This window comes from Lathyrus oleraceus, chromosome 4 (genome assembly GCF_024323335.1).
Source record: "Lathyrus oleraceus cultivar Zhongwan6 chromosome 4, CAAS_Psat_ZW6_1.0, whole genome shotgun sequence".
Lineage (NCBI taxonomy): Eukaryota > Viridiplantae > Streptophyta > Magnoliopsida > Fabales > Fabaceae > Lathyrus > Lathyrus oleraceus.
In genome coordinates this window covers 441537508-441609596 of record NC_066582.1, presented here as the reverse complement: position 1 = coordinate 441609596, position 72089 = coordinate 441537508, and the positions used below count along the sequence as shown (strand labels likewise).

The 72089-nt window shown below is 38.5% G+C and overlaps 1 protein-coding gene across 2 annotated transcripts; it reads right to left on the bottom strand.

The window, feature by feature from the left end:
- Positions 1–36808: 36808 nt before the first annotated feature.
- Positions 36809–47859, bottom strand: LOC127075968 (ATP-dependent helicase BRM). Of its 2 annotated transcripts, XM_051017511.1 has the most exons (14): positions 47229–47854; positions 44699–45955; positions 43226–44554; positions 42940–43052; positions 42653–42740; positions 42468–42554; positions 42166–42258; positions 42002–42085; positions 41499–41699; positions 40706–40948; positions 39082–40623; positions 38472–38996; positions 37869–38120; positions 36809–37793 (listed from the first exon to the last, which is right to left on the bottom strand). In XM_051017511.1, the coding sequence occupies exons 1-14, from the start codon at positions 47403–47405 to the stop codon at positions 37173–37175; spliced, it is 6612 nt and encodes a 2203-aa protein (XP_050873468.1). In that variant the 5' UTR covers positions 47406–47854; the 3' UTR covers positions 36809–37172. The 2 variants fall into 2 exon arrangements, with proteins under 2 accessions (XP_050873468.1, XP_050873469.1); XM_051017512.1 differs by lacking the exons at positions 36809–37793; positions 37869–38120 and having other exon boundaries at positions 38756–38992; positions 47229–47859.
- Positions 47860–72089: the final 24230 nt, after the last annotated feature.

The window sequence follows — 72089 nt, the reverse complement described above, 5'->3', positions numbered from 1 at the left end:
CCCCCTCGATTTTCTTTTTGGTTCTCATTTAAATAATACTAGTCTAGATAATGAAAAATACATTACTTCATCTACTTATACAATTCCCATATCAGCTCTACACCCATCACCCCTCGATCGAGTTTGCTAGATATTTTAGGTGACATAATGGGACTGCAAAACAAGGTGTAACACAAAGAACTTTCTACCCAAGACGAACAAGATGAAGATATAAAGAGCAACACATATATGGAAATGTGGGCAACATGAAAATTGCTTAAGATGAGTAAACTACTTTAAGGTTTGTTAATTATTGTTGTTTGTTAATGATTATCTTATCTTGGAACTTTAGGGATGCTCAAGGAAGAAATTTCGATATATCACTCAAAAAAACTTGTAGTTAGTATAAAATGGACATGGTTACTCTTCAAGAAACAAGATGTAGTGGTATTAAGGTTAATAATACTATTAAGAATCTTGGGTTTTGCAAGAATATGATAATAGAGGCTTGTGGATTTGTTGGAGGTATTTGGTGGATGTGGAACATAGATTAATTAAATATCACTCGGGGTTTAGGAAAATCAACATTTTCTCCGTGTTAATGTTAGTAATGGTAATAATCATAATTCGATGTTAACAATGGTTTATGCTACCCCTAGGGAGGTGGAGAGATGGGATACGTGGCAAGAGATTCAATGGACTTCTGTTAACATCTCTTCTCCTTGGTTGATGCTAGGGGATTTTAATGAGATTAAGTGTTCGGATGAGCAAAAATAAGAATCACGAGTTAACCTTTCTATATGTATAGAATTTGGTAATTGTATTAATGATTGCCACATGATGGAGGTGACCATCGTGGGTTCTAGGTTCACTTGGAAAAGACCTCGGTGGGAAGGGAGATATCATATTTTCATAAAGCTTGATCGAACACTCTACAATGTTGAGTTAAAACTCGAGTTCTCTGAAGGGTTTGCTAGAGTTTTTCCTCGTATACTATCGGACCATCACCCTATAATTGTGATGCTGCAAGGGGAGCCTTCTAATCCTCCCAATAGGCCTTTTATATTTTAGGCGGCTTGGCTTATGCACGAGAACTTTGGGTCTTGGATGCGTGGAAATGGGATATATTATGTGAATTAGTGTCTGGGTTAGATGGTATAACTACTCTAATTAAAGAATGGAACAAGAACATCTTTGGATCTATTTTTAAGCGTAAGAAAGAGCTCATAACTAAATTGAATGGCATACAAAATAATATGCACAATGGTATAATAAGTACCTTGAGAATTTAGAGGGAGATCTTTAAAACCAAATAGCTTTAACTATTTACCAGACTGAGTGTCTCTAGTTTTAGAAGTCGAGAGGTAAGTGGATCACTGACGAAGATAGGGACACTAAGTATTACCATTCGAAGACCATTGTGCATAGAAGGAGAAATAAAATCATAGCTCTTAGAAATGATAATAGAGAGTGGGAGTGTGATGCAGGGAAGATGAAATAGATGGAAATGAGGCATTTTTTCAGAGCTTTTTAAGGGAGACCGTGAGATAAGGGATCCCATAATAACATTTTTTTGTTACCCAACTTATTTTGAGAATCATCAGATATGCTTACTTAATGTTCCATCCAATCTAGAAATCAAGAAGTTTCTTTTTGATATGAGTCCTCATAAAGCCCCATGTGAAGATGATTTCCCGACTCTTTTCTACCATCATTGTTGGGATATTGTAGCGCCTTACTTACACCATTTTGTGAGTAGGATTACGAGTCAGCCCTTTTTGATTGGCTCAGCTAACAACACTTTTGTGCTCATTCCAAGGACTGACCAACCGGAGTTTCTCATGCAGTTCCATCTTATTGCCCTTTGCAATGTGATATATAAGTTTGTGTTTAAAATTATGGTGAATCGTGTGAAGCATGTTTTAAATAATATCATTTTGCCGTATTATTTTAGCTTCATCCTAGGGGGAACATCCATCATGATATTATTATTGCACAAGAGATGGTCCATGCGATAAAGATAATGAAAATCCAAAAGGTGTATATGGAAATCAAGATTGACCTAGAGAGAAGCTTAGACATATTAAATTATAACTTTTTCACTAAATGTTATTAGGATTGTAATTTTCCCAAATAATTAATTAGTTAAATTTATCATTGTATTTCCTCTTCTTCTTTCAAAATTTTATGGAATGGGGATAAACTGGATATTTTCCCCCTCTAGAGGTATTCGTCAAGACGATCCATTCTCTACTTCTAAGGTAGGATGTGAAGGCTTGTTCAGGAACTCGTTAGGAAATTGGGTGTTGCCCCTATTCAATCAGCTGGGAACCTGAACGGATGAGAGCAACGGCTGTCAGACTTTCAAGGTACACAGGGATTGAATACCGAAGAACCGTAGAAATTTGCACTCTGCTGGATATGATACAAGAAAAGCTAAGTCACTTACCGATGACGGTTGCACGACAATTTCAGGAAAGCGAAACCATTTACCGATGGCTAAATACTGGAAACTTGATATTTACCGATATCAACTTCAGCGAGACCATTTATCGATGGCTGCTGGGAAACACCCTGATATTAAAAGGAAGCAAGACCATTTACCGATGGTGGCTTCAAAGCAACTTGATATTTACCGATATCAACTTCAGCAAGACCATTTACCGATGGCTGCCTCAACTGGGGACTTGATATTTACCGATATCAAATCAAACGGGGCCATTTACCGATGGCGTCTCCACCCGGGGAGGAAAAAGATTTTCGCAAATGGAATCAGACAAGACGTTTACCGACGACTCCTGGGGATTTTTTATTTTATCAACAAGAAATACGCACGATCAGACATTACCGATGACCGGGATGAGACTCGATGTTTACCGACATCGAAAGATGATGTTTACCGACATCCAAAAACGACCAGACATTTACCGATGACTGGGATGAGACTCGATGTTTATTGACACCAACGGAAAGGTGAGCACTTTACTGGGGAAGGAAAAACAAATCCTTGCAACAGGAAACCAGACAGGACGTTTACCGACGACTCTACTGGGGATCTCTAGCTGGGGAATTATCAGACATTTACCGATGACTGGGAAAAAACTCGACGTTTACCGACATCGAAAGATGATGTTTACCGACATCAAACAAAGGCGACCAGACATTTACCGATGACTGGGGTAGGACTAGATGTTTTACTGACACCGAAGCAATGGTGTTTACCGACACCAAAGAAAGAACACACGCGGGTGCTGACATGACACTTACCGGTATCACAAGAATGACATCTCAAATACGTCAAAGCAAGGCTGACCACTTGCTGGAGATCTCACTGGGGAGAAACAAGCTTTCCGTTCGCGGACGGGTGAGGAAATAAACCTCTCTGGGGAATATCAATCCTGAATGCTGTCAGGAGCAACTGTAGCAGACGTGCTGTACCGATGTTGAATAAATGATCCGCCTCTGCCGGGGATACGGCCTGATTGGGTTAACACATGAATGCATATGTTTGAATTTTTCTATGGCGTAATGCTCCATATTGAATGGAAATGCTACGCAGTTTGAGGATGCAATGATCACTACATGCAAAATGCAAAGGATGAACAACTCCGGCTTGGGAGCCAAAACTAATCAAATACTCCAACTCTGCGGGGGAGACTCTGCTGAGGAGTACTCTGCGGGGAGAGCACCGACTTCTCACTCATGCTGGAGAATAGCACTGCTGCTGGGGAAAGTTAAACTCCGCTGGGGACAAACCAAAGCGACTGCGCTGAGGAGTAAACAAAGCAACTCGCTGGGGAGTAATAAGGCGACTTGCTAGGGACAACCTGGTGACTTTACTGGGGAGAGCCAACCAATCCACAAGTAGGAAAAACTCTGCTTTGGGAAATAAGTGCTACTCCGCTGGGGACGACCCATCCAGTCCACAGATAGGATAACTGCTGGAGATAAATTTCATTGAACCCGCTCCACTCGGGGATTCGCTGAGGAAAATTATCAACACCAATTTCTGCTCGAGTGCTAGGGAAAGCAACACTGTTGGGGATAACACACCACTCTGCTGAGGAAGAGCACAACTCTGGTGGGGAATAAACTACCGACACCTCCGCTGGGTATAGGCAATCCTCAGACCTGCTGGGGAATAGAATAGCCTATCCACAGACGTCTCCGCAGGGGAACATAGCTCTGATAGCTTCCATATTTGCTTAGGGAAATATCTGCTGGGGAAACGTCCTCACAGATGCCAATCTGCAAAACAGCACAACAAAATGCCCCCAGGGGATACATGGACAAGATACGCTCAAGTGTCCTCAACATTCAAAATGATTTTCAAATGTTTTGTCTTTCTGCACGTAATTGTTTAGCCTTCATGTTCTTATATGCAATGCTTATCAAAAATTCGGACGTTTTTGCAAACAAAACAGTAAAAATAAAAACAAGAGAGCTAATTATCTGAATAACGACTTTTATTGATTGAAAATGTGCCTGAAAAGGCAAATACATTGGGAAGCAATTCCTAGAAAGAGGTAATTGCGCACAAAAGGAAAATAAACTATCCTAATGGCAATGTGAACACGGCATCCACTATTTCCCAACTCTGTTATAACTCACAGATCATCAGTTTTTCTCCCAACTCCTTGCTTTCTGAGAAGAATGACTGGACCGATCACATCTTTCGAGATGGCAGACGACGAAGCGTGATATGAAGTACAGATAACTCAGATTGTAGTCTTCGCTCTAATCCCTCTTTTGCCTGGATCGCCCTTTCGGGTTTTCAATCCACCGGGATACCCATTTTTGCCTAAGCCGCCCTTGCGGGTTTTCGACTTACCGGGTGTACAAATTCTTTTCATTTTTATCCCTAATTTTTGCCCGAACCTTTTCTTTCTGTTTTTTGGTTCGCCGGGATGCCCTTTTTTTCCTGGACTCTTTTATCCTTTTTGTCCAGCGGGTCAATTTATGCGAAGTATTTTTTGACTACATCTGAGTTAACAGGGGACGGAAAATCTTCACCGTCCATAGTTGTAAGCATCAAGGCTCCACCGGAGAAAACCTTCTTCACAACATATGGACCTTCGTAATTAGGAGTCCACTTGCCCCTGTTATCTGTACCGGGAGGGAGGATCCTCTTCAACACTAGATCACCAGTTTGATAGCTTCGAGGACGCACTTTCTGATCAAAGGCTCTCTTCATCCTTCTCTGATACAACTGCCCATGGCACACAAACTGCTAGCCGTCTTTCTTCGATAAGGCTTAACTCATTAAACCTTGTTCGAATCCACTCGGCTTCGTCCAGCTTGACATCTAATAAAACTCTCAGAGAAGGGATCTCCACTTCAACTGGTAGGACTGCTTCCATACCATACACAAGGGAGTACGGGGTTGCCCCGTTCGACGTACGTACGGAGGTACGGTACCCATGCAAAGCGAAAGGCAGCATCTCATGCCAATCCTTGTACGTAACGACCATTTTCTGCACAATCTTCTTGATATTCTTGTTAGCCGCCTCTACAACACCATTCATCTTTGGTCTGTAAGGAGAAGAATTGTGATGTTCAATCTTGAAATCTTTACACAGCTCTTTCATCATCTTATTATTGAGATTCGAACCATTATCAGTGATGATCCTCTCAGGAACTCCATAACGACAGATGATTTCTTTCTTGATGAACCGGGCAACCACTTGTTTGGTAACATTAGCATAGGAAGTTGCTTCCACCCACTTGGTGAAGTAGTCAATCGCAACCAGGATGAAACGATGTCCATTCGAAGCAGTAGGCTCAATCTTCCCAATCATATCAATGCCCCACATGGCAAACGGCCAAGGCGAGTTCATGACATTCAGAGGGCTTGGTGGTACATGAACCTTATCAGCATAGATTTGACACTTATGGCATTTCCGAGCATACTTGAAACAATCGGATTCCATAGTCATCCAGTAATAACCGGCTCTCAACAATTTCTTCGACATTGCATGACCACCAGCATGGGTACCAAATGAACCTTCATGCACTTCCTGCATCAACATGTCTGCTTCGTGTCTATCCACGCATCTGAGCAAGACCATGTCAAAATTCCTCTTATACAGCACATCATCCTGATTCAAATAAAAGCTTCCAGCTAGCCTTCTCAGGGTTTTCTTGTCATTCTTTGACGCACCTTCAGGATACTCCTGAGTCTTGAGGAAGTTCTTGATGTCATAATACCATGGTTTCTCATCAATCACAATAGACTCGGCTGCAAACACATACGCAGGCCTCTCGAGTCGATTCACCGCAACGTGTGGCACATGATTCCACCAATGAACTTTGATCATGGACGACAAAGTAGCCAAGGCATCAGCCATCTGATTCTCATCCCGGGGGACATGATACAGCTTCACCTTCTTGAAGAACGTCAGTATTCTTCTGGTGTAATCTCTATACGGAATCAAATGCGGCTGGTTCGTATTCCAATCTCCATTAACCTGATTGATCACTAGAGCGGAATCTCCATAAATGTCAAGCGTTTTGATTCTCAGATCAATGGCTTCTTATATCCCCATGATACAAGCCTCGTACTCAGCTTCATTGTTGGTGACGTCAAAAGTCAATCTAGCAGAGAAAGGTATATGTGCACCTTTGGGATTAATCAATACTGCCCCAACACCGTTGTCGTTCATATTCACAGCCCCATCAAACATCAGTGTCCATTTGTCATCAGGATCCGGTCCTTCCTCGACAAGAGGCTCTTCGCAATCTTTCATCTTAAGATACATGATGTCTTCATCAGGGAATTCAAACATCATAGATTGATAATCGTCGATCGGTTGCTCGGCAAGATAGTCTGACAAAACACTGCCTTTGATAGCCTTCTGAGACGTGTACTGGATATCATATTCTGTTAAGATCATCTGCCATCGAGCAACACGCCCGGTGAGAGCCGGCTTCTCAAAGATGTACTTTGCTGGATCCATCTTAGAAATCAATAAAGTAGTATGGTTCAACATATACTGCCTCAGTCGGCGAGCAGCCCAGGCCAAAGCACAGCAAGTTTTCTCGAGCAGTGAATATCTTGTTTCACAGTCGGTAAACTTTTTTCTAAGGTAGTATATGGCATGCTCTTTTCGACCAGACTCGTCATGCTGCCCCAATACACACCCCATCGAATTCTCGGTCATTGATAGGTACATTATCAATGGTCTCCCTGGAACTGGAGGGATCAGGATTGGAGGTTTCTGCAAATACTCCTTTATCTTGTCAAAAGCTTTCTGACAGTCATCATTCCACCTGATTGCTTGATTCTTTCTTAGCAATTTGAAAATTGGTTCACACGTGGCAGTTAGGTGAGATATGAACCTTGCAATGTAGTTCAACCTCCCTAAAAACCCACGGACTTGCTTTTCCGTTTTCGGTTCAGGCATCTCTTGAATAGCTTTGACTTTTGCTGGATCAACCTCAATCCCTTTCTCACTGACGATGAAGCCTAAAAGCTTCCCAGATCTCACGCCAAACGTACACTTGTTTGGATTCAGCCTCAGTTTGAACTTTACCAATTTGTCAAACAACTTCTGCAAATTAACCAGGTGCTCCTCTTCTGTCTGCGACTTCGCAATCATATCATCCACGTACACTTCAATCTCTTTGTGCATCATGTCATGAAAGAGAGTCGTCATAGCCCTCTGATAGGTAGCACCGGCATTCTTCAGCCCAAATGGCATCACCTTATAGCAGAACGTGCCCCAAGGTGTAATGAATGTCGTCTTTTCCATGTCCTCTAGCGCCATCTTAATCTGATTATAACCAGAGAAACCATCCATGAAAGAGAATACCGAGGATTGAGCCGTATTATCAACCAATACATCAATGTGAGGTAATGGGAAATCATCTTTCGGACTCGCTCTGTTCAAATCCCGGTAATCGACACACATTCTGACTTTGCCATCCTTCTTCGGCACAGGAACGATGTTGGCCACCCACGGGGGATAACTTGTAACAGCCAAAAAACCCGCACCCCACTGCTTCTGAACCTCTTCCTTGATCTTGACAGCCATATCAGGACTCGTTCTCCGAAGCTTCTGCTTGACTGACGGACACTCTTCTCTGAGGGGTAGTCGATGCACCACAATGTCTGTATCCAAACCAGGCATATCTTGATATGACCAGGCGAATATCTCCACATATTCTCTCAGCATCTCAATCAGCCTCCTCTTAACAGAGTCCTCTAAAGCAGCCCCAATCTTGATCTCTCTTCTGGCGTCCTCAGTACCCAGATTAACAACCTCCAACTCCTCCTGATGAGGTTGGATGACCCTTTCCTCCTGCTTCAGCAATCTGACCAATTCTGCGGGGAGTTCACAGTCTTCCTCACTCTCCTCTTCAGCTTGGTAGATGGGAATATCAAAATCATACTGAGCCATAACAAGATTGTTCATAGTGGATTCCGTGAGATCACTTCTGCATGTTAATGCCTTATTTTAGAAAAAGAGTTCAAGAAAGTCACAAAAAACAAAAACATTGCCATTTTTATTGTTTTGAAAAAATGAAAACAAAAATAGAAAGACAGGGATCACAAAATCTGATTGCAAAACGTCCTTTATTAATGATAATCATTAAAAACATGATGAGGCCCTACAATGAACCATTACGCCTTGGGCAGAACGTAGGGTTTTCATGCAAAATGAAAAAACAAAAGAAAATTACTCTGTCTGAAGAGTAACTTGGACCACTTCTTCAGCCGTCCAATTGTTGATAGACTCCCCTGGTGCACACGGGCGAACCCAGTTGTCTAAATCACAGTCGCTGTCACAGTCTTCACTACCAGTTGCAAAGACGTCACCATGATTCATCAGCCCAGCGCTGGTAAAGGTACTTGGACCCGCTTGACCATTCTGCTCTGCTTGGAGAGGCTCATAACCAATGCCGAATTTGTCTTCTTTGACAGGCAAGTCCACCATCTTGCCCCAGCCTTCAGCTTTGCCGGAATCAACAACCTCTTTGGCCTACTTGTACGAAGCAATCGAAGCACCCGGCCTCCTCTGATCAGCACACGCCAACCCTTCGAGGGCCACAGTCTCAAACGCCTGGCATAAGGTTTCGTGGATCTCGCCATCCACCTCGACATACTTGAACGAGGATAGGTGACTCACCATAATCTCTTCTTCGCCACACACGGTCACAATCTGACCGTTCCAGACATACTTGAGCTTTTGGTGGAGAGTCGACGAGACTGCCCCTGCTGCGTGAATCCACGGACGCCCCAACAAACAACTGTAGGCGGGCTGAATGTCCATAACATAGAAGATGATATCGAAAACCTCCGGACCTATCTTCACCGGCAAAGTAACTTCCCCAAACACAGAACGTTTGGATCCGTCGAAAGCACGAACGATCAGGTCACTAGGAGTAAGCACAACTCCTTCAACATCAATCTTCTTCAGAATCTGCTTAGGCAGCACATTCAGCAACGACCCGGTGTCTACCAATACGTGAGACAACACTGCCCCCTTGCACTCCATAGTGATATGCAAGGCTTTGTTATGATTACGTCCTTCAGGCGTTAGGTCTAGGTCAGTGAATCCTACACCATGCCTGGTGCTCACATTGGCCATCACACCCTCCAGTTGGTTGACGGAAATCTCTTGACGTACGTAAGCCATGTTCAGCATCTTCAATAAGGCATTACGATGTGCCTCAGAGCACAGCAGCAAAGAGAGTATTGAAATCTTGGACGGAGTCTGATTAAGTTGATCTACGATCTTATAATCACTCTTCTTTATGATCTTCATAAACTCCTCCGCGTCCTTTTCAAATGAACCCTCAGGCACCTCCTTCTGAGCCGGTTCTTCGTCAACGACAACCTGTTTGCCCTTTGACTTGGCAGAAGCCTCCGCATTAGCATCTCTCAACGGCTGAGGAGCAAACAGTCGTCCACTTCGAGTAAAACCTCCTGGTCCACCAACGTTGTCCACAACGGGACTCACGACCACAGGAGTTTTAACCGGTGCACTGATTGTCACAGGCGCTTGATTTGCTGGCCTCGTCTGATTATCAGCCCTTCGATTGCTGCGGTAGGCATTATTATAACTCCATAGCACAGCCCTACTATTCTCAACTGGTCTTCTTCCAGACGCCACGATAGTAGTTGGAGCACTGATGGTTACCGGAGCGGAAATGGTAACTGGGGTACCACTTGTTGCAGGTGCACTAACAACCCTCTGGCCTCGTCCTTCAGACGGTTTAAAGTAGATGGTGACAGTTGACACTGTCCCACGATCTTTTACAGCCCTACTGAATTGCAGACAACCTTCATCCATCATACCCTGGATACCGGCCCTTAACTGGTCACAACCATTATCAACTTCAGCACAACCAATACAGCCCTCATCACAGCCCGGGTAGACACCCCCATTCAGCAGACGGCCCTTTACAACCAGCAGAGAAGTCTGAACATCATTAACACTAACAACCAAATCTTCAGCTTCTTCCCCTTCCACATTGTTCACTCTATGCCCACCATGTTGAGGCATAGGGTTGTTCACGACGTTGGGCACTGGAGCGAAGTTGATCGTCTTGGCATCGATCAAATCTTGGACTTTGTGCTGGAAAGCCCGGCATTTCTCAGTATGGTGCCCTGGTGCCCCGGAGTGAAAGTCACAACGGACGTTGGCGTCGTACCCAGGAGGCAATATTGTTGGTGGAGCCATTGTACGCAACTTAACAAACCCCAACCTGAGTAGTTCGGGCAGCAGTTCGGCGTATGACATTGGTAGCGGATCAAAACATCGATCAGGCATCCTTTGTCTGGGCTGATACGGACGCTGCTGTTGTTGTTGTTGTTGTTGCGGTTGTTGAACTCTTTGTTGTTGTTGTTGACGAGGTTGAGGTGTCGGGATTGTCACTGCAGCAACCTGACGGTACTGATTTCTGTTCTGATTTCCTCTGTACACATTCCCTCGGTGTTGTACAGCATTAGTTTCACCTTCTCTACGGCGAGGTGCCCCAGAGAAAGGTTTCTTGGAAGATGAGGAACTAGCATCATTGATCTTTCCAGCCTTGATCAAACTCTCAGTCCTTTCTCCACAAATGACAACGTCAGAAAAACTACCGAATGGGCAGCTTCCCATCCGGTCCATGAATACTCCTTGTAGCGTGCCAATAAACATATCTGTCAACTCCCTTTCCAGCATAGGGGGTTGAACTCTCGCAACCAGTTCACGCCACCTCTGGGCGTACTCCTTGAAGCTTTCGTTGGACTTCTGACATAGACTCTGCAGCTGAGTCCGGCTAGGCGCCATGTCCATGTTATGCTTGTATTGCCTCAAGAAGGCCTCTCCCAGATCCCTCCAGCATCGGATCGAATCTCTCTTCAATTCCATGTACCAGTCCAAAGAAGCCCCAGATAGACTATCTTGGAAAAAGTACATCCACATCTTTTCATCGTCTGTATACGCAGAGATTTTCCGATAATATGCCTGCACGTGAGTGCGAGGGCAAGAAGTACCGTTGTACTTGTCGAAGGACGGTGCTTTGAACTTGTAAGGGATTCTCAAACCTTCCACTAACCCCATATTGGTCACATCAAAACCGAGAGAGTTCTGACATTCCATAGCCCAGATCTTATCAGCAAGGGCATCAACTTTACGATCCCTCTCATCAACCCTTCCCAAAACGTCTTCGTCTTCACTGAGCAGAGTGAACATATCCTCTTGTCTGTCAACAATCGGAGCCTGATTACGGGCCGGAGCACGGACTACTCTGGCATTGGCGGTATCTGGAGCAATAGGTTGACCATTGATTCGAATACCTCTTAACTCATCACCTACAGCAAAGTTGTTGATGGGCACAGCCGCAGTATGGTTGTCATTGATCGGGCCTCCCTCTGGCAGAGCTTGGTTGGCCGGTGGAATTACAGCTTCTTGTCTCTGAACTAGAGCTCGGAGTTCTTCTTGACCTTGCGCAACCCCTTGCATCATATGCATGAACTGGGCCATGTTAGCCCTCATCTCAGCTAACTCAGCTTGCACTTGATCCATGTTCCTTTGATGATTCAGTCTCGTTGAGTTGCGGTGCGGTCTTTGATCAGCTATCCTGCCTGAACACAGGAATCAAAGTGAGAAGTCACGAACAAGAACACCTGCTATGCAAAATGATATGAGTATGATGTTTAATGATGCGTATGATGCACATGATATGTTCATTTCTCAGGCATTCAAAGAGCCTGATTCATCCTCAAAAGATGGCAACCTGCAGCAACAAGGGAACAACATATACAAGATCAATGAGAACAAAATGAAACACCAACAACCTTATCTATAGATAAAAGCAATAGGATCATACAACAAGGTCAACAAAGATCCAAATAAACGGATTACAACAATGAATCCCATCCAACAAGCCTGGAGGTGATTCTCAACATACACATCAAAGATACAAGCTAAGACAAACGGTCTTCCGGAATGAGAGTCTTCAGGTACTGGCACTGGTCTATCAACAGGGCGCATTCTGAACATTCTGGTAGAGGGGTGATCTTCTCCTTCAATTGTCTTCTAAGCTCTACAACTTCTCCTCCAAGATGGTTCTCTGATGCCTTTCTCAAGTCAACCTCCTTCTTCAACTGGATGTCTTTGTCTCTGAGTTGCTTCTCCAGGTCTCTGATCTTCTTCTGATAACTGGCTTCAACTCTCTACAGCCTCAAGCACTCCCGGTGTTCTGCATCTAACATGGATTCCATCTCCTCGTAGGATCTCTTCTTGCTTCTCAGTCTACTAGCATCTTCTCCCTGCATTCCTCTGAGTTGATGAGCCAAGTTCAATCTATCAGCTTTGGCTTTGTAAAGCTCCATCTGGGTATCCTGCTCCTTCTCTCTCAACCGGCGATTCTCCATCAGGGCTTGCTTGTAGTGCTCAGCAGGCACACTCTCAGCAAGGATCAAAGGTGGTTGCTCCTGCAACGGCTCCATCCTATCATAGGGTAACAACAAAGTTTCCACTCTCTTCTTGACCCAATCAGTGTAATCAGGCATAGCAATGGCAAACTTCTTCCCTAAGACAGATCCATCCTTCACACCAATAGCCTTCCAAGCTCTTCCTATCTGCTCCAATCTATCAGGGTCACTCTGCTTCTCAAAATACACACTTTCAGCTACCTCAGCCTCAAGTGGTCTTCCCTTCATCACAAACCCCAACTGGCGAAGAGAAAGAACTGGGTTGTAATTGATGCAACCCCTAGTCCCTACGAGTGGCACATTACGGAATTCTCCACAGCTCATAACGACATTCCGCACATCCATCCGGTATGACTGCCATCTAATATCATATGAAGTAAGAGACATGACCCTCTGAGTCCACTTATGCGTGCTCTGAGCATCCACAAAAGGTCCACTGAATGGCAGGAGAGACATGAACCATCTGAGCAAAAGTGGGAGACAGCATCTGATAGCTCCACCCTTACCATGCCTACTGTGAATAGCATAGTAAGTGTCAGCTAATAGAGTAGGAACTGGATTTCCTCCAAGAAAGATAATGACTGCAGCGTAGTCAACAAAATTAGGCATGCTCGGGAACAAGACAATCCCATAGATCATGACAGCAAGCTGAGCATGAAAAGCTTCCCAATTCCCCTTCTCTGCTTCCTCTCTAGCAACCCTCAACAGAAACTTCAAAGGAAATCCTACAACATCCCCACTGGGCTTCCAACTATCACTGATCTCCTTGACACTCAAATGAAGAGCTCTAGCAATAACCCTGAAATCGACCTCCTTGGGGACGTCCAAGAAAGGAACCTGATGCTGAATCGGGACACTCAGCAGAATAGAATACTCCTCAAGAGTAGGCGCCAACTGATAATCTTGAAAGGTGAAACAACGAAGCTCTGGGTCGTAGAACTGAAGAAGAGTCTGCAACAGCACCGGATCAACTACCATCTTCAACAGCGTCAGAATATCTCCATACTGGTCAACAAACCCCTTCTGGTTACCACTGGTCATAAGGCTACTCAACTCAATCAGAGACGTCAAAGGCTCACGGTGAAAGCTATAGGAACAAGTCTTCCGCTTCGGCTCTGGGACTGTTGCCATCTCTATCAGTGAACAGACTCTGGAATGTACCTGAGAAATGATATGCATGCAGAGATTAGCTTTTCTTTTTTTCTTTTTTTTTTCAATTCTTTTTTTTCTTTTTTTTTATTGCGTATTTTTTTGAAAATAAACATGCTATGATGCAAATGATGCAGACACGACTGGCTGGCTGTGCATCTCAGAACGCAGGATCGAAGCTTCGGTTTAAACTCAGAACCCCAAATCCATCTTAAACCCAAAGTCAACTGAGAAACTGTCATCTGAACCCAAAGTCACCAACAGGACCACAAGTCACCAACGGTACCTGTAATAAAGATCAATCCCTCCCCACTCACGGGTGTCGTCTAGGTCAGGGTAAGGTCGAGAGAAACGCAGCATAAATAACCTTTCGCAGAATATCATCATATACACACCCGAAGTATGCAACGATAATATCCCACCAGGGTCTGAACTGCTCGTGATATCAATGTTCCGCTAAGTGACGCAATACCACCCGCTTCCCGTGAATCACTCTATTCCTAAGTATCCTAGATTTCACTCATGGCCTGGGTATTGGGCCTTTTACCTCAAGTAACTCCCACCCCAACAGAGAGAAACAGACAACCAGCCAGCCAGATGAACAATGAATATGAATGAATGCAAACATAAATGCAAACATAAATGCAAACAATGAATAAATGAATGCAATAAATAACACAGCAAACCGCAACCAAAACCCTAACCTAGAGAGCGCTAGGAGAGACTCGCTTAGGGAAGATGGACCAGCAGAAGGTCAACTTCTCTTTAGTTCCCCAGCAGAGTCGCCAGCTGTCGCATTACGGGAAAAACCGGCGGGAAACGAAGACAACAGAGCCGCCACCGTGTGTTATTTATCCCAAAAGAGGGAAAGGAAACGCTCAGAGTAAACCTGGAAAAAGCATGGTCTCGCGACCAAAGAGAATGGGATCGGGAGTCGGTTATGCGAAGGGAAGGTATTAGCACCCCTACGCATCCGTCGTACTCGACGGGATCCACGCACAAAAGGAAGGAATATGGTTGTTAAAACACTGCTCACAAACAAACAAATACTGGCTGAAAGACATACAAGAAAACAAACAAGACTGACTCGACAGGATATCGCATCCTGGGCCTACTTAGTCTATCAAGCATAGACATCAGAGTCGAAGTAGTTCGGACGGGGGAAAACACATGCTCGCTAGGATGTCGCATCCTATGCATACGTATCTTCTTGGACTAAGAAGAATCAGAGCATCCGTAGCTCGGCTCACACACACAAACAAAACCACACAGGCAAACGTGGAATCCGAATGCCAATCGCTGGACTTACATCAGATTCCGAACCAAACACACCCACACTGGAACCCGAATGCCAATCGCTGGACTTATATCAGCTTCCAAGCACACAACAAGAGGATACGGAATGCCAATCGCTGGGCTTACATCCATCTCTTAACACACACAAAGACAAAACAAAAAGGGCGCCCGGAGAGATCAGCTCATCTCCTGCCTACGTACCTCATCTGGTATGAGGATCAGGGCGACGTAGTTCCCCTACGCAGGGACAAAGGACTAGCCTAACCAGATAACAAAGGGAGACACAACTAGGGAGACTACGACTCGAGCCTAGATGTTATCATGCATATCATCCCTAAGTCAAGGTTGCTATCTAACTTGCACAGGAAGCAAGCTAACCTAAACATGACTTGCACAGGGAGCAAGCCAAACTAACCCTAACTTGCACTGGAAGCAAGCTAAACTAAAAAAACACAAACACAGAAGCACAAATAGCACACACTATATGCAATCAGTTGGCTCAATCAAGGTTAGGTTTTAGTCGAGGGGTCATATCAACCTCGACAAACAAACCACTGTAACAGGGTAATGTTAGCTCTTAACCCTAACATTGAGAGTTAGGGTGAAGCAGATGAATGGGAAGTGAAGATGAGACTTCACAGCTCTTATCCCTGGCCTGGGAGAGCTTAAGACAAGAATGTGTGGGTTCAGAAGGTGGAAACCCTTCTACACATATGACTGACACAATGTACAATGATCTTGGGTTAGTACCTGCAATGCATCAACACAGTGGTGTGAGCAAAGCAGATGACACACAGAATAGCAGGGGATGGATTGCACATCCCTGGTATCTGCCAATGCCTCTTCACTTAGGAGGTCTTAGGATATGTACAAGGACAAAGGTAAACAAACACAAACATTGCCTCTTAAGGAGGACTTCAGACAGGTGTCTGGCCAAGTAACAGGCCAGGTCTTCCAGACTACATGGAGTTAGGATGTTATACCTCAATGCTCAAGCTATCAAGCAAAGCAAGAGCAAGTTCACAAGGGAACTAAAGCAACTAAAGTACCTGAAAACAATCCAAGATAATCAGTACTCAACTCAAACAGAAATCAAACAGCAAAGGTCAACAGTTAACTGTACAACTGTACACAAGCAAACAACAGTCAATGCACAAAGGTGCAAGCCATAAGGCACAAGCTTAAGTCTCAAACCCTACAAAATAAACCAAAGTTAGTCATCAACAATCAATAGGTCAACTCCAATTGAGTAAGCATCATTAAGCATGGCAATTGTGCCCTTTGACCTGAAACAAAGCTCAAATGTGAGAGCACAAACCACTAGTACAAGACTAGGGTCAAAATGATAGCAAAAAACCAAAACAGAACATGAAACTTATCCAAAATCAATATCAATCAATTAGGAAACAAGTCCAAGTGGTTTCACATTCATATCATCAACCATTAACATTTCATGAATCAAAGAGTACAAAACATGCAATTTAGAACCTCAAAGGACCAAACAGAATGGCTCAACTCAAATCAACTCACAAACATTTCAATAAATCACCAAAAAAATCATGATCAAACAGCACTCATAACATGGTATACACACCAAATTCCAACTCATTTGGGCCACGGGAAGCAAGTCAATGAAATTCATCAAGTCAACACAAGTTCAAACAAGCTCATACAAGGCATCAAAACATGCATCAACTTCAAGCAAGCACAAAACAGAGACCAAAAATGATAAATGAGTGAAACCAAAACCATGGCAAACTTCAAGATGTCTATAATACACATGCCAAATTTCAAGTCCATCCAATTAACAACAAGAATTTCCCAAATCATATAAAATCATGTCTCACAAGAAGTCAACAATTGGTCAAACAGGGGAGAAAATCTCAATCAAATTGGAAATGCACTCAAAAAATCCACAAAAATTCACATTCAAACTTAACATCCAGACGATTCATCATGAAAAAATTCAGGTCATTTAGAGTTCATATGGCATGGTAACAAAAATCATGAAGTCAAGCAAGAAATGGTGTGACACAAATTGTCACACCTCTAATGATCATGTCATATCTCTCAATCCAGGAATGCAAAAATCACAAACTATATACCAAAATGACCAGGAATGAGTCTAGAACACACATGTAAAATTTCAAGAATTTCCAATTAAGCATCATCATTTCATGATCAAAATAGTAAACATGGTGCAACAAATGACATGTTCACATAAACCCTAGGCTAAAGCAGATTCCACACGTGCACAATTTCCACAAAAATCATCAAAACAATCTAGAGATTACAAGGATCATCATGGAAAAAACCTCACATTATTTGGACAAATATTTTGTGATTTATGAATTTTGTAACATGGAGAAAAAATAAATAAAAACAAGAACAAAGCATGGTGAAACATGGCTACATGAGCGAAATAAATGCCAAAGCCAAAAAAGAAATGCTATCCGGCGGAATCGAACTGCGCTCGTTTTCAAATAAGGCGCCACTTAAGTGAAACGCCGCGTTTCACTTAAGTGCGTGGCGTACTCTCATTGGTGCATGGCCCACTAACACGAAAAACATGCAGAACTTGGAGGAAACGGATCAAACACGCATCTGGGTTGAAAATATTAGGGTTCATCGCGTATTCATGTGTTCTTCATCCAATTTCCAGCATATGAACGATTTGTCACCAAAATCAACAAACGATATATCATCATGTTCATCTTCTAATGCACATCAATAATCTAACATTGGTTTAGCCTAATTCAAACTAACATGGACGAATCGAACAGAATAACATTCAACAACCAAACTTCAAATCATGATAACTCTCTTAATACTCAATGAAAATCAAAACTATAAAGTTCAGTGTACTCATGGATGCAAGATCTATCAAACACATAGCACAATTTCATGAATGGTGGATTTCGAAATCTGACCTTTGAAGGATTGCAGAACTGGAAACGTGTCTTTCTGGCTTGGAAATGTGCAAACAGTAGCTCTATGGTGCTCCAGTTGATGAAAGGATGATGGATCGTGGCTCAAAGATGTTGGATGTAGCTCAAAAATGCAGCTGCCATGGATGATGTTCAATGTAACAGTTCCAGTTTTGGCATCAACAATGATGAATTTATGCTTTAATCCAGCTCCAATAGGCTTGTGTATGTTGGAACAATAAAGAACTAGGCAAGGAAATGGAAGAAACTTGCAGAAAAATGGAGAGAAAGTTTTGGAGATTTTTCACTTTTGGATCTAGATCTGAGTAGAAATGAATGCTAATGTGTTTTCTGTTTTGATTATGCATATATACCATGGATTAATCATCTTTGCTAAACCAGATTAAGCCAAACCAAAAGGATTAATGAAATGAGTGTTTTTTGTGCAAATTGCTAAATCACCCTCATGTGCATGGGGTGCATGCTACAGTACACGAAAATGGGCCTAAGCATACTCCAAATATCATTTTTAATCAAATGCCATTGATAGAAAGTGTAGAAAATGCTTATTTTTCAAATGGACTTTTTTCCTTCCAAATATTCAAATTAATTCACTTTGAAAATGTCATTTTTATGTGATGTCTTTTGATTAAATGTGATGAAGGATTTGGATAGAGCATGTCAAATGGAGATTGTAGCAAGAAACCCCACTCAAATTGGCCAAATGGTATGAAAGTTATCCCACTTTGAAGTTCAAAACTTCTTGACAATGATTTGATCATAAATTGCCAACCACACATGAGAAATGGATGTTCTTGGACTTTTTGGAAAGGTGAGAGCAATATCTTCAACTTTCATGTTGGACAAAATTCATTTGAAGCTTGTATGATGATGTAAATTTGAGGAGAAGAACTTTCTATTTTTGGCAATTTCCAATTACAGGTCATTTACTATTTTTGGAAACTTTTCATCTGATCTCAAATTCTTCCATGTTGATCTTTGAAATGTCAAATGAGACTTGTACGGACATGAATGAAGCCTCTCAAACCATCTCCCACCTTCAAATCCATCAATTCAAGCACAGTTGACCACAATTGACTTTCTAGGGTTTCTGGTGGATTGAACAATGACTGATGACTTCTGAGCACCCAATCTTTGACCAAACCACTTCAAAAGGACCCCTAGGTCATGTGAACATGTTGAACCAACCCTAGGGCTTTGCTTCCTTGAGAAATGCACTTGCTTGCTTGTTTGACTGATCCTCCTAACCAGTTGACCTAATCTTGTCTGATGGCTTGCACTTGGGCAAAGGACAATGCAATGCTATGCAGTGGATAAGGTAATGTTAATGACCTAATGATGCAAATGTATGTACAAAATGGGAGGTGCAAATTTGAGGTGCTACAGGTAAGAGGATATGTGTGGAAAATTGGTCAGAGTTATGCTCTTACTACAAAGATGTGAGCGATGTTACATGGGATTGAGATAGCCTGGCATGGGAGAATTAAAAATCTGGTGATCGAGAGTGACTCTAAAGTCTTAATAGATATGGTTAACCAAGATATATATTTGATTTTATGTTGCATGAATAATTTGATCTATAATTCTATTCAATTTCACCTTGTTCTTAATGCGTTTTATGTAAGATACCCTCTTAATTTGATTTTGGGCACATAGGAAATACTGACGATCAATGCATGTGTTGGACCTATGGCAATTGTTTTACTTACGCTGGCGGACTAGGAATAGAAAACTCTAAGTAGTGGCTTAGGAATTAACGCTCTATTGTATTGCATAATCTTGCTTACGTTGGTGGACTAGGGATAGAAAACTCCGAGTATAGATTAGTGAGCTATACCGCAATGGATTGGGTATAGCGTTTTTGTTAATTCACCGTAGGATTGTAGTGACGATATAATTCAGGTAATGCATCAAACATAAATAATAAATAAATAGGGGATTCTATACACAACCTGTTTGCTTTCGTCTTATTGTCACAACAACTTATTTTCTTTTTGCATTATAAACCTGAACACCCCCCCCCCCAATTTAGTATTTCTACATATTGTACAATTTATCTTGTTAAATATAAGTACTTGTGGATTCGATATTTTTTATTACTGCGACATTATTGATACACTTGCCGAGAAGTCATCAAGTTTTTGGCGCCACTATGGGGGACTGTTGATAATTTCAACAAGGAAACGCTTGTGCAACACTTTAATTTATTACATTTTCAGCATTTAATTAAATTCATTTTTTATTGCATATTATTGTTAAGAGATACTACTTTATGTGTTTGTTCTTGTTGGTGCATTGCAGGTATAAGGTATAGAAAGGTACCATGGCGGAATTAATAACATAAACTATAAGGGACTATTGCAGGCATGCGGATACCAAACAAATTCCATCCCATCAACTCCCGTAAATTTCAACATCAAATACTATATGCTTTCAGATATGAGAGATAATCAATTTGACAAGAATGCAACCAGTGACCTATGGGAACATCTAGCGAGGTTCTACGAGACAACGCCTCTGTGTCAACTAGAGGTTGTTATAGAGGATCAGGTTAAATTGAAATTATTCAGCTTCTCTTTGGTGGATAGAGTGAAGGATTGGCTATCGTGTCTTCCAAATGGAGTAATAAGAACTTGGAAGGAATTAGAAGACAATTTTTTTGAAAGATTCTTCACTACAACATAATTCACAGAGAGGAGAGCTGAAATTACACACTTCGAGCAACAAGAAACGGAATTCCTATATGATTCTTGGGAGAGATTTAAGTAACACTTACGTAGATGCCCTTATCACAATATAAGCAGTATGAAGCAAATGTAGAGTTTTGTAAAGGGTTTACAAACGCAAGCACATATGCTTTTAGATGCATCCGCCGGAGTATGATCACAACACTGACCGAACCACAGGTAAAAAAGTTGATAAAGAAAATTAATATGAATGAGTATAACTTTGTAAATGGTAGAGGCCTTAAAAATGTGGAAACAAGGAATAGATCTCACAGTGATTTGGCCTTAGAAGGATACGAAGATCTCCTCACAAAGTCCGAAGTGCTCATTCAAAAGTTGAATGTAGCAAGTAAAACTAAGTAATTTTCAAATGAGGTGCTATTTTATTATGTGCTAACTGTGGGGAAGAACATTTTATAGGTACTTGTGCTAAAGAACAACTTATGCGATAAGTACAAGCCATAACCATAAATTCCAATCAGAAAGCACCATAAACAAATGCTAAAGTTCATATCTCATTGTTGGAAGAAACATTGACTCAATGTATTCTAGTAACAAAAAATGAACTTTTGAAGGTTAATAGATTACATAACTTGTTGAACAAAAAACACGAGGAGTCAATGAGAAGGCTGGAAGGGAAAATGTCTAGTCTAGCCCATAAAATCACATTACTAGCACATGAAAGAGGAAATTGTGATGCAATAGAATTGAGAAATTGAACAATCCCCTCAACTCTAAGTGGAAACAAACAAACAAACAAACAAAATGGTGGAACATAGCAGTGAGAAAGATTAGGGACCACAACCCAAACCAACAGGAGATGAAGTTTCGAATGAGACTCTTGGGAGGGGAGAGACACTTGATAAATTCATTGATAAAGACTCGTCTTTTAGGAGAACAAAAAACCAAATCATCAATGAACCAACCCCACTTTTATCTAATTACATCAAACCACCTTATCCTTTAAGTAAGAAAAGGCCGAAGAGAGAGATGGAAGTGGGGTAGTTTAAAAACTTCATAGAGATGCTCACAGCGTTACAAGTAAATATTCCGCTTTGTAATGCCCTAGAACAAATGACTTTGACTTTGGCCGACCGTTCAGTCACATACCCCTATGGAGAACTAGAGGATGTGTTGGTAAAGGTGTATGATATATTATTTCCCGTTGATTTTGTCATCTTGGATATGTCGAAAGATGTTGAAACACCATTATTGTTAGGAAGACTTTTCCTTTCCAAGAGAAGAGCTTTGATTGATGTAGAAATAGGAGAATTAATTATTCGGTTTAATAAAGAACCTGTAGTATTTAACGTGTTTAAATCCATGAACCATACTCAAGAGAATTCACAATGCTACCAAAATTATGTAATTGATGAATTGATAGACAATTTTTCGAAAGAAGTGGGTTCGACATCTCCAATTGAAATTTGTTTAGTACAATCTATAGAAGAAACAAGTTAAGACAACGGTAATGTTGAGGTAAATGAGTTGGTACTATAATTGCAAGCAGCACAACTGGAGCGTGCTTATAATTTTTTTGAAGAATTAGGAGGAAGTAATGAAGAGAAATCCAAGGATCCTGGACTAAAAGAGCTTCCGGATCTTTTGAAAATAAAGAAGCTTTGGGATGGAAAATATCAGACTTCATGAGGAAGAATTCAAATCGGATGTACAACCTCAACAATGATTAAATCCAACAATGAAAGAAGTGGTAAGAAAGAAGTCCTTAAATTACTTGAAGCAGGTATGATTTATCCTATTTCTGATAGTTCTTGGATAATCCTAGTATGTGTAGTTCCCAAAAAAAAGTCACCATTCTTATACGTAATGAAAAAATGAATTAATCCTAACATGTACAGTTACAAGATGGAGAATATGTATTGATTATCGCAGGTTAAATCTAGCCACACGTAAGGATCATTTTACATTTCCATTTATGGATCAAATGCTTGAAAGACTAGAAGGACAAACCTACTACTGATATTTGGATGGATACTCGGGTTACAACTAAATTCTCCTAGATCACGTTGATCAAGAGAAAACAACATTCACATGCCCATTTGGAGTTTTTGCGTATCGAATGATGCCTTTTGGACTATGTAAGGCACCGACAACGTTTCAAAGGTGCATGCTTTCTATTTTTTCTGATATGATTGAAAACTCAATAGAGGTATTTTTGGATGATTTTTTCTATATTTGGTACCTTGTTTGACTGTTGTCTTGATCGACTAAATAATGTTCTAAAGAGATGTACCGAAATAAACTTGGTGTTAAATTGAAAATTCCATTTTATGGTAACTGAAGGCATTGTTCTTGGCCATAAAATCTCGGCTAAAGGAATACAAGTCGATCAAGCAAAAATTGAAGTAATAGAAAAACTTCCCCCTCTCGTAAATGTTAAAGGAGTAAGAAATTTCCTGGATCATGCAAGTTTTTACAAGAGATTTATTAAAGACTTTTCAAAATTTTCAAAACCCTTAGGTAACCTGTTGATCAAAGAAACTGAATTCAACTTTGATAAAGATTGCCTACACTCTTTTTTTGTCATAAAAAATAAATTAATAACTGCCCTGGTTATTGTATCACCAAATTAGGAGATTCCTTTTGAAAAATTATATGTGATGCCAATGATTATGCTTTGGGCGCAGTTCTTGGTCAAACACATGCAAAAAATTTCCATGCAATTTACTATGCAAGCAAAGTTTTAAATGAAAATCAGGTTAACTACACCACCACGGGAAAAAAAATTGCTAGTTATAGTATTTGGTTTGGAAAAATTCCGCCTATATTTAATTGGTTCAAAGGTTATTATTTTTACAGATCATGCATCTTTGAAGTATTTATTCAATAAAAGTGACTCAAAATCAAGATTGCTATGATGGATGCTCCTGTTGCAAGAATTTGATATGGAAATTAAAGATAAGAAAGGAATAGAAATTATGGTGGTAGATCACCTCTCCAGGTTAGAAAATGTTGAAGTGACCAGAAATAAGCAAAGTATTACAAAGACATTCCCAGATGAGAAGCTAATGGCAATTAGTGAAAGACCTTGGTTTACGGACATAGCAAATTATAAAGCGACAAATGCATTACCAGAAGAGTACCCTTGGCAGCAAAGGAAACACTTCTATAAAGAAGTAAAATTTTATTTATGGCATGATCCATACTTGTTTAAAAGAATACATTATCGTTTACAACACATGTGTATTGCAGGTAAAGAAGAAGACAACATTATGCTGCATTTCCATAGCTTGACGTATGGAGGACACCATAGTGGTGAGAGAACGACAGCAAAAATACTGCAAAGTGGTTTTTGGCAGCCCACTCTATTTAGTGACAGTAATTTATATATGTCTACATGCATTGGATGCAACAGAACAGGTAACATGTCAAAAAGAGACGAGATGCCTTTGAATATTATGCTTGAGGTAAAAACATTTGATTGTTGGGGAATCGATTTCATGGGTTCATTTCCCCAATCAAATTCATTTCTTTATATTCTTGTTTGTGTTGATTATGTTACCAAATGAGTTGAGGCAATTGCTTGCAATGCTAATGACGCCTGAACTGTCACTGACTTTTTGAAAAAGAGTATTTTTGCTAGGTTTGGTGTGCCCATAGTATTAATCAGTGATGGATGGACATATTTCTGCAAAAGGTATTTGGAAAGATTACTAGAAACATATAATGTTAAACATAAAGTGTCAACGCCATATCACCCCCAGACTTGTGGTCAAGACAAAGTGTCAAACAGACAACTAAAGCAAATCCTAGAGAAAAATGTGGCAGCGTCACAAAAAGATTGGTCAAAATATTGGATGACACTCTGTGGGCATACATAACAACTTTCAAAACACATTTGGGTTTCTCTCCGTATCAACTTTTGTATGGTAACTCATGTCACCTCCCTGTAGAATTGGAGCATAAAGCTTATTGGTCGATAAAATTCCTAAATTTTGATGAAAGGTTAGCTGGGAAGAGGAGATTACTAAGATTGGATGAATTGAAGGAGATGTGATTATCTGCGTATGAGAATGCATTAATTTACAAGGAAAAGACCAAAAGATATCATGACAAAAAGCTCGTAAGGTGAAACTTTCAAGTCTTCTAACAAGTCTTACTGTTCAATTCAAGATTGCGATCATTTCTAGGAAAACTGAAATCCAAGTGGTTAGGACCATTTGTGGTCACAGAAGTTTTCCAAAGTGGGGCCATTGAAATTCAAGATCCTGGTGATATGAGGATATTTAAAATGAATGGGAAACGACTAAAGCATTATAATGGAGGGGAGATTCCAACTGAAAAAGTTTCCCTAATACTTTCAAATCCCCTTTGCGCCTGATATGCCTTAGGCATTGGCCGTCAAGCTAATAACGAAAAAGAGGCGATGGATGGGAGGCACCACATCAGTTATAACCAGTTTTTGTTTTTGCAAAATTTACAGTATGTTATACGTGAAATTGAATAAGAAGAATTAGACACTCAAACATGCCTTCACATCACAATTGTCGTACCCCAAATTTTGACCACCATATTCGTCCTTACTACTAACTTAAGATGCAAGTCAGTAACGTATTCAGATTCCCATATAGGTCATCTGGTCAACTCCAATTATCTGAAATGTCAAAGGAGGACCATTTTGACTATTCTAAACCATTGATCCCTGTAGCGGTAAATTCATGACCATTAAGTTATGGATAAACTAGACGTCAATAAAACCAGAGTCGCCGCCGCGCTTTTATTGTTTCCAAGGGAAAAGGGTAAAGTACGAACAAAACCCAAATATAAGAAGTTTTCAAGTCAAAGTGAACCATCTCTTGATTAGCCTCCTTGCATTGAGGGACTCAAACCCTATATATAAGCTTGATGAAGCATTGGTGAGCACACACACTACCTATAAAAGAATTAAATTATACATTGACACATTTTTTTGGTATTTTGGTTAGTAAAATAATGAAAAACAAAGTATGATACAATCAAATGTTCTTGGTGACCTCTCCTAATGCAATCCTAATGAATGAGGGGTAAGGAGGATGTCAATGTATGATCCCAAAGCTAATGCATATGATGAGATAGCATGAGGGATCTTAGGATCAAAATTAGGGTCTTACATAGTTTTGACCACTCTTAGAGGTTTAATATCTAGTTATACCAATACATTTCCCCAAGCGGGAATACTTATGGGCCTTCCCTAGTAAGTAACACTCTCATAAGCACCTTTCCAATAAGGAACTTTCCCAACAAGCATTCACCATGAGTTTTTCGAAATCTATCCAATTGTAGATCGTCCAGAATGATCGTTATTAACTAGTGAGAAGATCTTTCCCTCTCACCTTCTTAACTTGTCCTACATAATGTTCCCTCAAGAACAGCACGAATAATATCGAGGGACCTTATCAACAGCTTTGTATCAAAGGAATTCATCATAGGGGTCCATCAAGGTTATCACAGGGTTCTATAAAGCAATTCTAGCAAGGGGTTTCGCTAGAGGGTTCGTAAAAAAGATTTCACCGGGATTATATCAAGATTTCTGACACCAGTATAAGGGATTATATCAAAAATTATAATCCTATCAAAGGGGTCCTACCATAATGGTTATCAAGAGGTTCCACCGTAATCAAGGGGATTTCTCTAGAGTTTCAAGAGGGTTTGCCGCGGGGTTTCATCAAGATTTTTGTCATCAGGAGTTCCCTAATGAGACGGCTCAGAGGCCAACAGAGTGTCACAGATTGTCCAATCCTTGCTCATTCTTTGGGTTCACTAACTTCACGGTCAAAATTAGGGTTTCATCTCTATATTTAGCCATCTCCCCCTAGAGAAGATGAAGGCTCATCGTCATCATCATCTCAGTATGGAGCTGATTAAATAGGGGCAATTGTGGTACCCCAAATTTTGACCACCATATTCTTCCTTACTACTAACTTAGGATGCAAGTCACTAACGTATTCAGATTTCCATGCAGGTCATCTGGTCAACTCTAATGATCTAAAAGTCAAAGGAGGATCATTTTGAATTTTCTAAACCATTGATCCCATTTTCAAACAACTAACAACTTAATATTGTTATGAGGGTTTTGTTTAGGATTAATTAGGTTAAGAAAGACATTAAGGTTAAGAAGGATTTGATTAATAAAATGGTCTAAATTTTATAGAGTTTTGTTTTTAAGGATATCTAGAACATTAATTTAGTTTGTTAGATTAAAGGGGTGTTATTAAAATTAAATTAGATTAATTAAACATAGGTTAATATTAGTAATTTAAATTAATTGATTTAATGAATTAAAACTAGATTAATTAAATTGGGATTAATTCATGATATTAATTGGGGTTTTAACATGTATTGGAATTATTGGTATAATTGGGTTTTTTCTAATGTATAATTATTTTATCAAATCGACTCAATTAATTAGATTTTTTAGGTTAATAAAATATTAATAATTATATTATTTAGATTAATTAAGTGCTACAATTAATTAAGTAACTTAATTAAGAAAAAGATTAATTTATTTAGTGGGATATTCGATTCAGGTTGGGCTGGATAAGTTTTGGGATTTTATTGTTTTTATTTTTACAACCGGTTTCATAGGGTATGGGTCCATTCCAAGTGGGTCAATGGTATGACCCAGATTTGGGTCTCAACCGGGTGAAGTAGGACCCGGATCCATTATCCTAGATCCCAACCCAAGTCCATTATCTTCTTCCTCACGCGGGAACCCTAATTTGCACAAAAGAAAATCAAATTTATCCTAAGTTGTGATTTCTGATACAATCAAAAGTTTCCATTTTTTTTAATTCAGATACAGAAGAGTTACAAATTATAGATTTCAGACTAACTACATTAAATTCTCAAAACCCAAATTCTAAATCAGGATCAAATCACAAATCAAAAATCAAATATGATTCAACCTAATACAAAACTTCCTAATTAAATCAATCTAATTAAGATATTATAACCTAATTATAACCTATAAATAACCTATGATGAAAATAGAAGGGGGGAATAAAAAAGAACCCTAAGAAATTAATCTTTATCCCCGCGATCCATCACCCTCCACTAGAGCTCCATAAATCAGATACTTAGGGTTTTCACATTGAAACCCTAAGTATTGGAGTTAAGCCCCATCGTACCGGCAAAAAAGAAAAACAAAAGAGATTAGAGAAGGAGAGATCAGAGGAAGCAATCAAAATATTAGAAGAATTAGAAGAAAAGGGAGAGGACTCAGCTCAATTCGGACACTGCATGAGAGGTAGGTCTCAAATTCTTGATTTAGTGTGCATCTATGGATAATTTTATTACTGGCTTTGATTCAGATATGTGTGTGTGTTTGTCCATTTTTGTTGTTTGATTTGATATTTGGTGTTGGGGTTGTCGTGATCTATCGATCGATGTGGGTTTTGTGTCGATCTGGGTAGTTTAAGGGTCTTTCTAGATTATGGTTAGGGTTAGGGTTCATGTGATGAACCCTAAGGTTCATATGGGTAACTTGAAGGGGTTAGGGTTATTGGGGTTTCGAGCTTAGGGTTCATATAATAACCCATAAGTTGTTAGGGTTCAAAAGGTTTTCGAGGAAGGGATGAGTTTTTGGGTTGATGTTCATTACCCAGGTGAACATCAGTTGAAGGTTCCGGTTGAACTTCAATCGGAGACCTGGGCGCAAGATGGTTCAGGATGGGGGACGGTGGTTTCTAGGTTGGGTTTGTGTTTCTGGGTTGATATTCATCATGTTCATGATGAACACGATGAACATGGTGGTCTGGTGGGGGTTAAAACGGTGATGAAGGGCGACACAGGGAAAGGGAGAGCAGAGGGAGTTGAGAGTAAGGGAGAGATGGGTAAGTGAAGAGAGAGATTGGGAAGAGATAAATGAGAGAGAGAGAGAGAGAGAGAGAGTCTAAAGGGGATGGTTTAAGTACTTCCCTCGTGACTCCTTCGATGTCGGCCAAGTGGCGCTCCCAGGAGGCTCTAGATCAGTTGATTATTTTAGTCAACTGATGCTCACATACACGCACACTCACCTAATACTTCGGTTGACTTCTCTTCCTAGCCACACAATTTGCATACATCGACCAGCAATCAAAATCAGAGGCTATGATCTAATCCCATCAGGTCCATGTTATCTGGATCAAGAGGATTAGAGAGAGTCAACCATTGACTCTCACCCTCTATAGACCCTTTTCCATATGTGGGCTTCAGTAGCAAATGGGCCTAACCCATTGTTTTCCACACCCCTATTCCGTTGGCCCAATTACTTATGAGGGCAAAATACACCCCCTCGTTTATTTGTTTTAGTTAATTAATTACTTAATTAAATATTAATTAAGATTTGTCCATTTAATATTTAGGGATAATCCAATTAAAATAAAAAAATTAGTTTTTGTCATTTATTTATTCATGATATTTATTTATCTAATTAATTAATTATAATAGTAATATCCTAATTAATTAATTATAATAGTAATATCTTAATTAATTAGGGATTTATATTATTCATATTAGGGTTAATTAAATCAATAATTATGGGATGGAATCGAGAATAATTATTAGGGTTTTAAGGATGTAAAAATGGGACAAAATAAGGATAGGGAATATATCTTGTGACATCCATTTTAATTCATTTGTTTTACCTTTAATTTAATTTATATTATTATATCATATTTAATATATTCTTATTAATTAAATTACATGATATTTTCAAGTTAAAACGGGATAAAGACATGAGATACAATTTGGGATAAAACAAATGGGTTATCAAAGGTTAAATCGGGATTAAAATCAGGATAAGGGGTTATGTCTAACACATAATTATGATTTCTAATTTATTTTCTTAAATAACTTAAAACAATATTTTTGCAAGGGATAAAGGGATAAAATCAATTCAAACTCACTCCAAAGTGTAAGACCTCTACCCTAGCGTATTGAGGCATTTTTAAAATCAAGTACTTCTCCGTCCTCGATGCGTAAGGACTTTTTAAGGGATAAAAACAACCAACAAACCAACATTTTCAAGAAGAACTACGGTACTCTAATCCCTCGCCTAATGCGAAGGTGCGTAGGCATAGAGTTGTAAACTCTAGCGAGTACAGTTACGAAAAACCTTTTTGGGTCTCCCCATTAATTCAAATGAAATATCTTTGATGAATACAATAAATAATTAATAGTTAATTTATGATCAAGTAAATACCTTAAGAACGTGCATTAACCCTAGAATTAAAGGAGGATCCCATTGAATAGAATGAAGGTAAGGGGTGCCTAGTACATTCCCCTTACTTAACCGACTCCCGAACCCAATCTCACACCTTTAACTATTAGGTTTTATCATTGTTTCCCCGTTCTTTAAGAACGGATAAAGGATAGTGGAGACTCTGACATTTTTCCAGCCGCGACAACAATCTATGTTTGTTTTTAATGAGCAAGTTTGTAGTTGTTGTTTCTTTCAGATTTACAAAGCTTACAACTAGAGAGGTGAACAAGTGAACCAAATAGGAAGCTGGATCATCAGGAAAGCAACTTACAACTTGAAGGCAAAGGATGAAAAAGGAATCAAGTGATTTATACTCAACCTTCAGATACCTCAACTAGTCAGGTTTTAGCCAAATAAATTCCATTGTTTACTATTCCTTCTTATTGGGTGTATCCATGCATTATTGTTTTATCGAGTTTGAACTATTTTCGATTAAATTTATTTGGTTTGACTGACACACACTGAGACAGTTGTTTGCTGTTAACATTGAGCCTTTTTAACCACCCTGTAGTAATATATATATATATATATATATATATATATCATTTGCTAACAACTTTGAGCTTAGTCTTTCTTTCGGTGACTTAGCCTTAATTCTTAGCTGTATGACTAGAAAAATTTTACCTTTCCACCTCTATTTGGAGTTAGGTAGAATTATAGTTCTTAAATGGTATGAAAAAGATTAAGTTTGGGGTTGCTCTTGGAAGTGAGAAAAGTTTTAACTTTGGGGTTGGGGTACTAGAGAAAAAAATGGTTAAAAATTCAAAATTTTGACAAAATAAGAAGTGGAAAAAGAAACTTCTTCAAAAAAAATGATTAAAAGAATGCAAAATGCATATTAAGGACCACAATTGAAATATTTCTAGTACCATAAAGAAAGAAAAAAGGAGTACGATAATAGAAAGAGAACTCGACACCTAACTCCAAGGGTTTAAACTTACTTTCCCAAAAATATCGTATCCGAACATAAGCCAAGATATAACCGAAAAAGATCTAAAATGTGTGTGTTTTGATTTCTTTGACGAATTATATTAGAACATGATCAAACTCAGTATAGACTATTTTGTATGTTGATTGAGAGACTACCCTATCAATTGAGTGGGTCAAGGTGAGATGAGAGACAAGTTGAGTACTTGTCAAGGTTTGAGGATATTTTATGAATTCTCCGGATGGAAGTTGGAAGCTATAACGATGTTCAGGTAAAGAAAAAAAATCATGGTCATGTTCAATTGTATATTGTGCAACTTGTTTTCTATTTGGAATTGACAGTGCATGCAAGTTACTTGAGGACAAGCAACGATTCAAGTTTGGGATTCTGATGGCACTCTGTCATTACATGATTTCGGTTGAAGAAACGGATCAAAACAAGTTAAAGAGTAGCATAATTAAAGAATAAAGACCAAAGAAAGAGGAAAAAATATCTAAGTATGGAAAAATATGGACTTAGTGAAAATCAGGTGAAAATGGGAGTAAAAGCATGTAACTACTGGAATCATCATACATAGCATCGTGCAACATCATGCGCGATAGGGAAGTAAAAGATGCATCGCGCATGATGAACCCTTTTTCTGCACTTCTTCTGACACATTCTTATCCATTTTGAAGACTTTTTAAGGGGAAGTTTGGTAATTTTTGGTGGTTACAAATTTCTACACTAAATGGAATGGTTTACAACACCATAAGGTATATTTAGAGAGTATTTGAAGTCATTTGAGGTCAATTCTTCAAGGGAATTCTTATGAAAACCTCTTATTGTTATTTTGGTATTGTAATTTGAATTATGAGTGGCTAATTCTCTCTATATTAGCTTGTGTTTGATGAACCTATTTTGATATTGTTGGGACATATGTTTGATGTGATGTTGCATGAATAATTTGATCTATAATTCTATTCAATCGCACCTTGTTCTTAATTCTTTTTAAGTGACATACTCTTTTAATCTGATTGTGGGCACATATGGAATACTGACCATTAGTCTATGTGTTTGACCTAGGGCATTTCTTGTGGTTACGCCGATGGACTAGGGATAGAAAACTCTGAGTAGTGGCTTAGGAATTAACGTTCTATTACATTTACTAAGTTTGCTTATGCTGGTGAACTAAGGATAGAAAGTTTCGAGTATAGATTAGTGAGCTATACCATAAGGGATTGGGTATATCAGTTTTGTTAATTCATTGTGGGATTATAGTGACAATATCATTCATGTAATGAATCGAACATCAACAATAAAAAAATATGGGATTTTATACACAATCTGACCACTTTCGTCTTATTGTCAAAACAACTTATTTTCTTCAAAATTTATACATGTCATTTTTCTTATCAAAAGTCATTACAAGTTAAGAATCATCAACACATTTTATTAAAGGTATTCTACAAACCTATCACTACCATATGATGAAGCTTTTAGTTTTTCTTTGACACCAACAAAACTACTCAAAAAAGGTATATCCACAATTGATACAAAACTTCTTCATTACTTTGTAAGATTATTGTAGCTATATTAGTCAGTATTGTAAGCATGGTGAAGCTAAGAACATACATAGTCGAAAATGTTCTCACAAGAAGAAAAATTGTTAAGCATCACTAAAGAAATCTCACAAATTGTAAGGACTGGAGTAGCTACTTTAATGAACCAGTATGAATCTCGTATCTGATCTCTCTTAAACACTACTCTCTTTATGTATTATATTGTCAATCACATTCTCACGCACACAACATTAAATATTATCTGATATTTACACTAATCTTTGTTCTCCAAAGATTCCTTGAGAGATTCTGGTTTTTATTAAGTTAAAGCTAAATTTTTAAAGTATCGCAATTCAACCCCTTTTCGTGACATTTCTATCCACTTCAATACCTTTCAAGTGTATCGAATGCACCCTTTTTAACGCACCTCTAAAACACATCCTTCAAGAATGAGCCTACACCAGGTTCAAGGACGATAGAGTATGGTTTCTGAATCAAATATGTGATCAGTTGGGTGGAGAGGTCTTAGAATTGTACTGTAAATTTCACTAGAGTCACTAACATAACAAATAAGAGTCGCTATGTTAAAGGACACTATAGAGGGCATAATCTACATGGGTAAAATGTGAAAGTATGTACCCGACAACAAATGAGGAAGGGTGGGTCATAAGCCTAGGTTGACATTACTTTTAGAGAACAAATGTCATTGTTGTTGTCACAGAAGATAAATATTTTGATGAAGAGGGTGAAAAAGAATTACTCATGGGATTTAGAAATATTTTGAGGGATCTACCAATAGTGAAATAGCATCCATGTTATCATGAGTGTATCCAACAAGATCTACACCTCTTAAGTCTATCTATCATAGAGACCATGACAACACATCCCTTTATGTGTGGAAGTGGAACCACTTCTCTGCTATCATAGTCGAATGGTATTATTCTCCCAATAGAAACGTGTGAATCTCATCCTAATAAGAAATGAAGGTCACACTTGGATTTTCACGGAGAAGACATCCTCAATGGCATCTCTAATCAATAAATTTCCATTCTAGTAAGAGCACTTGTCGCTAAACATGATGTCTAGAAAGTAGTAATAGATTAAGGAAGTTCATGCCACAATATGTTATCTAACGTCTTCAAAGCTTTGAAACTCACAAAGAGAACCATCTCCATATAATGGTTGAGATCTCTATGAATGCAACTATGGATGGCAACAACAAAAAATTCATACACACATGTATTTATGGATAAAATATGTCATGGGCAAGGAGATAATAGCTTTAAGGATACCTCTGCTACATGTTAGTTAACTGTAAATTTTGAATAATATATTTCGAATATGTGAAAAATACAAGCACTGATTTCTCTATACAATATTTTTCTAATTTAATAGATCTAATTAATGGACTAAGGGCATGAATATAAATTACTATTAATAATTGTAAAAATAAATACTTCAAAAATAATATATTTACAACGCTCTTCCTCAAGGTGGTAGATGAATATTTATTTCTAATTTAAGAATAATATTTTTAAAGTTATTGTTGTTCACCCTCTTAGTTAGGAGATCTACAACATTATCTTGGGAAGAAACATATGGAGTGCAAATAAGATCATTGTCTAAAATCTCTTTGATGAAGTGTTTGTCAACTTCAACATATATGGTTCTATCATGCTGCATTGGATTATGGATTATGCTAATAGCAAATTTATTATCACAAATAAAGTCTCATTAGTTCATCGCTCTTTATCATTAAGTCTTTTAATATCATTTTCCAACCAAAGTAGTTCACATACCCCTTGTGTTATTGCTCTCAACTCGATTTTAGCACTAGATTTGAATACAACACTTTGTTTTTTACTCTTTCAAATCACAAGATTCCAACCGAGGAACAATTGACCATGCATCGTCAACACAATTATATGCTACGAGACTCACATTTCCATTTCGTTCAAATAAAATTCCTCTACCTAGAGTTCCTTTTAGATATTGCATAATTCGGGACGCAACTTGTAAGTTCATCTCCTTTGGTTTGTGCATGAATTGGCAGACTAAGCTTACCGCAAAAGCAACATCAAGTCTAGTATGTGATAGGTATGTAAATTTTCTGACTAATCTTTGATGCATTTCCTTATCAACCAAAATATTTCTCCTATGCTCCCCGACTTTACACTTTGATCAATTAGTGTACTTGCATGTTGTCTTACTTGTCTCTCGTAGAATATTAGTAATGTATTTATGTCGAGATATGAAGATTCTTTTCTTATGGTGGAAACCTCAATTCCTAGAAACTGTTTGTCCAACAATTGTTGTTCCTTTTCATCATCACATGTTACTATATGTCATCCACATACATCAACAAGAATGTTAACCCGTGTCTCAAAATGTTTGATAAATATAATATGATTTCTTTGACTTTGTTTAAAGCTTAAACCTACCATAAGTTTGGTGAATCTTCCAAACGATGATCATGGTGATTGCTTTAGCCCATATAAAGCATTTTTTATTTGCACACAATGTTGGTGGTCGCATGTTCACAATATATACGAGGTACATCCAAATAAATCTCTTTTTTGAAGGTCTCCATGAAGGAAGACATTTTTCACCTTAAATTGATATGATTTCCAATTGTAATTAGGTGCTAAAGATAACATCATCCTTACTATATTCATGTTAGCAACTAGAGAAAATGTATTTGTGCAATCTACTCCTTAATTATGTGATTCGATCTTGATTGCTTTGTGTATTTTGGTTAATTATGTGATTCGATCTTGATTGTTTTGTGTGTTGTTTAAGTCGTTTGGTGCAAATTCAATTTGTTAGGAGTAACCTCTTTATATGCAAAAATTTGCTTCCTCCACACAAATCATTTTATTTTCCAAACTCTTATAAAATACTATTCAAAAAAAATTCAGTTAAGATTTTAATTGGGAGGTCTATTCAACACACACCCTTCTCCTTAGACCGTTGCATACTCCATATTCTTTTCAAAAAAAATGGTCTCAGAGTTTTTCTTTTGATTAGATCTAAACGACTCAAAAGTTTGAAAATATGGATGAAGACTATTCGAATGGAGCGTATACACTTAATATCAGTAGACAAGTATTTATGGGTAGCAATTATCAACTGACGTTTTATTTCCAAAAACGAAATCGATAATTTTGTCTAACTCCCAAAAGATTTGACATCTAATGATACCAAAAATGCATTATATGATTTAAAGGCGAAAAATATACATATCTTTGTGTTAAAGGTTAAATTATATTGCTCTATCTCACAATAAAAATGCATAAATAATGTGAAACGTTCTTCAAGTCTTTTACAAGTTGTGTGCAATAAATGACAACTTTTCCATAATCAATACGTTAATAGAGGAGCATGAACTTTTCCAAATGGAATCCGATAAAACAGTGAAATCTATATAGGCTCGTTTTCTTCTTTTAATCAACAACTTAGACAATTTGAACAAATGATTTTCTAACAAAGATTATGCTAACAGAATTTTAAGGTATATGTACAATAAATCACAACCAAAGATTACAATCATTAAAGAATCAAATAATCTTAATAATTTGAATATCAACGAACTGTTCGAAAAATTAACCGACCATAAGGTCTATGTACATAGAATGAAACGAAATAAACTCAAAAAAGAAAGAAAAGGTCAAAGATAGTTTTCAAAAGTTATTCAATAATCAAACAAATTTTATTATTTTAAACTTTTAAATACTAAAAAATAATTTTATAAAACTATATTAAACAAGCTCGTAATCAAAACGAAACAATATTCAAGACTAACAATTTGCAGTTCCTTTAAAAGTAAGAAACATTAAACTAAATATTTATAATTTGTTTGACTTAGTTGCATAAATGTCTCCTAGTTATTAAAATTTGAAAAAGAAAATTTGTTTGGTTAGAATTGTTTAGAACTAACTTCTATTTATAAGTTTTAAAAAAAATATATATATAAAAAAAACTAATAGATTTTATATGTTTTTATTTTTACCTTTGAAAATTAAAAGAAAAAAAAAACAGAAAACTAAATTATTTAACAAATACAAAACAAGCTTAATTTAGTATAAAAGTTTTATATTTTCACAATTTTATTGCATATATTAAACCCATGGAGTCTTTTTTTTTGGGTAAAATTTGTGATTACTTTAATAGGCTTCAATCACTTGTCTCTTCTCCACTTGACACAATTTTTCAGCCAAGGATTTACTATACAATAGTTTCAGCCACCTACAAGAAAGGTAGCACCTGCAAGATGCAGATATCATAACCCCAAAAAATGGAGAAAAGCTTACATTTAACACATTCAAGTTACCTAAATCTATATTAACAGTATGATGGTAAACTCTATGAAGTGCCACTAAAACTTTTGCTGAAGCTAGCAACAATAAGTCTATTATTATTATTATTATATATATACCATCTTACATATGACTTGGTCTCCTCTTCCCAGAATCTGTTCTTAGCCTCTTTACAGGATTAGCCCACCCAACTGACCCATTTGGTTGTTGAGATGGTTGTCCAACCCATCCTTGAGTCTGTTGAGTTAATCTGTCTTTGGGGACTGAACCTGCCGCAGGACTTCTCATAGACGGCGAAACAGGACCGGTCCTAGTCTTCACCGTTGATTTCTCCCTCTCGTTTCTTCTTTTCTTGCACACGACTAGTTCGCCTGGATGAGTAAGTAGTGGTGGAGAATCATCCTGTGGTCGAGGTTGCTCTCGTATATTGCTGCCGCTAACATTTCCGGTTTTTGATTCCTTTGGTGGCATACGGACTCTAATCCTACTGTTTTCTCCGCTAGAAGCTGATCCGCGTTGCAGTGGTCTCTGTGAAGGGTGTGAATCGGGTTCCACCTCGTTCATCAGCTTGTGCCTCTTGCCTTGTCCAACAGCTACTGGCCTAGGAGACGATACAGTGGTTGAGGCAGAAACTGGACCGGCAAAAGAGAGTGCACTTCTTGCGTCTCGGAAGTCGGTATCAGGAAATGCAATTTTCAATATATCGAAAAAGAGATCATGAACCTTCCTTGCTTCAGTTCTTACCTGAAAATAACGATGTATTTAACAAAGCCATAAAAGTGAACTATTCTGTATGATGATACACATAAGAAATCTTACCTCAAGGGAGAAACCGTAATAATGCATTGCGCTCTTTAACATGAATTGCACATCAAATACAAGATCCGTGGCTCCAGTATACTCCAATTTATCAATCCGCTGATCAATCTTCCGTAGATCCAACAGGTTATTCCCAGATCCACCACTTAACCCAGAATTCTCAATCCTCTTCCACAGATCTGTTAATAGAGGTACAATTTGATGGCCTTCCTTGTCTATTCTCCTTTGGAGCTTGCTAATTACATTTTTGCACTGCAAGTGTGATAATTGTATGAGTTCAAATGCTAACAGTACTAGCAAACAAGAACGCAAAATCGTAACAAGAAGTGCAATTAAATTAATACAGCCAACAGTCTTTGTGAAACGTGAAAATTAACATAGCAAAAAATATTCAGAGTTTCAGCCAGTAAAAAATATTATCGGGCTTGCACCCTTAATTGGCAACCTTTTTTGGTCATATTACTGAAGTTGTAAACGGAGAAAAAAAAATAAGTATTACTGCTTCTTGTCAACATAAGAAAACATGCAACACACACTCGATCCAGGAAAACACAACCGCCACCAAAGAAAAAATAAAAAGATCGTTGAATTAACGACACATACCCTTCTCTGGATGATTTCTGTCATCCTAGAGCCATGAGCAGAGGATCCACTTGAATTGATAGGCTTCCCCTCCCAGCTTTCCCTGGAATGTTCGCCACCATCCTCTGAAGGAGCAGATATGGTATTCAAACGAGTAGGCTTTGGTGAGCCGTGTAATTTCGATGTATTAGCAATCCGCCTTGAAGGTAAAGTTCGCTTATTTTTTAATGAAATGTTTTGATCATTCCTGCTGGCATTTGAATCTATGTGTGATTTTGATTCTAGGTCAGTCCTCAGCTGTGCTTGATATTTACGGTCTGCTTGGACTGACAAACGAGGCATAATTTCACTACCAGACTTTTCTTCAGGTTTTTCAGTGGGATGACGGGGTCGAACACGAAGACTACGTTTGCGTTTAATCTTTGGTTTCTGCAAAACTTGTTCATCCTCACCTTCATCACGATCATGAATCCAACTTCCAGACTGTTGATGCTCCATGTGAGAATCAACAGATATTGCAATTTCCCCTTCCTCTAAGTCATCTGTCTGGGAAAAATTATCACAATGTAATCAGAATAAGATAGAAAACCACCACGAAAAAAAAATTAAAAATACAAGTGAAGCAACATACCATCCTTTTTGAAATGGAACCTGGCCGGGCATCTAATGCTGACAGGGAACCAAATTTCTGAGAGGAAATTGATGGTGACACTATCTGTGTCACTTTTTTACTGTCAGAGGACGATCCAGAGGAACCAGCTTCTTGAACCACCTGATTATTTCGGGCAATTTCTAAAGATTGAGAAAATTCATATCCACCATCACACAGACTATCTTCCATCTGATCTTTATCGATGGGTTGAGCTCCATCAGCTCCACTATACCCATCATCGTCCAAATCTCCTACCTCCCCTTCTTCGTTTGCAGACCCATTTCTTTCTTCAAAGCTTGCTTCAGAGTATTCCAAATCTTCATCTTCCAGTTCTTTATAACTAGTATGTTTCTTGGGCCGTCCTCTTTTTCTTTCTGAACCAAGTTCACTTGTATCCACGGCAACACTACCACCCAATAAACTTTTCTTTAATGGTCTTTTTGATAAAGCAGCAACAGCAGTATTAACTTCTTTTGTATTGGCACGAATCCATTTAGGCACATGATCATACCGTGTCATATCCTCAATCCAATCTAGTTCATCATCCATTTGATCAAACAGTTCCACTTCCTCGTCACTCCTAGCAATCATGCGATTTACCTCCTGCAGTGACGGAACATCATGGACAGTTTCTTGATACCTCTCTTCATCGTGTAATAATGTCTCCAAAGTCAAACGCCTTTCTTCATGTGTTGTTCTTTGATCGAAACGCCCAGCATTAATTACCTCATCAGCCATGTCTATCTTATATTGCTGAATATTGTTTCTTATGAGGCCCTCAATAGATCCTATGTAGCGATCCTTGCCTACAAGTTCATCCTCCAAATCAACAGTGCCTCCACCTCTCATTTCATCTTCCTTCTGATGACTAGGGATTTTGTCGACAACTGCTTCCATGTAGATAACCTTGACTGGTCTTTTCTGTCCAATACGATGAGCTCTGGCAACAGCCTGCTCCTCATTTTTAGGATTTGGATCAGGATCATAAATAACAACTGTGTCAGCAGACTGAAGGTTAAGGCCTCTCCCAGCAGCTCGAATGCTAAGCAAGAAGATGAAACAGTCTGAATCAGGGCCATTGAAGTCATTTATAGCTAATTCACGGTCTTCCAAACTAGTTGTCCCATCAATTCTTCTGTACACGAGTCTTCGCCACTGCAGGTATTCTTCCAAGATGTCAAGAAGTTTTGTCATGGTACTGAAAAGTAGAACTCGGTGTCCGGTTCTTTGAAGTTTTATGAGGATCCTATCCAGGATCCACAATTTTCCACAAGATTTTACAATGAACTCTTTAGATAAGTCACTGAAGAATGGATAATTAAGCAACGGATGATTGCATGTTTTCCGAAGCTCCATGCATCTGTTGTTTAAAGTTTTATATTGTTTCACCTGGTAGTTAGGATTCCTCTGAAGCTTACGTTCCTCATCCTCAGGATCAAGACGAAGAGTACCAGTCGATTTGACCCAGTCGTAAATAGCACTCTGGACAGATGACATTTTACATCGTAAAACTATGGAGTCCTGCAATGCAGTAATAATACTAGGTTTTAGCCACAAGAAATAGAATAAATGGTCAAGTATAGTTAGGGAGCTATAATCACACCTTTGGTGGTAGTGAGCCTTCAACATCTTCAACACGGCGCCTGAGCATGAAAGGCTCAAGAATCTGATGAAGTCGATGGATTGTGATGACTTTTTTCTCTGTCTCGAGCCAATCGTCCTCTGCATTTTGAGTAGGGCCTTCTTTTTGAAATGGTTTTGAGAACCAATCATGAAAGGCTTTCTTATTATCAAAAACCTCAGGGAGAAGTAAATTTAGAAGTGACCAGAGTTCCTTCAAATCATTCTGCAAATAAAATCAAACCACAACAAATCCCATCAACAAAATTTACATTGTGTCAAGTATCTATAGATTTTATATGACTTATCAATTAGCGCTTATTCCCTTTGGAATTAGACGTAAGCAAAAAAAGTACGCGTACTCGACACCATTAGTACTTGGAACCAACTTCATTAAGAATATCTAATAAATTGGAGTAGAGAGCAACCAAGAAAAGTAATAGGTAAAGCCATTATAGAAGGTTTGGAATTAATGGTCGTCTGTTATGACACTAATATTTGCATGGAGTTACTTTGTAGTATAGAGACCAGATTGAAAATGTTCTGTATAGGGTCTCATAACACCTTTATGTTTATCATTTTTAATTTTGACCCTACTATTCAATTTTGCATAATTCCAACAAATAAGGAAGACCAAGAAGATTAAAAACTGTACAGTTGATGGTCAGAAATGATATTGTTTGATCCAAGTAGTGCATAAAAGAAATAAAAGTATATGCAGTAACAGACACTATTTGTTTATAATAATGCAGGTGTTGTATGAAAAGAAAGCAGACCTGCAACGGTGTGCCTGTCAAAAGCAGACGTCTTTGACAACGATACCTATCAAGGTCACGTGCTAAAACTGAATCTCTATCCTTCATTCTCTGTGCTTCATCAATCACAATATACTTCCAATCAATTTTTGAAAGTTTTGCCCGGTCATACATGATGAACTCATAAGTAGTCACCAAGACATTAAACTTCAGAGCAGAAACCTATTGTAAATAAAGAAAAGAAAACCAGGCAGTAATTAACAAAATTATACTCTGAGAATTAGGAGAGATCATTTTATTCTCCTTAATTTTATTTTATCTTATTAGGTTAGGTCCTATTTGATTTTAGTACGATTTGTATTGATTTATTTCAGACCATTAATATAGTCCTAATGATTGGGACAGCATTAATTTATTGTAACTTTTGCTCTATAAACAGTCTCAGACAGTGTTGATAAACATGGCAGTAACTTTCCCATTACTTTATACATTAACGGTGTGTGAATAACTTGAGGCACACTTACTTGATGAAATAATTTTGATCGATAATCTTTCCCTCCAGCATAAAAAATGCATGACACAGATGGTAACCACTTGTATAACTCACTCTGCACAATAAAGATAGTTTTTCTAGTTAAAAAATTACAAAATAGTAATACTAATCAAATGAATAAGTTTAGAAACTCACCTTCCAGTTAACCATAACAGCATTTGGGACTATTATAAGATGTGGACCATAGTTTCCTTTGAATTCCATCAAGTATGCAATCAATGCCATAACCTAGGGAAGGAAAAAAATGCAAGTTTAAAAATTATTACAGTACATTATTATACAATACCCTTAAAAAACAGATGAACATTTTACATCTCCCGTGTAAGACACACTGAACTTAACTATGAAATATGAAATCACTAAGTTGCCAAAAAAGACTATGATATATATATTTTTCAATCTAAGGAAAGAGAAGAGCAACAAAAAATAAGGCTAACCTGTACTGTTTTACCAAGACCCATCTCATCAGCTAAAATTCCATTTAATTTGTTGTTGTACAAAGAAAGCATCCATTGCAATCCAACCTTATTAAAAAAAGTGTCAGAGCCTTGAAAACTTGCTTAAGAATACAACATAAGGCAATCACTTAAAGAATAACTATTTCAATAATGTAGCAACCTACAAGCTGATAGTCTCTCAATGTTCCAGCTCGTAAGAGGGATGGTTGTCTTATGACCATTTCACTCACCGCATGTGCGAGGTTGTAATACCTGGAATGTAGAAAATTAAATTCAGTTTTAAAAACAGTTATTTAAACATGATAAGGGTATTTAAATCAAAATGCCCAGAAAAAAATACATAAACACATTCTGCATAAAAATTTCATTACAATCACACCTTGCCTCGAGCATTTTTGTGTAAAAACGCAAAACATACATAAATATTAAAACTAAATTTACAAAAACTCACTTGTTGACAGATGAACTGTCTCTAGGAGCATTCATCTCCAGAAAACGATTCCTGATCATCACTTCCTCTCCTGCACAAGCAGCAGCAGCTCTGACTTCTTCTTCAGATAGACCCTATGGTCATAAACAAATAATGAATCAGACACATGCAAATGATCTTATTAAACAAGTTTATATAAGAAAAAATCAGAATCCTTAAAACTAAGATGAATAGAAAAAACGGGATTTGTCAAAAACTTATTCTCAAAACATTGGATCAGTGAATGGGAGAGGTTAATGAAACATGCCTGCAATCGTGCAGCACCAGCAGCTGCTTTTGCTGCCTCTTCCACTTCTTGTTGATTTTTGGCAGCTGTTATCTTACTTCCTAATTTATGTAGATACTCCTCAGTCTGGGATAAGAAAGATGAAAGAACTTCATATCTCTCTGCAGCATCACCCGGAATGCTAGTCTGCTGTTCCAGCAACATCTCCCTATATCTGTCAACATCATTGTTCTTTAGGGCTTCCATCCTTCTATTTCTATCGTCATCTTTATGTTTTGAGAATTCCCGCAACATCCTCTCATGATATTTGGCCACACCCCTGTTACGGGCAGTACGGGCATCACGAATTGCCCAGTGTGCCTCAAGAAGTTTCTTCCGCCATAGAAATATAGATTTCAGTTGCTTCTCCCTAGCAGCTTTTTGAGACGCCTGCACTTGCCTAACAAGTTCCACACGCTGGCGTTCACACAACCTAACAAACTTACGATATGGCCTATCTGGCATAGCCATTATCTCTTGTTGCTGTTGATCAATCTCATCCCTCAAACGAGCCTGCAGATCTAAAAGGCGGAGCTTTTTCTCTTCAATTTGCAGTCTCAACACAAGATCAGGCCTAATTCGTTTCCTCTCTAAGTTAACAGCCAGTAAGCCTTCAATCTTCTTCAAATTTTCTGTTCGCTTCTTGCTAAGTACTTCTACGCCTTCCTCAAAAAGAAGATCTTTGACATCATATGCCAGTGATAAATTATTGCTGTTGTTTACCATCATAGATGACCCAAAAGAGTCATGTTTCCTAGTGAAGAACGGAAAATCAAACAGGGGTCCATGATACTTTCTGGTTGGTCCCACATCCTTTGGCTGAGAAACAGTGTTTGCCTGTCCCGGTTTTGTAATTTGCATTGTATCGGATACAGAGGTTTGCGGTGCAATTGCCTTTCCCCTATCTAATGCCAACTCATTTCTAACAGGAGTACTGTTATTTCCATGTTCACTGTCCTGCTTTGGCTTAATAGAGGATCCAATTGGTTTCTGCTCTTCCTTTCCAGCAGATGAAGTTGAAGCAGATTCTTTTGATACAGACGGCACAACAGCTTGAATATGAACTGCTGGCAGAGCAGATTTCTCATCTTTTGAAAAGGATTCCTGCTTTACAGAACTGGGTCCATTAACAGCGGGATTAGATTGTGATTCATTGACCTCAACATGCCGTGGTTGTTCTGGCACAATATTTCCAGCAGATTTGACTTGATTTTGTCCTCCTGCAGGATGGTTTGGTTGTTTTGCCTGCAACTCAAGAGGTGGTGGAGTGATAGCTTGAAGAAGTTCTTGAGGCAGAGTACCTTCTCCTTTCTATAAACCAAAAGAAAAATAATTAGCACGATTAGAATACATATAGCACATCTTTGCTGGAAGTACATATATACATAACACAAGTACAGATAGTTAACAGAATTAGAAAGATGGAGATAAAGAGAAAAGACTTGGAAATGCTACCTTTAACCGCCTAAATGCTAGTATCTGTGCTTTAAGAACATGTAGCTGTTGTTTTGTAAATCCATTTTGTCGCTCAGGCATCTGAGCTGGGGCCCCTTGAGATTTAGCATAATTTCCCGAACCCCCTTCTTTTGTTGGGCCTCCAGTCTGTGTCGTAGTTTGGTTTAACTGCCTGGTGTACTGCGTTTGAGGAGGTTCTGCACCAGAAGATGAACCTTTTGCATTCAAATGATGGTCGGCACCTATGTTCATGGTTGCAGAGGATTGCTGAGAATGATAAGAGGGCATTCCATTTCCAGCTTTTACTTGTTGCCTCAGAGGAGCTTGAGACTCTTTACCATGAACATTGAATTGCTGCATGACCATGTCACTGGACTGACCAGCTGTACCAGCATTTGCCGTTGAACCGAGATGGCTGGGAGGAACTGTCTGCCTGGCTTTCGAAGAACCTGACTGCCCAGACATGTCACTTGATGAATTAGCATGCGCGGAGCTCTCACTTGCAACTGCTGGAGAATTAACCTGCTGCTTTGAAACAGGGACCGATGACGACTGTGCGCCGATGTTGCTCTCACTGGTCTTTGGTGGTAGGACCATCCTCGACTGCATCAGTGGAATGAGCTTTGCCATTAAATGTGCATTTGTAGGATGTGATAAATCAATATTATTCTCACGTGCCCATGCCTGCATGGCTTGCAATTGAGCAGCTACTGCAATCTGGCTGTTCATAACATTTTGGATGCCATGTTGTGCTTCTGGTGTTTGAATGGATCTTATCTGTTGTCCTTGCTCCATCTGCTTTTCTCCACGGACATTGTGTTCAGATGAATTCCTAGAAGACGATCCTTGAGCTTGATTCATTGCCTGCATTGCCATTATGTCTTGCATTTTCAGATTTCCCATGCGCATTTCCTGATCTTTTACAGATGCAGGGTTTAACATTCCCATCTTAGCATGCTGTTGCGGATGAATTCCCAAAGTAGGCTTTTGTTGCGCAGCCTGGAAAGCATATTGAAGGTATGCTTGGTGGACAGGGTTTAGCATTTGCTGCTGCTCGCTATTTTGACCTCTGAGCTGAGCATCTTGATTGGAACCATGTAGCTGAGCTAAATCGGTGAATTTTCGAGACTGCTGGGGCAGTTGCATAGCATTGGGTTGTTGGAAATTGTTACTCCCAAATACACCTTGACGCCCTGCTTGATAGGCTAAAAATGCTTCATTTCCTTCGGGCTTTCTTAGCAGCTGCTGTTGAAATGTCTGCATTTGAATAATTATATAAAAAATCATTGCTCCATAACACTAATAACTAGACATACATAAGATGTGATAATAAAGCAAATTTCATTGCTTTCAAGACAGACAATATTATACAAAAAATTGTGTCTAGCCGTCAAGAACATGATCATCCAGTTCGAAGACTTACATCTGCATTCATTATTCAGCTTTTCAAAATTTTAAAAACAAGAAAAATATGAAAGAGCACTCCTTGGAAACTCATGGAAGGTATTAGTACAACATATATAAGTAAAAACCAAACAGTGCTGTATACTGCGTAACAAACATAGAAGCATAAACAAGACCAAGAATAAGAAGTGTAACAAACTCCCAACCATCATTATGACATAGCATGCAGAAAATCAGTCCAATATCAGTGATCACAGCATTTTAAGAAAGAAGGATACATGATGCTTGCGTTAGAAACAAAACTAAGTCAACAAGAAACATTCAATATAAGTATAAAATTAATGACATCCATCAGACTTAGCTCCTAATAAGTAATAATAGTAAGTTATACGTAGCACGAAAAATAAAAGGTAAATCAACAATATGCAGAAGCCAAAACAGCACTTTTAACACCTGCAACCTCAGATTGTCTGGTTATCTACAATCAATCAACATGTTTAAACCAATAAAAATACAACAACACAATCCTCAAGTTTAATCAAGTCGACATTTCATAAGCCTCATCAATGTCTAAAAGAAAACTCCAGAAACATTTCAGAGAAGAAACTAGTGATGTCAAAATAGTTATGTTTTAAATAAGTAAATAAATGTCATATATCAACATAAAATAAATGCAAAAACGACCAAATAGTGATTAAAAGGAAACTTAACTAGAATAAACTGACAATGACATCACATAATTGCACCCTGAGTTCAATTCAGAGATTACCATCAACTTTGCATTTTAAACAAAAAAAAAAATATTACTAACACAACACATTCATAGTTTGACTATTCTCGTACAGCCGAAAATTAATTGTTGTTGAAATAAAGAAACCACAATTCCGACAATCTAGGACAGAATAAAGACAGGTAAGAGGTTGTCACAATTAAAACCCGAAATGAAAAAAGAAAATAAATATGGAAATTTCAGCATAACCCAAATTCCAACCCCCACTGCACACTCCCAATTCCCAAAACACCATAAAAATTCAAAAGCCCATAAACCAAAAAAAGCAACATTTGCACTACACACTACAACTAAAACAAGATCATAAATTAAGCTAAAAACTCATAAATCTCACACCTGTCTGGAACCTAACTGCTGCTGCTGCTGGTGTTGCTGCTGTTGTTGATGCTGGTGTTGATGCTGCAAAGATTCAAATCCTAACTGTGATGCTGAAGATGAAGAAGAGGGTGAAGCAGCTGCCGAGGTAGACGGCCGACCCGCCGGCCGGCCAGGACCACCACCACCGGAATGCATACAAACAAACTCAGAATTTCAATTGAGCTACACGTGGCAATAAACAACCCTAAAATTCAGATCACTCACACTACAAACTCAGCTCAAAAAAAAACAAAATTTTCAAAATCAATGAGACCCCACAAAAGGAAAAACCTCAAATCCCAAGAAAACCCCAAAATCTTCGGGTTCCTTTGAATCAAATAGCTTGATTTTTCTGCTTTTTTTCTCTCTCTAGCTGAAGCTTGTAGACAGCAATTTTCTCTCTCTAAAAACCCGCGATTTTAGGGAGAAGATGGATCTTGGGAATCGAAGGGTGGTGACAGAGAGGGAAGTTGTCCGAATCGGTGTGGAAATTCCACTGAGCGATTGTGCGATTTTTGGTCAAACCCTAGCTATTTTTTTCATTTTTTAAAAATAAAGAAAATCGATTTTTTTAGAGAGAGGAGAGAGAAAAGTTTGAGGTTGGTAAAGTTGAGAGTGTATTATTAAAGAGGACCCTTTTGTGTTAGCGTTTTGAGTTTGCCCCTTCTTTCTCGTTAAAATTACCAACGTAGCCCGTTCTTAAATCATGACTCATGTATTTTTGTATTGCTTACCTAGTAAAAAAAACTCACACGCATATGTATTTTCAATGGGGTGGACAAAATACACAATACCACCGTCCGATCCAAATCGGGTTTTCAACAACGGGTCGGATAATTTCATGTTACGAATTCAAACGGATCATTGAATTGGATATCGTTTTGGATGATTTCGATCGGGCTCGGATTGGTAATATTTGACATGTCGAAATCTAAATTTGATCGAACATACGCATATGAAAGTTGGACTTTAAGTTACTCTAGGCCCAAACTAGCCATCAATTCATGGTCCAAAGTAAATAGGGTTAAATATATTTTTGGTTCTCCTATATATTTCATATTTAACTTTTAGTCTTTCTAAAAATTTCTTTCAAAGAGTGGTTCTTCTAAAAATTTCAATTTTAACTTTTTGTCCCTCTTGAAACTTTGTGCGGTTTTTATAACTTAACGACATAATTAACGACAGATTTAGCGACGGTTTTGACATAAGGGATCAAAAGTTAAAATTAAAATTTTTAGAATGATCATTCTTTTAAGGAAAATTTTGATATGAGATATTTAGGATTACAAAAAACATATTTAACCCAAGCAAATATTCATAAGGTTAGATTTGAAGGAGAAGAGCGATCCAAAACGCAGCGGAATTTAAAAAAAAATCTCCTTTAGTGATCCTTACGAATGGGCATGATTAGTGATAGAATCGTTACCTCTTGTGGCGATTGAAACCTTTATTGTAGATCTACGGAGCGATCACGAACGTTGAATGGTGACAACGCCTCTACTCAGTCCACACAAACGAATTCCTTCAATCTCAGTGCTAGCTGCTACGAATGAAGGCTTTGAGAGAGAGAGAGAGAGAGAAACGAAATTACAACTGCACAAATGCTTCTGCACAAAGGTTCTATTTATAGAACCACTTGTGTGCGCTGCAAGCTAAAAAGCTCACTTAAATGTATGTGACTCAAATCTTATAATATGCCAAAATCACTTAAGCGCGTGGTACCTCACCATATTTCGTATTCTACTTAAGTACACCGTACCTTACGATGTTCTACAATTCACTTAAGTGCATTGTACCTTACGATGTTCCTTAGTTACTCTATCTCTCATCAATCCGTCCTTTTATGTGTGACCCTGTAGGTTTTCGCGGTATTGGCAATTATATTAAATCACGTATTTAACATAATAAATAGTGAACGGTATCTAGCAACACATCACTGCTACCCAAGACACGAAAATGTCATGTGATTTGACAAATCCTTTTGTGATAATACTTATGTGTACAATTACCCATTTGCCCTTATGTCTATATTGAACATAAGGTATAGACTGTGTCATCCTTGTACAGTTCAATATTGGGCCCGTAGACATTTATCCTGTTACACTGGATGGGCAAATTCCATCTAGGTCACTCATGTTCCTCAGCATGCTTCGTGGAGTACCCATCAACTGTCTTTATGGTCATCCAGTTACGGACAATGTTTGATCAGCAATAAGGCACTTGACTCCACATCTAGGGTACATAGTGGTTTCAGGTCAAAGGGTCGTATACACCATTATCACCATGAGAATAACTTATGACACTTAGCATAACATTCTATATAGTATTCTCATAGCGGGTCAGTTCAGTATAAATATTACTCTAAATATTCATATTGTCGCGGCGCGAAAAATACCCAAGCGTAAGGAACGCTCGAAATATAAACAAAACAGAGTCGCCACCGAACTTTATTTATTCCCAAAGAGAGAAAGGGAAAATATCGATAAAACCCACAAAAACAAAAAGAAATGGTCTTCGCAACCAAATCGGGTTCGGGAGTCGGTTATGCAAGGGGAAGGTATTAGCACCCCTCACATCCATCGTATTCGATGGGACCCATTTAGTTAGTTTTGTGTTAGAGTGTTAGTGTGATATCGTTTGTAATTTTCTACTTATCGGGTGAGGAAAGAGAAATAAAGAAAGGAAAGACTTAAGGTTTTTTAATATTAATGTGCCTGACAAGATTTCGCAATCCTGCTCCTACGTATCTCCAGGTGCTATGAAGAACTCAAGGCATACGTAGTTCTACCCAAAGAGAACTACTGGATGGATTGCTTTTAAAGAGAGTGATGCCTAGATCATATTTGAGCGATTAAACCTTTACTTGCTGCTCACTCTTGGAGGCTGAAGTCTTTGTTTGTTTCACATCAAAATAGATGTTGCATACTCTTTTCTGAAAATGTTTTCGGGGTTGCACAAGGGCGGAAAATAAGTTTGAGTTGATTTTAAGCGGAGACAAGCATCTAAGCAGGGAGCTCTACTGCAGTACTCAGATGCTCGAAAAGGAAGAGGCCTAAGCCCAGTCACTCTCTTTTCATCCAAAATTTTATTACGAAAATGTATGGCAAATTAGGCCAAAGTTTGTTAACGGAAGACGATTAGTCAGACAGAGAGCTCTACAGCAGTGTCCAAATAATCGGGAAAGAGAAGGTCGATACCCAATCAATCTTTTTCTTCTATAAGAGAAATGACCTAATTCTGGTAATTATTGTATTTTTATATTGAAGACGAATGTTTGAACATTGAGCTCTACAGCAGTATCCTAACATCCGGAACAGAGAAAGTCTAAACTTAATCAGTTTCTTCCATTTTTATTGTGAAAAGATTTTAAAAACAGGGGGACGACTTGACGTTGGATCAAGTGTCAGAAGCTGACTTATGAAAATAATTTGGATGTGGCGGGGGCAGTGCTCGACTTTGTAATCAATTTGGATTTGATTTGGAAAAAAGACTCGACGTTGGATCAAGTGTTTGTTTTTGTTCTTTTCTAAAAGGGTTGATTTTAATCTTCTGTTAACAATCAACTAGTACAGTAAAGTAAAGGAAAGCGGTAAATTGATTACACATATTTAGGAATGGGGGTACAGTTTTTTCGAATGGGGATATAACACAATAATTTAAATAGTAAAAGTTCAAAAGACAGTTGTAAAAAAAAAATCTCGTTGTAAGAAGGCCCAAGAGAAAGCCAAGGGACTCGAAGTAAGAATCAAGAAATTTGAACTATATAATTTAACACTGTATTAAACAATCGTAAAATGATTCATATAGGAATCACCCTATCTGAGACCGGTCAACGAGACTTTATGCGTTTAAACAACTTTTGAAGCTAAATTAAATTTTCAACTTCAAAATTATAATGCATATGTGAAGAAGAAAAAAAAATAAAAAAAACAAATTATAACAGCACCACACATTATCCAACAATATCCCACCTTATTACAGAATCAAACTAGAGTCAAATAAAACAACATTAGCAATATATATATATATATATATATATATATATATATATATATATATATATATATATATATATATATATATATATATATATATATATATCCACCGTCATAATAAAAATTTATAATAAACATGACGTGAAATTATAAACCACAACTAAACAAGATAATATCTATACACATATAATAGAAATATGAAGTCATCCTGTCACCAAACTAAACAAATAATATATATACACACATACAGTAGACACGTGAAGATAATTAATAACCAAACTAACATACAATATATATACATACACCTAGAAAATAAATTAAAGTTAAATCTAAACACAACTCAAGTGATAATATATACACACATATAATAGAAATTAAAAAATTAAACTCTAAACATAACTAAAATGGTAATATATACACATACATATAATAGAAATATGAAGACAAATTAATAACCACACTAACAAGCAGTAGTTAAAGAAACAAATCGGATACGTCATGAAAAAAAAACACAACAGCTACGTGCGAACAAACCAATGCATGGCGAATCGGCGGAGAGGTTTCGATTATTGACGTTCGCTCGCGGATCTATCGTCCTATGAGAAACGATAGATGAAGCTTGACCGGAAAAAGGGATCTACACAGATGGGATCGCCGGAGCTGTGCGAAATCGATGGTTCAGTGGCGTTTTTAGAGTTCGTGGTAGTTTCCGACAAGCATAGTGGCCGGAGGTAAGTGTTTGAAGTCTGGATCGAGGTGGTTGTGGAAAAAGAATGAAGAGGTGGTTTTGTGGTGGTCTGGATCGAAGTGGAGGTTCGGCTGTACTGTTTCGGTTGTTGTTCAGAAACACGGTTTCTATGGTGATTAAAAGAGGCGATGAGTTATGGGAAGAAGGAGTTCACATGGTTTTTTTTTATGTGTGATAGAAAATAGAGAGTATTATGAATGAGGGTGGGGGATACTATTGATGGAAGTTTTGTGGTTGAAGTTTTTTTTTGTGTTTGATAAGTGATGCTCTCTTTTCTTTTAAGGACATCCTGAGAGAGAGCATTTTCATGTCCACTTGAGAAATGAGAGGTGATATTTTTTTAATATGTTGAAGTGAAATGAGGTGGGAAGATTGATTTGGTTCAGTGATAATGGAAGTGTCCTTTTGCAGATGATGATGGTTTGTCCTTTAAAGCTGTTTTCTTCCCCTTTACGTCCATTCCACTCTCTCTCTCTCTTGTCGTTGATGAAGAAAAATCTTTATATTACCAAAGAGAAAACACCACGTGACACTGAAAGAAGGAGTCTTTCTCTTCAATTTCTTACTTCTTCTTGTATTGGATTTTAAATTCTAAATAAGTTAAACTTTAGAAATTAAAATTAAATTAAATAAGTCAACAGAAAATAAATCAAGTCTTAAATAAATTCTAACTTAACCTACTAATTGCTTTGGTTTAATAAAATGATTTAAAAAAAGACGAAAGTCGGGCGCAAAAATTGTCCGAAAAAATAAATGGAATGCACCAAAATGATTAACACAAAATAAACTTCTCAGAAACATACATATTTTGATTAAATTTAAAAATAAAAAATGTCAGGTTAAAAGGCTCAGGCGGACAAAAAATATGACTGGAAAAGTACTCGAAAAATTAAAATGAGCACACCAGGTTAAACTACGTGGAACATAGATTAACAAAACTGATGTCTACAAGCTCAGTTTTGAAATTTTTCGCCCGCTAATTCGACGTACAGTTGAGAAACGGTGCGACCGGTTTGTCTGTAGATCCGAAAAATTAATCTGACTGAAATTTTAAGCACTATGCGAAACAAAATGCATGTTGTGACAAGTATAAAATGCAAATGTCTGTTGAATGTACTGATTCAATGATTAAATAAATATAAACAGACAATGGATGCAAATGAATCACCCTTGAACCATTTGCTTCCCTTTCTCAAACACAAACAAAACCCTATACACATTCAGAAAATGAAAACACTCTTGATTATCACCCTCTAAACTTCTGAAACAAGATGCAACAGAATAAATTATGCACTGAGATTGAGAAATCAAGTCTTTCGACTTCTCAATCAACATAGGACTGGATGAATATTATCAAGATCAGATAAAATGCTAGAACTCCTAACCTTTTTATATAAACTCTGATAAATGCTTTTTAACTAATGAAATGCACACTAAAAATGGAGCGGAAAAAAAACCCAGGGTAAAATTTATGGTATGACACATACTTATGTTTAATACTTGATAACTCTTTATCCATGATCCATGAGATGTGATCATCAGTTTGTTGGTGTAAGCCCTAAAGGCCAATACTTTTGGTACTTGTATCGAATTATTTATTAATGATAAAAGGTTATTTCTTTATTATGTTTGTCTAATAAAATCCCTAGAATAGATAGTCCGTTTAATGTATCAAGTGTGACTTAATCATGAGATCACATTAAACATAAGGACATTATTCTTAAAGCATCCATAGTCGAGCTTTATTGTGAAGTGGGATAATATTAAAGCATTAAGACTATTATGTATATAGACTGATGATCACATCTCATGGATCATGGATAAGGAGTTATCAAGTCTTAAACATAGGTATGAATATTAAGAGTAATATTTATACTGGATTGACCCGCTATGAGAATACTATATAAAATGTTATGCAAAGTGTCATAAGTTATTCTCATGGTGATAAAGGTGTATACCACCCTTCAACCTGAAACCACTATGGACCCTAGATGTAGAGTCGAGTACCTTATTGCTGATCAAACATTGTCCGTAACTGGATGACCATAAAGACAGTTGATGGATACTCCACAAAGCATGCTAAGGGACATGAGTGACCTAGATGGAATTTGCCCATCCTGCGTAACATGATAAATGTCTATGGGCCCAATATTGAACTGGACAAGGATGACACGGTTTATGCCTTGTGTTCAATATAGATATAAGGTCAAAGGGTAGTTGTACACATAAGTATGGTCGCAAAAGGATTTGTCAGATCACATAACATTTTCGTGTCTTGGGTAGCAGTGATGTGTTGCTAGATACTGCTCACTATTTATTATGTTAAAACGTGATTTAATATAATTGCCAATGTCGCGAAAACCTACAGGATAACACACAAAAGGACAGATTGATGAGAGATAGAGTAACTAAGGAATATTGTAATATACGGTGCCCTTAAGTGAATTGTAGAACATCGTAAGGTACGGTGTACTTAAGTAGAATACGAAATATGGTAAGGTACCACGCGCTTAAGTGATTTTGGCATATTATAATATATGGGCCACATACACTTGAGTGGGCTTTTTAGCTTGCAGCCCACACAAGTGGTTCTATAAATAGAACCCTTGTGTAGAAGCATTTGTGTAGTTGCAATTTCGTTTCTCTCTCTCTCGCACTCAAAGCCTTCATTTGTAGCAGCTAGTAGTGAGATCGAAGGAATCTGTTCGTGTGGACTGAGTAGAGGCGTTGTCATCGTTCAACGTTCGTGATCGCTCCGTAGATCTGCATCAAAGGTTACAATCGCCACAAGAGGTAACAATTTTAACACTGATCATGCCCATTCGTAAGGATCACTAAAGGAGAAACTTTAAATTCCGCTGCATTTTGGATCGCTATTCTCTTTCACAGTTTATATACATAATAGTCTTAATGCTTTAATGTTATCCCATTTCACAACAAAGCTCGACTACTGATACTTTAAGAATAGTGTCCTTATGTTTAATGGAATCTCATGATTAAGTCACACTTGATACATTAAACGGACTAGCTATTCTATGGACTTTATTAAACAAACATAATAAAGAAAAAGCATTTTATTATTAATAAATAATTCGATACAAGTACCAAAATTATTAGCCTATAAGGCTTACACCAACAATCTTCCACTAGCACTTGAGCCAATCAGGCATACCCCTAATGCCCATAGATCTAGTATGGCCACCATGCTTCTGCTGCGTAAGAGGCTTTGTCAATGGGTCAGCAATATTGTCAAGTGTAGGTACTCTGCATATCTTCACATCTCATCTATCTATTATCTCTCAAATGAGGTGATAACGCCTAAGTATGTATTTGGATCGTTGGTGAGATCTATGCTCCTTAGCTTGTGCGATAGAACCATTGTTATCACAATAGAGACCAATGGGATCCATAATGTTAGGAACTATGTCAACTTCACTAATGAACTTTTTGATTCAAACAGCTTCCTTTGCTGCACTTGAGGCAGCATTATACTCGGCCTCAGTTGTAGAATTAGCAACTGTATCTTGCTTTGAACTTTTCCAGCTTACAGCGCCACCATTTAAGCAAAACACATAACCAGATTGCGATCTAAAGTCATCATTATCTGTCTGGAAGCTAGTATCGGTGTATCCAATTAAAGCAACCTCTTCTTGACCCCCATATATCAAGAATGAGTCCTTAGTACTTCTCAAATACTTAAGAATATTCTTGACATTTACCCAATGAGCATCATTGGGATCAAATTGGTACCTACTCGTTGCACTTAAAGCATACGAGACATCTGGTCGAGTACATAACATGGCATACATGATAAATCCTATTGCAGATGCATATGGAATCTTATTCATGTGATCCCTTTCTTCCTTAGTTGAAGGGGATTGTGTTTTTGATAGACACAAGCCATGTTGCATAGGTATGAATCCTTTCTTGGAATCATGCGTATTAAAGCGTCTCAGCACTTTGTATATGTATGTACTCTAACTTAGGCCAAGCAGTTTTTGTGATCTATCTCTATAGATCCTGATTCCTAATATATAGGTTGCTTCACCTAGGTCCTTCATGTAAAAGCATTTCCCCAACCAAGACTTTACTTGTTGCAGGGTAGGGACATCGTTTCCAATGAGTAATATGTCATCTACATATAATACCAGGAAAATGATCATGCTCCCACTAACCTTCTTGTAGACACAAGGCTCATCTTCATTCTTGATGAATCCATATTGTTTTACTGTTTCATCAAAACAAAGATTCCAACTTCTGGAAGCTTGCTTCAACTCATATATTGATCTTTGTAACTTACATATCTTTTGGGCTTCTTCTAGTATGTCAAATCCTTCAGGCTGTGTCATGTACACATCCTCAAGAAGATTCCCATTAAGGAAAGCAGTTTTGACATCCGGCTAACTCTGCGTAGTGTGATTGGTCGCCGAAATTTAATTTGGTTTTAATTAATTAAAAGAATTAAAATTATTAATAATAATGTGTTTATTATTATTGTCTTGTGGTGATCGGTTATGGCCTTAGTTTTCCTTTATTTTGTTTTGGATTTTTAAAATACGACCTGCGTGTCGTGCCTCTCTTTTAATCTCTTAATGTAACTTCTTTTCTCATCTCACTCCCTCGTATGAAAAACGAGTTTCTATTATGTAATGTAATGTTATGAAGAAAGAGAAGAATTCAATATCAAAGGAGGACAACCTTGAAGATCTTGCTTGGAGAAACTTAGATTATTATTAGGTTAGCTTAGATTCTCTCATTGGCTTGGGAGAACAATTGCGCTAGGGGCCATAACTGTTTTATTATGTATGTTGATGCATGTGAATGTATGTTGATGCATGTGAGAGGCGATTTATATGATAAATAAGCCGGTGAGATCAGAATAATTGCAAATTCCCTCAAATTAAATATTAAGTTTATGCTTTCCAAGTTTTAGCACTCATCAAGACTAGTATCGAATAATGTAGGTTTCGCCTACGCGAGGTGCATGTTTTATATTAGTAAGGTGCGATGGGATAATTGTAATATCCAATTGCTAAAACAATGGGTCAAACTTAACTAAATAAATTATAATAAGATTATATATGTTTAGAAGCAAGAGTTGGAAATGATCCATGTGATGGATTGGAATAAGGAGTTATTCATCCAACTAAAATATTCGAGAGTTGTATTAGATACAATTGGAAGAAGTTCCTACCTAAATAACCTAGTTTTGTGTAATCCGTCTATGCGGACTTAAAACAAAGTGAAATATGGATCTCGACCCACTAGAAAATCTTCCAACAGGATTTTCCGAATCAAATGGTGAGGGTCATTTGTTTTGAGTAAAATAGTGGGAGCATATTTAATTAAAGTCCTAATTAAATATGTTATTGATACTTATATTTTCATTATTTTCATGTAGACTACCATGATAACAAACACCTCTAGCAACATTTTGAGATCAATCCTTGACAAGGAAAAATTGTCTGGGACAAATTTTCTGGATTGGCACCGAAATCTGAGGATTGTCCTCAAACATGATAGAAAGCCGTATGCCTTGGAGAAACATGTTCCTGAAGAGGAACCTCCTAGTTCCGCACCTAAGGCAGAAAGAGATGCTTATAAGAAGCATGTCGATGATGCCAATGAAACTGCTTGTCTCATGCTAGCTACCATGAACTCAGAGTTGCAAAAGCAACATGAGAACATGGCGGCGTTCGATATGATCGAACACCTGAAGATGCTCTATCAAGAGCAAGCAAGGCATGAAAGGTTAGAAGTTTCAAAAGCCGTTTTTCAAGGCAAGTTAGCTGAGGGAGCCCCTGTAGGTCCCCATGTGCTCAAGATGATTGGGTATGTGGAGAACCTTGAGAGGTTGGGTTTTCCCCTCGGAAAGGAACTTGCGACTGATTTGATCTTGCAATCGTTGCCAAATAGATTCATTCAATTTGTCCTAAATTTCAATATGAATGATATGGACAAATCTTTTCCTGAACTGCTAGCCATGTTAAGAACTACTGAGCAGAATCTGAAGTCAAAAGGGAAGTTCATTCTGATGATCAGAAATGGACAGAGACAGAACAAAAGACCCACCAAGCAGGGTAATAAAGGGAAAGGCAAAGAAGTTGCCAAACCCAAACCCACTGTTACTGCTTTGAAGCCTAGTGGAGGCATATCAAAGAAAGGAATGTGCTTCCATTGCGGTAAGACCGAACACTGGAAGAGAAACTGCCCAAAGTACCTGGAAGATAAGAAGAATGGAGTAGAGACTTCAACTTCAGGTATTTTTGTTATTGAAATTAATTTATCTACTTTTGCATCATGGGTATTAGATACTGGATGCGGTTCTGACATTTGTACCAATGTGCAGGGGTTAAAAAGGAGTAGAGACTTGGTAAAAGGTGAAGTTGACCTACAAGTTGGCAATGGAGCAAAGGTTGTTGCTTTAGTCGTAGGAACTTATGTATTGACTTTACCTAGTGGTTTAATAATTCAGTTAAAGAATTGTTATTATGTACCTACAATTAGCAGGAATATTATTTCTGTTTCTTGTTTGGACAAGTTTGGTTTTTCATTTATAATAAAGAACAATTGTTGCTCAATTTATTTGAATGATATATTCTATGCTACTGCACAAATGAACAATGGACTATATGTCCTTGATCTTGAAATGCTTATTTATAACATTAATACTAAAAGGATGAAACCTAATTAGGTAAATCCAACTTACCTTTGACATTGTCGATTAGGCCACATAAATGAGAAACGCATTTCCAAACTCCATAAAGATGGACTCTTTGACTCTTTTGATTATGAATCATATGAGACATGCAGATCTTGTTTAATTGGAAAGATGACAAAGTCTCCATTCATAGGAAAAGGTGAGAGAGCTAATGATCTTTTGGCCCTCATACATACTGATGTATGTGGACCACTGAACATACCAGCTAGATGAGGTTTTCAGTACTTCATCACATTTACTGATGATTTCAGTAGATATGGTTATGTGTATTTAATGAAACACAAATCAAAGTCCTTTGAAAAGTTCAAGGAATTCAAGAATGAAGTACAAAACCAACTAGGTAAGAATATTAAAACTCTTCGATCAGATCGAGGTGGTGAGTATTTAAGCCTAGAGTTTGATGACCATCTGAAAGAGTGTGGGATCCTATCTCATCTTACTCCTCCTGGAACACCCCAATGGAACGATGTATCTGAGAGAAGAAATTGAACCTTGTTAGACATGGTCCGATCCATGATGAGTTACGCCGATCTTCCAAACTCTTTTTGGGGACATGCACTATTGACAGCAACTTACACACTTAACTGTGTTCCATCCAAAAAGGTTGATAAGACATCATATGAGATATGGAGTGGTAAGAAACCATATATGTCTTACATGAAGATTTGGGGTTGCGAAGTTTATATGAAACGACAAATTTCAACTAAGCTAAATGCTTATTTGTGAGGTATCCTAAAGAAACAAGAGGGTATTACTTCTAAAATCCTTCTGAGGGCAAAGTGTTTGTCGCTCGAATTGGAGTTTTCATAGAAAAGGATTTTATTTCCAAAGGAATCAGTGGGAGGAAAGTAGAGCTTGAAGAAATTCAAGAATCACGGAGCATTGATACACCTATGGAGGAATTAGAGTAGAAAACGCAAGTAGTTGTAGAAGAGCAACCTGCTCAAGTAGAACAAGACCAGCGTAGGTCAAGCATGATATGTCACCTACCTGAGAGATATGGATATCTCATAACTGATCAAGGTGATGTATTACTCATGGATCAAGATGAGTATGTGACCTACCAAGAAGCCATAACTGATCCTGAGTATGAGAAGTGGCTAGAAGCCATGAAATCTGAAATGGATTCCATGTAAACAAACCAAATTTGGACCTTAGTAAAGCCTCCTGCAGGAGTTAACCCTATAGGATGCAAGTGGGTCTTCAAAAAGAAGACTGACATGGATGGTAAGGTACATACTTATAAGGAAAGACTGGTTGCAAAAGGATATAAACAAATTCATGCGGTTGACTATGATGAAACCTTTTCACCAGTTGCAATGCTTAAATCTATTCGGATTTTACTTGCTATCGCTGCATATCATGATTATGAAATATGGCAGATGGATGTCAAAACCGCTTTCCTTAATGAGAATCTTCTTGAGGATGTGTACATGACACAACCTGAAGGATTTGACATACCAAAAGAAGCCCAAAAGATATGTAAGTTACAAAGATCAATATATGGGTTGAAGCAAGCTTCGAGAAGTTGGAATCTTTGTTTTGATGAAACAGTAAAACAATATGGATTCATCAAGAACGAAGATGAGCCTTGTGTCTACAAGAAGGTTAGTGGGAGCATGATCATTTTCTTGGTATTATATGTAGATGACATATTACTCATTGGAAACGATGTCCCTACCCTGCAACAAGTAAAGTCTTGGTTGGGGAAATGCTTTTCTATGAAGGACCTAGGTGAAACAACCTATATATTAGGAATCAGGATCTATAGAGATAGATCATAAAAACTGCTTGGCCTAAGTTAGAGTACATACATAGACAAAGTGCTAAGACGCTTTAATATGCATGATTACAAGAAAGGATTCATACCTATGCAACATGGCTTGTGTCTATCAAAAACACAATCCCCTTCAACTAAGGAAGAAAGGGATCACATGAATAAGATTCCATATGCATCTGTAATAGGATCTATCATGTATGTCATGTTATGTACTCGACCAGATGTCTTGTATGCTTTAAGTGCAACGAGTAGGTACCAATCTGATCCCGGTGATGCTCATTGGGTAGTTGTCAAGAATATCCTTAAGTATTTGAGAAGGACTAAGGACTCATTCTTGATATATGGAGGTCAAGAAGAGCTTGTTGTAATTGGATATACCGATGCTAGCTTCCATACAAATAATGATGACTTTAGATCGCAATCTGGTTATGTGTTTTGCTTAAATGGTGGCGCTGTGAGCTGGAAAAGTTCAAAGCAAGATACAGTTGCTAATTCTACAATTGAGGTCGAGTATATTGATGCCTCAAGTGCAACAAAGGAAGCTGCTTGAATCAAAAAGTTCATTAGTGAAGTTGACATAGTTCCTAGCATTGTGGATCCCATTGGTCTTTGTCGCACCTCGAAAAATGGGGATACGACTTTAAAGCGAAGCGTGATCGCACGCTCGCAATGATGGACTGAACAGAGTCGCCACCGAACTTTATTTATTCCTAAAAAGGAAAGGGGAAATATCGATAAAACCTCTAGAAGAAAGGATAAGATATGGTCATCGCAACCAATATCAGGGTTCGGGAGTCGATTACGCAAGGGGAAGGTATTAGCACCCCTCACATCCATTGTACTCAACGGGAACCATTAGGTTAGTTGTGTGCGTTAGTGTTAGTTGAAATGTTAGGCTTTTCGAATTATTAGGTGGGAAAGAAAGAAAGGATGAGAAGATAATGTTTTTGGATTTTTGACGAAGGACTAAACCTAAGTTTTTTATTAGTGGGCCTGACAAGATTTAAAAATCCTGCTCCTACGTATCTCAAAAGAGAAATCAAGGCTTACGTAGTTCTGGGTAGAAGAATGTTTGTTTGTTGGTCGATTTTAGCGAAGGCTATACGGTATTAATCGATGAAAACATTGTTTTACCCAAAACAGATGAGGAGTGGACGCACACCACACATCGAACTGATTTATAAATCTACATTCGAAAAAGCGTCACTTATCTCGACTCAACAATCGTGGCCGAAACATTGTTTTGTATCACTTAAGACAATATATCTTTCATTTATGAAAAAGGTTCCTTGATTAATCACACGGCGGCGAGAAAGAGTTTGATTGGTTAGATGTATTTTGAGTGATGGCGAGAACTTGGATGAGCGAGATATCCATCTCGAATCCTAGTCTCAGGAGTGCACGGTATATGTAACACCCCAATTAAAATAAGCTAATTATTTAATTTAAATTAATATTTTATTTATTAATTTAATTGAATAATTAGAAGTTTGGATTAATAATATTATTATTTTGGAATAATAATTATTGGGATTATTATTATTGGATTATTATTTTTATTATTGGAATAAAGTGGAAATCAGTAAAAAAAGGTCCCATTTAGTAAAAAGGTTATTGTTTTTCACGTGAAAAGGAAAAGGAGACAGAACGTGGAAAAGGGCAAAAAGAGAACCAGAGAACAAGGGATTGAAGGGAGGAAAAGCTTGAAGCTGCAGAATTTGCCGGATTAACTCAGGTAAGGGGGGTTATCGTTGATTGACGGGTATTATATGATAATATGTCATGGGTAGTGATAGACCTTTAATTTACCTTTGAATTGGATGATTATGATGAATTGTGGAAATAATTGATGAACGAAATTGGGTGATAATCGAAAGAAATTCGTAAGAATTGTATGTGATAATGTTATGAGTTGTGAAATCGAATTGGGGAATGGTTCGGGTTAGATGATACGAGTGATTTCGGTGTAGATGTGGACTGTGGAAGGTTAGATCGAATAGAACTCGTAGCAGAAAAACCATTGCAGATCTGAGAATGCTGGTTTCTGGTCATACGCGTATGGCACTAGGCAATACGCGTATGGGATGGCTGGTACGCGTATGGCGCTAGGCAATACGCGTATGGATGAGGAAGATGAAATTTTGAACGTAAAATGGTCTCTGGTGGTACGCGTATGGGGAAGTGATACGCGTAGTATACGCGTATGGAATTGGGCAATACGCGTATGGCTTGGTCAGGATTTAGGCAATACGCGTATGACATGGGCAATACGCGTATGGGCAGGATTGTGTTTTCCTGTGCTGTTGTTGTGCAGTTTTTGACTGGTTAGGCTGAGTAGTGAGACTTAGCTGAGGTATGATGTAATCGGGATCAATTCCCGTTGTTTTGAGTAGTATAGTTATTAGTAGAGGGTGCTAATACTGTATTTGATTTTATAGCATGTTGTGATATGCTTTTGTGAATAATGTATTGACAATATGTGTTGGTTGGTATGCATTACACTGTACATGTATCAGTTATGTATGCATCTGTGAATAGACTGTCATATGTCTATTCTTGAGTTGTTGTTGTTGTTGCATTGCTAGGTGATTAGCACGCATAGTCTAGCCGTTGGGGCTGTAGCTAATTCCCATTGTGAGGAATTAGTGAGTTGTGGATTGTTGTTGATGCTTGCATACTAAATGAGTAGCGTGCATAGTCTAGCCTTTGGGGCTGTAGCTAATTCCCATGGTGAGGAATTAGTGAGTGAGTCATTAGATCTCAATGAGTGGGACTAGTGAGCTCAGTAGCCGTATCCAGAGGGATCGGTGAGCTTGGACTATATGTTCAAGAAGAGTCGGTACCGCATGTGTAGAGTCTCATTGCATAATGAATGCATGGCATAGCCGGTGGGGCTGTAGCTACTTCCCATTGTGAGGAATTAGTGAGTTAATCGTCGTGTTGTGTTATTGGTGTGGAGCATGGGTTGAGATTATGTACCTATGTATATGTTGTATGTTATTACTGAATATGATGTTGCGTTGATACTGCCGTTATGGAGTGTGTAGTCTGGTTGGGGTGATTTGATGCGTCAATTACTTAACATTACTTAATGTTGTATAATGCCTGTTATATTGATTGAGGAACTCACCCTTACACTATTTTTCAGGTAACCAGCTATGAGTGAATAGAAGTTAATGCTTGGAGTCTAGAGTAGTCTCCTAAGGGGTCATGCTCTGATAGATGTAACATCGGGATGGGATGTTTGAATATGTTTGATTTTTGTTGTTGATCAACTTTACATTTAAAGTGGTACATGATTTAAATGTTGATTTTTAGTATCCGCTGCGAATTATGCAAAGAACCTTATTTGGATTAAATAAATGAGCATGACAGGTTATTTTGATGAATGTTGTGAAAAAAATTGTGTGACACCCTTCGGGGCATAATTACTCTGATTAATGTGTTATTATTTTAATTAAATATTTTGGGGTATTTAGAAGGGTGTTACATTAGTGGTATCAGAGCATAGTCGGTCGTGTCGAGTCGTAGTTATTCTGTTTCCCCTGTACGGGATAGGTGTTGTGTAACCCTATCAGTACTTACTATTTTAGCTTGTTGGGTTCTCAGAATAGAGATGGCTGGAAGAGGTAGAGATGATGCTGCGATTGCTGAGGCTCTGGGTATGCTAGCTGGAGTACTTGGAGGAAATCCGAATGTGGTGGGAATGGGAGCTGCTCGTCAGTTGAGTGAGTTCCAAAAGAACAATCCTCCAATGTTCAAGGGAGCATACGATCCAGATGGTGCGCAGAAGTGGTTGAAGGAGATTGAGAGAATCTTCAGAGTAACTGAGTGTGCTGATAATCAGAAGGTCAGGTTCGGTACACATATGCTGTCAGAAGAAGCTGATGATTGGTGGGTTGCTACCCGCACTGAGTTGGAAACTGCTGGAAATGCTGATATTTCTTGGGCTGTGTTCAGAGAGAGATTTCTGGGGAAGTATTTTCCCGAGGATGTCAGAGGAAAGAAAGAGATAGAATTCTTGGAATTGAAGCAGGGTAACAGGTCTGTTACGGAGTATGCTGCGAAGTTCACAGAGCTGTCAAAGTACTATACTCCTTATAGTGAGGCTGCTGGAGAATTTTCGAAGTGTGTGAAGTTTGAGAACGGGTTGCGTCCCGAGATCAAGCAGGCAATTGGATATCAGCGAATCAGGGTGTTTTCTGATTTGGTTGACTGTTGCAGGATTTTTGAACAGGATTCCAAAGCCAGAGCAGAGAGCTATCAGCAGAGAGTTGATAGGAAGGGTAAGAATCAGGTTGATCGTGGGAAACCGTATGCAGCTGGCAAAGGTTTTCAGAAGCAGAGTGGGATGAAGAGGCCTAGTGGGGGAGATTCTAGTGCTCCTGTTAAGTGTTACAGATGTGGTCGGGCTGGACATCGTGTTCATGAGTGTACCAGTGCTGAGATGAAATGTTTCAAGTGTGGAAAAGGTGGTCATTTGGCTGCAGAATGCCGGTTGAAGACTGTGACTTGTTTCAACTGTGGAGAGTTGGGTCATATCAGTCCACAGTGTCCTAAGCCGAAGAAAGAGAATCAGTCAGGAGGCAAGGTTTTTGCTTTGTCAGGTTCTGAGACTTCTGCAGATGATCGTTTGATCCGAGGTACGTGTTATATTAATGGCTTTCCTCTTGTAGCTATTATTGACACAGGTGCAACTCATTCTTTTATATCCTTGGATTGTGCTGTGAAACTTAAGTTAGAGATATCTGAGATGCGTGGTAGTATGGTGATTGATACTCCTGCGAAGGGTTCAGTGACTACTACTTCGGTTTGTTTAAGTTGCCCCTTGAGTATTTTTGGTAGAGCCTTTGGGATAGATCTTGTGTGTCTTCCATTAGTGCAGATTGACGTTATTCTGGGTATGAACTGGTTGGTGTTCAACCGAGTTTCTATCAACTGTTTTGATAAGACAGTGATATTTCCTGAGATTGAAGAAGGAAAGAGTTTGTTTCTATCAGCCAGGCAGGTGAATGAGGAAGTGGCAGATGGGGCAGAGTTGTTTATGCTGTTAGCGACTTTGGAAGCTAAGGATAAACTGGTGATTGGCGATCTAGCTGTAGTGTGTGATTTTCCTGATGTGTTTCCGGAAGAAGTGAATGAATTGCCACCAGAACGTGAAGTTGAATTCTCGATTGATTTGGTACCTGGTACTAGACCGATATCGATGGCTCCGTATCGTATGTCTGCTGTTGAGCTAGCTGAATTGAAGAGTCAGTTGGAAGAATTGCTGGATAAGAAATTTATTCGTCCGAGTGTGTCACCGTGGGGTGCACCAGTGTTGTTGGTTAAGAAGAAAGAAGGTACTATGAGGTTGTGTGTGGATTACAGACAACTGAATAAAGTGACGATCAAGAATCGGTATCCTTTACCGAGGATTGATGATTTGATGGATCAATTGGTTGGTGCTAGTGTGTTCAGCAAGATAGACTTGAGATCTGGGTATCATCAGATACGTGTGAAAACTGAGGATATTCAGAAGACTGCTTTTAGAACAAGGTATGGACATTATGAGTATTCTGTAATGCCTTTTGGTGTGACTAATGCGCCTGGAGTATTTATGGAGTATATGAATAGGATTTTCCATCCGTACCTAGATCAGTTTGTTGTGGTGTTTATCGATGACATTTTGGTGTATTCGAAATCGGAAGAAGAACATGCTGAGCATTTGAGAGTGGTGTTGGAAGTTCTACGAGAAAAGAAGTTATTTGCTAAACTCTCAAAATGTGAATTTTGGTTAGAAGAGGTTAGTTTCCTTGGTCATGTGATTTCAAGAGATGGTGTTGCTGTTGATCCTTCTAAGATAGAAGCGGTATCTAAGTGGGAAGCTCCGAAGTCAGTTTCTGAGATAAGAAGTTTTCTTGGACTTGCAGGTTACTATAGGAAGTTTATTGAGGGATTCTCTAAGTTGGCATTACCGTTGACAATGTTGACCAGAAAGGGGCAAGCGTTTGTTTGGGACTCAAAATGTGAAGAAGGTTTCCAAGAGTTAAAGAGAAGGTTGACTACTGCTCCTATTCTGATATTACCGAGTTCGTCGGAACCCTTTGAGGTTTACTGTGATGCTTCATTGTTGGGTTTAGGTGGTGTGTTGATGCAGAATAAGCAGGTTATAGCTTATGCTTCGAGACAACTAAGGGTTCATGAGAGGAACTATCCGACACATGATTTAGAGTTGGCGACTGTGGTATTTGTTCTGAAGTTGTGGAGGCATTATTTGTATGGGTCAAGATTTGAAGTTTTCAGTGACCATAAGAGCTTGAAGTATTTGTTTGATCAGAAAGAGCTGAATATGAGACAGAGGAGATGGTTAGAATTTTTGAAGGATTATGATTTTGGTTTGAATTACCATCCGGGTAAAGCAAACGTGGTGGCTGATGCATTGAGTCGAAAATCATTGCATATGTCTATGTTGATGGTTAAGGAATTGGATTTAATTGAACAGTTTAGAGACTTGAGTTTGGTGTGTGAGAGTACTCACAATAGTGTTAAATTGGGAATGCTGAAGTTAACAAGTGGTATTCTGGATGAGATCAGAGAGGGTCAGAAATCCGATATGCTTTTGGTGGATAAGATGACTTTAGTGAATCAAGGTCAGGGTGGTGAATTCAGAGTTGATGAGAATGGTGTTCTGAGATTTGGTGATCGGGTGTGTATTCCGGATGTTACTGAGCTTAAGAAGAGTATTCTTGAAGAAGGACATCGTAGTGGTTTGAGTATTCATCCTGGAGCTACGAAGATGTACCATGATTTGAAAAGATTATTTTGGTGGCCGGGGATGAAAAGAGAAATTGCGAGTTTTGTGTATTCCTGTTTGACTTGTCAGAAGTCGAAGATTGAGCATCAGAAGCCGTCTGGGCTAATGCAACCGTTGGCTATTCCTGAGTGGAAGTGGGACAGTATCAGTATGGATTTTGTTTCTGGTTTGCCGAGGACAAGTAAGAATTTTGAGGCTATTTGGGTGATTGTTGATAGATTGACGAAGTCGGCTCATTTCATTCCGATCAGAATGGATTATCCGTTGGAGAAACTAGCTGAGTTGTATATTGAGAAGATTGTGAGTTTGCATGGTATTCCGTCTAGTATTGTTTCGGACAGAGATCCTAGATTTACATCGAAGTTTTGGGAAGGTTTGCAGAGGGCTTTGGGAACTAAGCTGAGATTGAGTTCTGCATATCATCCGCAGACTGATGGTCAGACTGAGAGGACGATTCAGTCGTTAGAGGATCTTTTGAGAGCTTGTGTTTTGGAAAAAGGAGGTGCTTGGGATTGTTATTTGCCGTTGATTGAGTTTACCTACAACAATAGTTTTCATTCAAGTATTGGTATGGCACCGTTTGAAGCTTTGTACGGTAGGAGATGTCGGACGCCTTTATGTTGGTATGAGTCCGGTGAGAGTGCTGTGGTTGGACCGGAGATTGTTCAGCAAACTACGGAAAAGATTAAGATGATTCAGGAGAAGATGAGAATTGCTCAGAGTCGTCAGAAGAGTTATCATGATAGGAGGAGGAAGTCACTTGAGTTCCAAGAGGGAGATCATGTGTTTCTTCGTGTTACTCCGATAACTGGTGTTGGTCGAGCCTTGAAGTCGAAGAAGTTGACACCTCGATTTATTGGTCCTTATCAGATCTTGGAGAGGATAGGAGAGGTAGCCTATCGTATCGCTTTACCGCCGTCGCTTGCGAATTTGCATGAGGTTTTTCATGTGTCTCAGTTGAGGAGATACATTCATGATCCGTCGCATGTTGTCCAAATAGATGATGTACAGGTGAGAGATAACCTGACTGTTGAAACATCACCTATGAGGATCGAGGATCGAGAGTTGAAGCAGTTGCGGGGTAAAGAGATTGCCTTGGTGAAGGTAGCTTGGGGAGGACCAGCAGGTGGCAATGTGACTTGGGAACTTGAGAGTCAGATGAAGGAGTCTTATCCGGAGTTGTTCGCTTGAGGTATGTTTTCGAGGACGAAAACTCTTTTAGTGGGGGAGAGTTGTAACACCCCAATTAAAATAAGCTAATTATTTAATTTAAATTAATATTTTATTTATTAATTTAATTGAATAATTAGAAGTTTGGATTAATAATATTATTATTTTGGAATAATAATTATTGGGATTATTATTATTGGATTATTATTTTTATTATTGGAATAAAGTGGAAATCAGTAAAAAAAGGTCCCATTTAGTAAAAAGGTTATTGTTTTTCACGTGAAAAGGAAAAGGAGACAGAACGTGGAAAAGGGCAAAAAGAGAACCAGAGAACAAGGGATTGAAGGGAGGAAAAGCTTGAAGCTGCAGAATTTGCCGGATTAACTCAGGTAAGGGGGGTTATCGTTGATTGACGGGTATTATATGATAATATGTCATGGGTAGTGATAGACCTTTAATTTACCTTTGAATTGGATGATTATGATGAATTGTGGAAATAATTGATGAACGAAATTGGGTGATAATCGAAAGAAATTCGTAAGAATTGTATGTGATAATGTTATGAGTTGTGAAATCGAATTGGGGAATGGTTCGGGTTAGATGATACGAGTGATTTCGGTGTAGATGTGGACTGTGGAAGGTTAGATCGAATAGAACTCGTAGCAGAAAAACCATTGCAGATCTGAGAATGCTGGTTTCTGGTCATACGCGTATGGCACTAGGCAATACGCGTATGGGATGGCTGGTACGCGTATGGCGCTAGGCAATACGCGTATGGATGAGGAAGATGAAATTTTGAACGTAAAATGGTCTCTGGTGGTACGCGTATGGGGAAGTGATACGCGTAGCATACGCGTATGGAATTGGGCAATACGCGTATGGCTTGGTCAGGATTTAGGCAATACGCGTATGACATGGGCAATACGCGTATGGGCAGGATTGTGTTTTCCTGTGCTGTTGTTGTGCAGTTTTTGACTGGTTAGGCTGAGTAGTGAGACTTAGCTGAGGTATGATGTAATCGGGATCAATTCCCGTTGTTTTGAGTAGTATAGTTATTAGTAGAGGGTGCTAATACTGTATTTGATTTTATAGCATGTTGTGATATGCTTTTGTGAATAATGTATTGACAATATGTGTTGGTTGGTATGCATTACACTGTACATGTATCAGTTATGTATGCATCTGTGAATAGACTGTCATATGTCTATTCTTGAGTTGTTGTTGTTGTTGCATTGCTAGGTGATTAGCACGCATAGTCTAGCCGTTGGGGCTGTAGCTAATTCCCATTGTGAGGAATTAGTGAGTTGTGGATTGTTGTTGATGCTTGCATACTAAATGAGTAGCGTGCATAGTCTAGCCTTTGGGGCTGTAGCTAATTCCCATGGTGAGGAATTAGTGAGTGAGTCATTAGATCTCAATGAGTGGGACTAGTGAGCTCAGTAGCCGTATCCAGAGGGATCGGTGAGCTTGGACTATATGTTCAAGAAGAGTCGGTACCGCATGTGTAGAGTCTCATTGCATAATGAATGCATGGCATAGCCGGTGGGGCTGTAGCTACTTCCCATTGTGAGGAATTAGTGAGTTAATCGTCGTGTTGTGTTATTGGTGTGGAGCATGGGTTGAGATTATGTACCTATGTATATGTTGTATGTTATTACTGAATATGATGTTGCGTTGATACTGCCGTTATGGAGTGTGTAGTCTGGTTGGGGTGATTTGATGCGTCAATTACTTAACATTACTTAATGTTGTATAATGCCTGTTATATTGATTGAGGAACTCACCCTTACACTATTTTTCAGGTAACCAGCTATGAGTGAATAGAAGTTAATGCTTGGAGTCTAGAGTAGTCTCCTAAGGGGTCATGCTCTGATAGATGTAACATCGGGATGGGATGTTTGAATATGTTTGATTTTTGTTGTTGATCAACTTTACATTTAAAGTGGTACATGATTTAAATGTTGATTTTTAGTATCCGCTGCGAATTATGCAAAGAACCTTATTTGGATTAAATAAATGAGCATGACAGGTTATTTTGATGAATGTTGTGAAAAAAATTGTGTGACACCCTTCGGGGCATAATTACTCTGATTAATGTGTTATTATTTTAATTAAATATTTTGGGGTATTTAGAAGGGTGTTACAGTATACACCATGTTCCATTTCCATCTTTATTGGTGTCGCATCACGCGAAAAACCGGCGGGAAAAGAAAGAAACAACAGAGCCGCCACCGTGCGTTATTTATCCCAAAAGAGGGAAAGGAAACGCTCAGAGTAAACCTAGGAAAGAACATGGTCTCGCGACCAAAGAGAATGGGTTCGGGAGTCGGTTATGCGAAGGGAAGGTATTAGCACCCCTACGCATCCGTAGTACTCTACGGGATCTACGCACAAAAGGAAGGATAAATTGGTTGCTAAACAATGCTCAAATACTCACACACACTGGCTGAAAAAGACACAAGAAACTGACTGAAACTGACTCGGCAGGATATCGTATCCTGGGCCTACTTAATCTATCAGGCATAGACATCAGAGTCGAAGTAGTTCGGACTGGGGAAACGACACATGCTCGCTAGGATATCGCATCCTATGCATACGTATCTTCTTGGACGAAGAAGAATCAGAGCATTCGTAGCTCGGCTGACACGCACACAAACAAACAAGACACACACAGGCAAACGTGGAGCCCGACTGCCAATCACTGGACTTATGTCAGCATCCGAACCAAAACACACACAAGAAGGCAAACATGGAGCCTGAATGCCAATTGCTGGACTTACATCAGCATCCGAACCAAACACACGCACACTGGAACCCAAATGCCACTCGATGGACTTACATCAGCTTCCAAGCACACAACAACACAACAAGTTAATAGGGAGTCGGGGACTCGAGCCTATAACTGTCAAGCACACACTCAAACAGACAGACAACAAATTGCTAAGGAGTCAGGCACTCGAGCCTAGCAACTGTCAGACAACACACACAAAAAAAGAAAAGGGCGCCCGGAGAGATCAGCTCAATCTCCTGCCTACATACTTCATCTGGTGTGAAGATCAGGGCGATGTAGTTCCCCTACGGAGGGATAAAGGACTAGCCTAACCAGATAACAGAGGGAGACACAACTAGGGAGACTACGACTCGAGCCTAGATGTTATCATGCAAATCATCCCTAAGTTAAGGTTTCTAGCTAAATGACACAAGGGCCAACCTATCCTAAGCATGGCTCACACAGGAAGCAAGCCACACACACTTAACTTGCACAGGAAGCAAGCCAAGCAAAACCTAACTTGCACAGGAAGCAAGTATAAACTAATCCTAACTTGCACAGGAAGCAAGTCAAACAATCCTAACTTGCACAGGAAGCAAGTCAAACAATCCTAACTTGCACAGGAAGCAAGTCAAACAATCCTACAAGCACAGATAGCACACACTATACACAAACAAGTGGTTCAAACAAGGGTTAGGTTTTAGTCAAGGGGTCATATCAACCTCGACAAACAAACCTCTGGAACTGGGTGAGTGTGCTCTTAACCTTGCCATTGAGGGGCTAAGGTGAAGCAGATGAAAGGTAAGTGAAGGTAAGACTTCACAGCTCTTATCCCTGGCCTGGGAGAGCTCAAGACAAGA

What these genes read in the sequence shown, in the direction of transcription:
- LOC127075968 (XM_051017511.1), bottom strand. Translation starts at nt 47,405, where the DNA reads ATGCATTCCGGTGGTGGTGGTCCTGGCCGGCCGGCGGGTCGGCCGTCT. An exon ending in CTGGTGCTGCACGATTGCAG is followed by an intron (nt 43,053 to 43,225) that starts GCATGTTTCATT and finishes TTATGACCATAG; the next exon opens with GGTCTATCTGAAGAAGAAGT. An exon ending in CATTGAGAGACTATCAGCTT is followed by an intron (nt 42,555 to 42,652) that starts GTAGGTTGCTAC and finishes TTTTTTAATAAG; the next exon opens with GTTGGATTGCAATGGATGCT.